This window comes from Athene cunicularia (assembly GCF_003259725.1).
Source record: "Athene cunicularia isolate RWA chromosome 1 unlocalized genomic scaffold, athCun1 chr1_part1, whole genome shotgun sequence".
Taxonomy (NCBI): Eukaryota; Metazoa; Chordata; class Aves; order Strigiformes; family Strigidae; genus Athene; species Athene cunicularia.
Window position 1 is genome coordinate 62,936,875 of NW_020799091.1, and position 72,089 is coordinate 63,008,963.

Genomic DNA, 72,089 nt, shown 5'->3' on the forward strand with positions numbered 1-72,089 from the left:
CATGTGCAGCATAATTATCTGAGATGAGGCGCTCAAGGCTGTGGTGGCAAGAGAGGCAAGGGGGTGCTTGGCAGGTGGGGGTTACTCTTTCATATCAGTGCCAGGGGATTTCACCTCTGTGACTGGGATCTGAGTCTATAGGGACCTTTGTGACTAAAATATAGTCACAAATTGTAAGTTGCTCAAGGGGTCAGAAGCAAGGCCAGCAGGTATCTACAGCTGCAGGTTTCTAAGGAAAACCCAGCAATGTTTCCTGGTGATGGATGGACAAGTTCTTCTGTGCTCTAACCCGTTCTTATTTCTCTGTTGTCCATATTTTAATGGGAAGAATAGCAGCCTAACTTTTAAATATTCTCTTCTAGTTGTCTATCGCAAAATTTAGTGGCACAACATGGATCTGTTCACTGATATCAGCATGTTGGTGCACATACGATATCATATAATTAAAATAAAATGCATTAGTGGCCAGACAAAACCCAGTGGTCTTCTTGTTTCTTATTAATGGCATAATATTCACCTATCCAATGGTTCGGACTTTAATGTTTTACTACTAGGGCTGCATCCTTTTGACCAAACATGGTATTGGTGTTCATTGATTCACTTTTGATGCTGAGTGCCCAAATGAATGGTGAAGATCATATTAATAGCCAGTAGGATTAGGAGATGTATCAAATGATTCAAACCATTGCACAGTTCAGGGAAAATTCTGCAGAATAACCCTGTGTATCAAAATTACTGACTATGGTGTTGGTTCTGCCTTTATGCAATGTGTTTTGTTATTAAGACACAGCAGTATGTTTTTCCCTAGCACAGTTTATGAATAAAGGTGTGTAGAAAGTGTTACTGAGCAAATACGATGCAGTGCATAAGTTCTTCCTTTAAAAGTATAATGGATGCCATCACACGTTTCAATTTTCTGGATGTTTCACAGAGTCAGATTTCTTCCTCCCATTTGCCATTGTGTGACTCCTCTTTATTCAGCAAAATTACTTCTGATTTCAACAGCAAGATAAAAGAATTTGGCTAGTAAATTTTCCATATAAAAAATGCTTGTTACCTGAGCAAAGACAATTCTGCTTGACTGATGCAACTCACTGAACAAAGTCTGTCCATTTTTCTTTTATAGCAGAGCAACAGTAATTTTAAAAGTTATTTTTCTAAAAAATCCACTCATGTTTTTTACCATGTCATATCCAAAACTATTATCCCACTTAGGTATACGACTGGCCAATTGCAAACTATTTTTCCCTGTCTCACAACATAAATCAACCACCTTCTTTGTTTACAAATACATAGCAACAATTTCTCCTGCAGACTACCAAGTAAGCTGCCAGGAGTTAGGAATATTTCTAACAGAAACCTATCTTATTTGCACTTCACTTAAAATAGTAAATATAAGCTGATATATATTTCATATATACATATGTTTTAGTGGATAGAGCTAAGCTTTGTTCCCATAAAGTATGCACTTACAGTGGGAATCAATTTTTCCTAAGTGAGTTTTTCCTTTTTTTGGCCTTGTGAGGCACTATAATCACAATGGAAACCACTTGCCAAAAGTAATTGCTGTTTTCAGACCCAATGTCATTCTAGAGAGTATGAAATTTATGTTTATTTTTTTGGTCAGCACTATATTTGATAAGGCCCTCAACAAGATGACTCTACCACATAGTCTTTCAGTATGTGACCCCCACATGGGGCCTATATTTGCTATTCAATGAATGTTTTACAACATCAAGTTTCTGATTTGTACTAAACCCAGCATTCTCCCATATTCACATGGGACTGATATCCATGTCCTGCTCTTCCTTTCAGTGCTGAAAGTCAGAATACATCCCAGATAAAGCATCTACATTATTTTCCTTACCATATAAATGGCTAACATGAGGAATTACATCAGATTCTGAACTGTTCTTTAAACCTGGTGAAACTCAGTGAAAGGAATGTTCCACAACCTGATTATAAGTGATAGCTGAAGGGTATATAATCTGGGGAATACTGCAGATTGCCTGTGCAACTTTTCACATTAGCTGCCTTCCATTCAGGGTAAGAGAAACAATCATGTTCCTTCTTGGAACTGTAACAAAAGGATATCAAATTTAGTGTTCACTCTCTCTCAAAACTTTCATGCAGTAAACAGGCTGCCGTACAAACATATACTTTCTGCTTCCTACTTCACCTTTCATTTGTTTCCTCTGCCTCCCTCCTCAGTGCCGCTATTGAGAGCTCTTCCTGCAGAGGAAGATACAAGTTTTTCTGATCATTCTAATATTCTGATCATTCACAAGTTGTATCATTCTTGACCCAGAGTATATAATTAATTTTGATTATTCACAATTTATGCATGTCTCCAATGAATCATAACTTTTATACGTAACCTAGGTTTCTCACGATTATTGCACTCCAAGTCCCCAAGATACAGGAGGATGCAGTCTCTGATTTGAAGAGCTTGCTTTCTAATTTGATCCAAGACAGAGGTGAGCATGAATGAGGAAAGAAAAAGAGAAAGAAACAATAGTAGGCTCCTACTCATTACATAGGTTAGTAATGTCACAGCTTGATGATTCTGAATAATTTTCAAGTATCCCTTTTACAAATGATTAAATAATGACTGCTGTCATTACAGAGCTGTTCCACCACTATTTTTTGGCTGAATTTTTTAAGTATCGTTTGCAGAAGTGGGTCTTGAAGAGTAAAGGGACAGAATGGAAAAGAAAAACGAACATATCATGTTTCCCTGTGTGTGAGTGACACAGATAAAGAGTGTAGAAAAGAGTCTTCCTAAGAACCTGTCTGTGGACTACTTGCTTCAATTTACCTGGCAGAACAAAGATGGAAGTTGATATTCCAAAGTGCCAGAAGACGGGAACAGGGGACCGGGGGATGGAAGAAGGGCAAGAGTTTTTAAAAAAAGGGCCATTGCATGCTTATTGCTGCACTCAAATGCTGCACATATGAATGAAGTCCAGATAAAAATGCCGAAAGGAGAAAGAGTGGATGGGAGCTAGAATTTGGTTAACTTCATCCAGATTACTGGTAAATGTTGAGCTGAGGGCTTCGAACAATGGTTATCTGTGGATATGAGCATGTGGATGATGTTACCATCAACCTTAACAATGGGGGAGATTAATTTCAACTAACTCTAGTCATCCAGAAGTCAAGTGTCCAGTCTAAACTCTGGAGACAGGCAGCAGCAATTCCAGAGTAATATTTATACCTTCTTGCAAGTAGGTTGTAGTCAGCAAGAACAGAACTGAACAATGAAATGCTTTGAAAGGTCCCTCTGTTCCTGCAGGATAAGCTGATTAAACTTGCATGTGCAAGCAATTGTTTTCATTCTTACGCTGTCTGTTTTCTTTCCGTGGTATGCAGAGAAATGTAAGTGTACTTACTGTGTGTCAGATTTTAGGATTTGGGTTTTTTTCGCTAGATAACACTATGTAGAGTCCATCCAAATTATGTTCATTTTATTCACACCTGCTAAATATATCTCCTTGTTTCTTGTGGTTACAAAGAGAAAATATCAGTTAAAAGAAAGCTAAGATCAATGAGTGCATTTTTTTTTTTTGAGATAAAATACTTTGTGAAATAATTTGCAGCAAAAACTGTGACTACAGTTAGACAGATATCTGATTATTAATATTCCATTACAAACTAACTTCAGAAGAGGCCCCAGGAGGCATCACAGCTGCTTCCACTAAAAATATAATCCTGTAAATGAGATATCTTCTCATTTGAAGACTCAACCAATGCCTGTATTTTGCACCAATGTTTCCTGAAGTTTCCATCACTGTGAGAAATCAGCAGAACATGTCCTACTCAGCTGGTTGTTCCCACTGACCCGTTGTGCCCTGTGATCCTCCAGGGGTTCAATGTACCAACCACTGCCTTAACCCTGGGTGCAGCTCCCTGTTCTGAAGCGTTATTTAAAAATGGTAAGTCTTAGCAGACATAAAAGGAAGAGGGAAGAAAGGGAGAGGTAGCCTTTATAGTGTCCAATAGATCTCTGCTGGACTGGTCTTACCAAATGAATATGACTTTGGGCGAGGTCTAAGTGGAAATGTTAGAGGATAGGAAAGTTTCTGGTCTTGTACTTGGCAAGGAAAGCTTTGAGGTGTTGCCAGGAGGCAACGGACCAAACTGGAGCTTAGTCTTTGTTCCTAAGGTGAACCCAAATCCCTTCAAGCTTACAGAACTCCAGCAGAGGTGTGTCACCAAAGAGCTGGGGGTAGTCTGGCCTGTTCCAGCTAGTGTGTGCACCCTTGGAGCACTAACTTTTCTGGTGTTTGCTTTTATTTTTTATGTTGAAGAATAATGAAATACATACTTCAGCCTGAGCATCTTCATATTACATACTGATGCTTTCTTTGCAGAATGTCCATACTTTCTTTGCTTTCTTCTGTGTTTCATCTCTTTGGGTGAACCGTCCTGTAACTACAAGTTACACTCACTGCAGTATGTCTTCATATAGTGAAAGTTCACTGTTTAGGAGCATAGAGCTGTATCTTATATTCCCATTAGGAATGTAGTATTATATTAATATACACTTCATGAATGAGTTGTAATTAAATAAGTAACCAGTTTACATGTAAGTTATATGCTTTTCAGTTCATGCAAAAAAGTCTCTCTTAATTTTTTTTAACTTTCTAGTTCCACTGTCCAAAATTAGAGCTATAAACTCATGTTTCCTTGCTGCTTTCTCAGTCCTCTCACCAGCACTGATACTTGGCTACTAGGGTAGGATCAACTCCAAATTCAGAGTATTAGAGATGTCGTGAAGATGCAACGTAGGGTCTAGGCCATCTAAAAAAGAAAACTACATTTGATCATCTAAAGTAATCTGTAGGCTCTTTTGACTGTATGTCCAATGTACAATGAGAGTTTAAACACCTTCCTTTCATGTAGACTTTTGCATTGCAGACACCCATAGGTAGGTGCCTCACTGTGAAGCTGTGATGCTTTGCTTTTGGTCAGATTTTCTAGCAGAAATAGGATCAAGATTTACTTTTCTACATAAACATAAACCAAACCACATATCAAAGGGATGGTACATAATTCTTCAAGGCTTTTCCTTGTATCTAATTGAATTTTGCTATCCAGCCTCAAGGCAGTGTCTAGTATCATCATGTCTGTGTACAGCTAGAAAGGTTTTGGTGGTTGAACTTTCTCACTAATTGAAGTGGTGAACATTATACAAACCCTGGAATAAGGGAGAGAGAGAAGTAAAACTTGAATTAAGTTGATGCATCCAAAGTCTTGCCATTACAGTAGAATGTCTCCTAATTGCATCCCTGTACCAAACTAGTGTGTTCATAACCTTCGAATGGCATAACAAGTACGCCTGCTGTGTGTTTATAGGCTAGTTTGTCATCTATCTGAACTAAACAATTATCTCCAAGATAATTCAGTGGTGGGAGTCATATAAAGTATCTCCACACTTGTCCAGAGTCAAGTTAATCTGTGTACTGAATTTCTCTTTGGAATGTCCTCTTGGTAACTGTGTTCAGAAATGCATTCTTTTTTTCCTTGATCCTTGATGTCTGTGGTTTGCTGTTCTTCCCTTGCTTCTTTGCGTAAGCAATTGGCATTACCCTGGTTGGAGAGCCACTAGTATTTGCTTTCCTCTGTTAGAAGTGGGAGAAGTAAATAGGGTCTGCATAATGTATTTTCAAGTATACCAGTTAAAAGTCAGTTCAGGATAAATTATCTATAACAACACTTAAAGAGAGTAAGAATGAGAGAAAAATAATTTTGTTCTCTCCCTCCCCACCATTTCTGTAAACCATTAGTTAAACCTAAATTCTGTCCTTGCTCAAAGTTATGTCTGTTGATGAGAGTTTTCTTTCGTAGGTATCTTTCACAAGCGCTTTGAGGGGAGCCCACAAACCCCACGCCAAAGTGAATGGCTTTTTTTCCAGGAGGAAGGAGCATACCTGGTGCTGAGAATAAAAACCTTTCTAGATTCCTATGGAAAGGATGGAAAAGGCTAATCATGTTTGGAAAGGCAGAAGAGAGGTATGAGATGCAGATTTCACTTTGGGCAAGGGCAAAGCAATCTGGAAGATGTTTTTTAACATCAGTGTCTCAATCCCTACAAGCAATTCAGCCTAAAGAAGTGACTCCTAATGAAAGACCTAGGCAGACAGAAAATGCTTAACTGCTAACACAGATCCTTCTATCCAGCGTCAAACTCTGTCAACACCCACAACAAGAAAACTTTGGAAAGTGTTCCCAAGAATGGACTCTAGGCCACTCCGTGCAGCTGGAGGGTTGGTTACATGAAATAGCAACATCTGGCCAATGGTGACACCTGACCTCAGACATAATAAAAATGTCCAGAATTTATAAGCCTGATTTTTAAAAAAGGTAGGAAAGTAAATGAGTCTTTCAACTTATGTCAGTGAGCCCTGCTCTGGACTATCTCAAAGTTTAAGCTCCCACAAAAAAAGAAAAAGTATTTCTGAATTTTATTCCCACCTTCAAAAATCTATAGAATATGAGAGCAGAAAGAAATGCTGCAGATTTTTCTGGATTGCCTCTTCATACTGGACATGGCACTTTTCCTAGAAATTCGACCACAGCATGTCTTGCAGAAAGAGACCGTTTTAAAGACTCCAGAGACTCATGAGCTTGCTACCTGCCTTATCAAGCATCTCCATTATTTAATAAACTTTAGTGCTAGGTAAATATTTTTTTCCGGTTTAATTTTGTCTTCCAGCTATTGTTATGCATTTGTCTGAAAGACTGAATAGCTTCTCCCTACAGAATATCTTTTCCATGTGTAGTAATCTAAGGACAGTGATCGAGTTGCCTTTTGCTAATAAACAACATCGATAGTTTCCCAAGAATGACACTGCATGGATTTTTTTTTCCATTTTCCGGGACATTTTTGTGCTTCCATTTTTTTAAGTGTTTCCCCATCCTTCTAGAAAGAGTTCACCAAAGCTGGACACAAGACTTTTATAGAAGTCTCATCAGTGAAAACAAACAAACAAACAAACAAACAAACAAACAGTACTTGATTTCTATTTCATATTTCTAATTCTCCAAGGTCTACGTTGGTCACACCATCACAAATAACATAGAAATATAACAAGAAAACATTGTGTCACTTTACTAAAATGACAGCAATCTTATTAGGGTTTGAGTGGGGCTATAAGTGTGTACTTATGTGTGTGTGAATGCAGAGTAGAGGGATGAGTCTTGCCAGACACTCTTTGTACCAGGGAAGTATATGTGAGTCTGAATAAAGCAGAAAGCCACAGGCAAAAAAGTTTGGGAACTATTTATCTACGTAGCTGATTAAAATAATTTACTAGTGTGACACCAAGGACCATTCCCTAGAAGCCCTGGAAGTAGAGCTCATTGATGCCTTCCTATTAGCAACCAAACTTTATGACCTGTCACTGAACCAATTTTTAATCCTTCCAACTCGCACCTGTTAATCCAATGTAATGTAAGATTTTTAATCATGCAGTACTGTGTCAAATGCCTTGGAGAAATACATGTAAACTATGTCAGCACAGTTGCCTTTATCAAGCAGACCTGTAATCTTGTCAAAGAAAGCTATCAGTTTTGTTTGACAAGACCTACTTTCCACAATACCATATTGACTGGTATTAATTAGATTTTTAATCTCTAGGTCTGTGTTGCTAGAATCACAAATTAACTTTTCATGGAACAAGTGTATCTACTCTGCTATCCCAGGTCACTGAACAGACTCCTCTAAATAGCCAGATTTCATTGCAGCTCTCCATTCTTTTGGGATTTCCCAGATTTTATGAAGTTTCTTTAAGTCCTTTCAGTGAGACAATTTTTCTGGTATTTTCTTTAAATCTTCAAGACTCGTAGGTGAGTTACTAATTATGAACATGTCACCAACAGGACACATAACACAATTTGAAAGTAAAATATCTGTCTTCACTATTTTTAACAGAAAAAAAGATTAATGCATTTCAGTTGCATTACTGGAATTACTTCTGTGATAAAAGGAAGTTAAATGCCTGAAACAATAACTCAGGCATATTTTTTGCTAAATCCCTCTGGAAGTGTGTGACTTCTTCCTTTTACACCAGGTACCATTCATTACCACACATGTCCCATGACAGACCAAGAAGCGAAACAAGTGATTACTTAAAGTTGACAACAAGAGAAAACTTTCTGTGGTTTTCTGTGCAGCTTGGCACTCATGAGGTCCCCTCTGTAATAGTAATTCATCTTCCATTAGCCCATTTCAGGAAAGATATTGACCAATAGCAGAAAGTCAAGATGAGAGCAGCAGCGATGGAGAGGCAAAAGCTGTGAAGAAATGTCAAAAAAACTGAGTTGATATCTGTAGAAAGGATGGCAGGGTGAGAAGTTAACAGCCTTCAAGTACATGAGACATCACTACACAGCAAAAATAGGAGCTTCTGTTCTCCTTAGCCCTTAAATCAATTGTGAGAGTGAAGACTAAGGTTGAATGTGCAGAAAACCTCCTAAAGATAAGAATAGCAAAGCCTTGCAGCTGGTGGTCTAGAGACCATGGTGTCTTTCACTGGATGTTTTTCTGCCTTGGACCAGGAAGTGAGCAGATGATCCCTTCGGGTCCCTTCCAGCCCTGACAGTCTGTGTTATGGCTGTCAGGAATAGGACTCATGCCCAGGGCCTCTCATGAGACTGAAAGAAGAATGAAGGTATAAGAAACGCCCTTTCTTTCAGCATCTCGCCTTTCAGTTATGGGGTTCTTTCTCCTGTGCAGGTTTGTGAGGTTTTTTTCTACATATTCTTAAAAATAGTCTGGCATTCTCATTGTCACAACATGGAGTCATTTCCGTTGTTATGAGCAATGAGTTAAGAAGTGAGGTAGATAGTTCTGTCACTGCAACTTGCCTCTATTTGTCAGCCTACATTAAATGCTCACTTAAGAGTTATTTTATCATTTTTAAATTATCTTGGCATTTATTTTATTTACTAATAAGAAGAGTGTTATTGGTTTTGTGTGGGCTGCTTGTAGCGGCAGGCAGCAGCATAACAGAGCCTCTGCACAGCTGCTAATGCCTCTTCTTCACGGGGAGTGAGTGGGAAGAGTGAGGAAATGAGTGGAGATTTGGCTTCTTCCCTTCAGCATGCCAGCTAGCACAGTTGAATCATCACAGCAGGGAATATGTATTACTGTATATCAGCAGCAGATGACTTGCCTCTGGAGCACAAGAGCTTTTCCATAAAAAGCATGTCTAGATGGTACAGAACATGCCACACACAGATGCTCAAGTTAGCCCTGAATTAGTTGGTTCAGTCACGAGATGTCAGCCAGACACTTACTATGGTATCCTGCCTCGGCTAATTTATCCCATACGACCGGTATTTCTCAAGGCCTGTATTGTGCTACATAGGAAACTTTGTGAGACTCAGGCAAGGTTTAGATTCCTAAGCTCAAATCTCTTCAGACCAGCACTGAGCTGCTAACTGCAGAAGTTCCTTAATGTTTGGCATTAAAGTTGTCTTACATTTGTCTTGTTATATGTGCATGCATCTGTGTGTCTGTGTGTATCTAGCAGGGCATCACTATGGATACCAAATACCTAAACCCCTGTAATCTACCACCCAGACATCACTTTGCTTCTTGGAGCTGACTCCTAAGAGGTCCATGTTAGTCAGTAAGAGCTCTTTGAAATCACCTTTTGGAGCAAGTGCTACATAAGGTAGAGAGGCAACCATATTCTATTTAATAACTTAGTAACTCTGGATGCCTTGTGCTGAAGCAATATGACTTTCTATTAAAGAATTAAAGAGCTAGTCTACCCTGAAAAAGAGATGTGTATAGCCTATGGGGATCATCTTTTGCCTAGGGCCTGGACAGTCACATTGTTGTCCTGAAAGAGCCCTGGAAGCTCTGGAGTCCAATCCTGGGAACTGCTTTGATATCATAGGTTAGATACGGTCTTTCTATCAAATAATTTTAAAAATACTTGAAACAGGTATATTCCCTGCTCATATGAGCGTGCTTAGCAGCCAGGTTCCATGCTCTTCCTAATCAGTCCCTAACTCTGGCCTAACAGATCTTCAGGGTTGCTACAAAAGTTTAACAGTCAAAAGAAAAGACAAAGAGCTGGACAGTGTCATGTCCCCCACCCCTCTGATAGATAGACCATAAAAGGACACTCTGCTGTCCATGCAGCTTCCAGGACAGATCACCTTTCTGCTACAAGAGTTAGGGTAATCTTTCTCCAAAAATCTGAGAACAAGTGGCATGAAATCATGTTAAGCTTCTAAACAAATTTGTTGATTGAAATATACAACTTTGACCAATTTGAGTCCAATTATTTATATTAGTATTTATTTCCATAATATATCACAAACAAACCCTTTAGATGCAAGCGTGTTTTACAGTCAGTTCCCAAACTGCAGGGTCCTGCACTATTTTTCAGGGCTCATTACTAACTCCTGCTACCAGGTCAATTCCATTTCCAGAAGGACTTCAGTGTTAGGATAGTTTACCTCCCACACATTCCGCTTTGGTTCTACTCAGCCCTTTGTACTCTGCTGATCCTTCCGAAGTACCACTCAGGATACCATTAGAGAATTTAAACCACATCTGAACTTACTCACTTAATCTCTTGTATGGCTGTCTGCACTGAGATGTTTTTTCATGTGTGCTAATATCACAGTTTACTTAACTCCAGTAAACTTCAGTGGAACTCCTGATAGCCAGGGATTTATTTTATGTTTTCAGTCAATGAACCACATTAATTATACATAATTTATTAAAATACTCTCTTTAGGATAACATGGAAATATAGCTTTGTCTACAACTTTTAAAGTGTATGATCTTCGTAAGGATGAAAAACCCCAGTTTAGGTACTAGCAGATACTGCTGTATAGTATTAATAGCATTGTTAAGTCCTTGAGTTCCATTTCATAAACCGTACAAGTTATGTAATATATATGTCTCGTAGCTTCCCAATTTTTCCTTTACATAGATTAATGAAAAAGGCTATTTTGGAAAACCCAAACAGGCAAAAAAAAGCCCTCCATATTCAAAGGAAGCACTGACAGTTGTTAGAACAAATCTCATTAAACTGATTTCTTTTCCTCTGCTGGTAAATTGAAGCAGAGCAGCAGGAGTGATGACTTATCTGAAAATTGGGGCTCTGATTCAAAAAACTACTTGAACACATACTCAGAGGAAACCCATTTCAGCTTAGGACAAGCTTCAAGCACTGTCTCAATTCTAAGTGACCAGTCCTTCTGACCTCCCTGAACCATGTGTTCCTGTTATGAGTGAAGCACTTCCTTAAATTCTGTAAGGAGCTGGGTTCCAAAGCAGTGTTTGCCCATCTGCAAGGCCACCTGCTTACTTGCCCTTTATTTCCTTACTCCTCACTCTCCAGTCATCCTTACTCTCCAATATATTGGAGGTAGCTTCAAGAAGGCATGGGGAAGGACAAAAACTCTGAGATACAATTTTTTCTTCTTGTTGTAAAGACTCTGTTGGTGTTTTGTCATCTTGGCTGTTATAAAAAAAGGCTATGATGATGTTTAAATAGTTAACCCATTAGTTTCAACTGCTTTCTTTTCATACTTCTCCTTCAAACATGTAGGGACAGTTCTTGGGCACTAAATCATGTAGTTTGAAGGAATAGCACAGAAACCGCTAACTGAACATTGTGCTTCACCACACAAGGGATAAGAGTGACCACACCATTTCTTCAGTATTTCCTGATTTTTAACTCTTACCTGTGCAACTTTTAACAGTAATTTTAATGAATTGTAGTGAAGAAACAAACAATTAGATGTGCCCTGCTTTAGGATCCCATCAGCATGTACCAAATCTGATGAGCCATCCTGCTGAATTTTATATATCTAAGTAGCTTGCCAAGCTGAGACAATAATGGTATCCTTAAAATGGCTTGAGATTTTTCGTCTGTAAGTTTGATGGAATTCTTTCAGTTTCATCTAGAAATCAAAAATCTAGCAGTTAGTTTTGTAGTTAATGAAGAACTTAAGGCCTAGTATTATGGAAATTGTGAGAGAAAAAAGACACGATGGCTTTTCACACAGTGAAAAAAAGTATTTTTTCAGTATCAGAAAAATGTAGCACTTTTCCTTTCTGAACTTGACAGTTCTTTCAGAGCTCCTTCAAATTCACAAAATCATAATCAAGGCATTTTTATTTATATGTGTAATTCAATTAATTTTTAAAGAAAATACTTAGTTGTGTTTATGTAAACATACTGGTTAATCTGTATATCTTCATTTTTTCCACTTCAGTGATTGAGACTGTGTAGAATAGACTGTAAATCTGCAGCAAAGAGCATATTCTCTTTTTATTGCCTGTCAAATTATTGCTGTGACACCATAGATGGTAGTGAAACATTGTGATCCACTGTTAGCAATGAAACACAGAGTGTGAGTCGCTCATTGAGTTTAGGTAATGTACCATAAAACATTGCATGAAAACACTAATTTTCTCAATATATATTAGCAGACAGACACAGTGTTTACCAACGAGAAGTTGGTAAGATGGTTTTAAACATGGTTTATTCATCTAAAGGCTTTCCTAGGCTCTACTTAATCACTTTATCTTTGGAGATGCATTAGAGATGAACGACCTATGTGCTGGAGGTGCAGAAGCTGCAATTTGACCTATGAGTCTGTTAGTCTTGGGTAGATGTCACACCTGACAAGTGCTAACATTTTTACAGTGAGCTTCATATGCATCATATCTTTGACACTGTGCTATCAGTTAAGGCATCAGTGGTGTTACACCCACCATAAGGTTTGTCATTTTTATCTTTACCATGTCGCTTTGATTACTCTTCCATTGTGTTTGATGTACATGCAACATACAGGAAATTTGTCAGTCATCGCTTCAGTCCTGCTAGTACCTCTCTTAGTAGTCTAAACACTGCACCTGACATTTGCTCCTTCCTCACAGACCTGCCCTGACTTCAGGTATCTCACTGAAGATGATCTTGAGACTATTGTTACAGTGTGGCTTTAGGAGCTGTATAGATAAGAGCTAGTTTTATTTAATTTATCTGAACTGTATAAAGAGAATCATAAAACCCAGTATTGTCAGCCTTTAATAATACTACCATTGAAACCTTTCATTATCTTAATATCAGTGTATTCAAGGAGAAGTTCTTTGTCTCTGTCCTTTTTCTTAAGATGCCTGTTTCTCAGTGTTAAGTAGCAATTGTTGGCTAAGACCAGCAGAGGGGAAAGCACTATTTCACGAATAGAAAACAGTTGATCTAAGCACATCATAATAAACTTTATAAAGTGACAAACACTGTGGCTTATGCATTTGTTCATTATCTCTTCTCAGTTTTTTCCTATAAGGTTTATTTTCTATGTAGCTTCTTATACTGCCTTTGTGGCTCTAGATGCTGAGCTCCCCTTCAGTGCTGAGAGCAACTTTTGTTGCACATGATTCATTCTCTGTCCTATCACTCTCCAGGGGAAGAATTGTGTGTACGGTGGATGTGTCTTTGTGAACAGACTAGGAAGGGACCACCAAAAACCTAAGCACAATGGGAAGGCATGTTATGAAGATTCAACCTAGAAGACTTCCCCAGGAACTTATTCAACAAGTCATAAGGCACTACCTCATCACAAAAAGCAAGTCCCTTCCAGCTAGTTTCTCACCTCCAGTGCTGAAACATCGAGGCTATTTTTCTCTTCACTGACTTAGAACAAGCCAGGGCAAGAAGCCCCAGAGAGTAGAAAGTGTGAATCTTTCACTGCTCTGTTGAACTCAAATGCCATAAAAGTCATGATGACAAAGCACATCAGGAAGGCTAAGTATCAGTAGCAGAAAAATACAAACTGTAGCATAAATAATCAGAAGTCACAAAAGCTATGCCTTGCCACTGGAAAAGAAAGGTAGTGATCTCAGGATAGTCAATATCCTATGCTCTATGTTGTCAGTTATCCAGACATGCCAGGAAGCAGATCACACCTCAGGAGAAAACAAAAAAGACTCATAAACTTTGTAAGTCCTAATAGGAGAAAATATTCCTTCTGGACTACAGAAGTGGTGACCATTAATATAAGCTTGTGAGTAAAACATGACAAATGACCATGGAGAGATTTTCTGTATCATTATGGCTAAATCTGTATCAGTGCACACACTGAGAATTCTCCAGTTCTGTATACACACCTCGTCCTGGAGAAAGACTTGGGAGAATACTGTTCCCCTGCTCCCTGTATCCTGATTTCTACACAACAGAAACCTTGACCTGCAACCCAGATGAGAACAGACCATGCCCTACAGAGGTGTTAGTCTGGATGAGTGGGAGACTAGGACCTCTAAATATGTCATGGCATACATCAAAACCTAAGTCCAGGCACAGCACGAGACCAACAGCTCCACCTCCAGCACCACCACCAACTCGGAGTTTGTGCTCAGGTGACGCCTATCTCTGGAGCTTCAAAGAAGGGCAATCCTTCTACTTCCCTACTACCACTGCTCAAAAGCAGTTCATCCTGGGAGAACAACTCTGTGCTTCTGTTCATGGCCAGCCAGAAGTCTAAAGATACATGTTCATTTATCAGCAAATGAATGGCTACTAAACCTCTTTCCAATTTCCTCCAAAAAATTAAGCACCTGAAGTGTTATGACACTTGAAGACTCTTTATTTTTTAGGTTTTTTATAGTCACTGACATGTCATCAGAAAAGATGGCAACCTGCTATAACAGCATTATTCCTTTAATCTAAATCAGATTAAGTAAGAAATGTTTTCAATGAGTTTTGCATATAGACAAATGATTTGCTTCCTTGGCTCTGTAAATCACATTTAGTTATTAATTTCTCAAAATTTTTTTGCTGTTTCTGTCTTCATTACTTGTATTTCGTATTAAAGGTATGGCAATGAGCGAGACATTTTATCTTATCCTAATAAACATCTTGTAATGTAAAAATGAGCACAGAGCAACCAATGTGTATGTCTGGTATTCCCTTCATGTGCTCTAACACCTGGAAAAATTATTCATTAATTCAACAGCCACATTTAAAAGCAACAGTTCAAAGGCCTATGAATGGTAGAATAACGTGTTCAAAACTGAAGTGCACTTCAGCAGCAGCAGTGTCAGAGTTTAGAGAAAGAACCATTTCCTGTGAGATGGAGGGCTTGGGAGAGTGACATAGCGGTTAGGAGAATCTCTACTTTGTAAACTTGTTTCTTCAGCCTCTGGCAAGGCCAGCAGAGATTAGCTGACATGCTTTTAAGAAGGAGGCATAGAGTGGACTTTTCCACACCAAAGTTTCTCTATAAAGAAAACTTTCTGGAGTTACGTGATTTTTTCCCCCATGAGTGAGTTACCAGGGGAAAAGCAAATCATGAATTAGATACAAAACACAGAAAGCAAAATAAAGGATAGGACTTTGATGCAATATTTTAATATATGTTAGAAGATGAGTGATGTCATATAGCTTCTATCAGCTGAAAAGTCACAGAGAGCTATTTACCAAGTTCTTGTGTTTGTTTGTATCAGATGAAATGCCCCATGTGCTAGAAGCTGTCCAAAATTGGTCTTGCTGCTCCTCAGATGACTCCATCCTTGAGATACATTTTTGCTGAAGGCTGATTCCTACCTCCACTGGCAAGGTATATATTGATTTTAAGAGTAGGTCCAGTTCTACATCAAAGCCAACAAGTCTCAAGCTTTGATACTACTTGGATGCTTTCACACAGGGAATTTGTGTAAGCTCCAGGATTTAGCAAGACAAAGACTTGGACTTGTGCCAAACTTAGCACAGTCCAAAACATCCATGACTATCTGCAGCATGGAAGAACCACACCTGAGCATGACTGTCAACAATTGTTCAGACCACTGTGTGCCTAAGACTGCCTTCTAGGGAGGAGAAACATCAAATTTATGACACATCAGCCAGTGCAGGGCCCTATTTATAAATTCCTGATGCTGCACACAACAAGGTATTACTGAATATGTAATCTACTGAGCTGCAGATGTTACTCAAAAATCACATGCAGTGCATCTGATGCATAAGAGCAGGCCATGTACCCATGTCCTCCAAACATGGGTTTAGAGAGACCCTCTAAACCTGTCTGATTCCAAAGCTTTTTCTCTTCATTTCAGGGATCCTGTTTCTGTGCACAAGCAATATGGGCTTGACCTTCAGGAGCTGACATATATTGCATAAAAATTTATTTCTCTCCTGCAAAACTATGCCATGATAAGGGGCATGCAATACTTACTGAAGTCCACTGGCATCTTCCAGTGAGAATAAAATCTCCCACTGACCACAGGGGACACTGGATGAAGCCTCGGGTGAGGTTTTCTTTCCAGGTTCAGAAATCAGTCTTTCTTTATCTCATAATTTTCTTTCCATTGGTGATGTCATATTTCTCATATGATAAATCACGGGAACATGGACTCTCATTTACATCTTAAGACACTGTCTCCAGAGGATGGAAGCAATTATTACATAGCACCTTTCACCTTCTCCAGTTTATGAAATTTTAAATGCCTCCATCCATTAAGTGATTTTAAATTGATCTTCTCCCTTAACTCCCCAATCTTTCCTCTCAAGGTTATTCAATTATATGTGTTGTATTGGGCAGTGTTCTGTTAAAAGATTTCATGGTTTTGATCCAGTAATTTGTGTAAGCCTTGGGTGAAGGAGAGGCAGCTGATGGTCTCCTGCTTTTATTTTGAGACCTATTTTTCCTGCACTAAACTGTACAGCCAGAAAACTCAGGTCTAAAAGAAAACCCTATTCTTTTTACACATTATTTAAACTATTCATTTTATCCAGGAAAGCAAGATGCAAAGGGTGGCATTTGTTTTGTATTAATATCTTCTCCATACTTAAAAAAGAGGAAATAATTCAAAGCTAAATTTCCAGAAAGATCTTTTTCATTAAATTTCTATGTTTCTGAGTAGCATTAAATAAGAAACCTGCATCAAATGTGCTGAACTCATGCAAATCCCCACTGATCTCAGGAGGAACAACAGTTACTTAAGAACCATGAAACTCTGAAGCCACACTTCTACACACACTACTTTGAAAACATGAGCCTTCATTTCAGTTTCCTACTGTACAGCAAGGAAAAAGTTCTAGGTATAAAAACATTGTATGCTTTCCTCAAGACTTTCCCTGCTTTTTAACTGAGCCAGAGCAAGATCAGCTCACTGTGCTAAGATAATGTTAAGATAGTGTTAAGATTAAGATAATATGCTGGAATCAAAACAGACACTTTATCAACCACATTTGCAGACAGGTGAAAGGGAAATCATGTTCAGATATACATAAAGGCAAATATCTGGCATTGCTGTTTTCCCATTAATTTCCACAATGATGTCACTGGCTGACAATAAATAAAAGCGGTTAACATCAAGCCCTCTCATTGCCTTAAAATGGAACTGCAGATGTGGCATTTGGCACTGTGACTTGTTCCAGATGTCTATCACGTTGTCATATGTGGAGTCCCTGTAGGAAAAGGGTAATAAGAAATCTAGTGTAGGAGCAGTGGTGACAGATCGCAAGAGGTCACCTTATGACATGCGCTGCTCTAGGAATGCAACCGCTGTTGCAGGCTGAGAAGCACCAGGTCATTCACAAGTCCCATTAACACTGATGTAGTGAAAGAGGACAAATGCTACTGTACAAACATTATGAGTGGATAGAGTTTCCAAGCTTGTACCTCTTTCAGTTTGGGTCACGAGTTTGCAACGTTGTGTTTTGTTACAGCTGGCTAAACTGAGTGAACAGCCTTCCTCTCACCCATGATTATTAATGATGGAATCTAAGTGAGCACATACATCCTTAACCTCAGTACACTTTTGACTAGGTCATGTCAGGGACTTCCGTTCATTTAATTTTATTAAATGGGAGCTGCATTTGGACCATGGAGGTAACATGCATTTAGCTCTTCAGTCCTCATTAGCTTTGGGGTTTATGACCATAAATACTGAAAGTGACTATAGCTTTGGTCAGAGGTGAACTAGACATTTAAATACTTTTGGGGTTTGGCTCACATTCAGTGAATGAACAAATGGCTTTTTAACAAGCCGATTTCTTCCCTATCAACTGTTTCTAAGGTCTTTTTGCCTATGGTTGACAGAAGACACAGGAGATGGGAACACACATCTTCACTCCAAATATTTCAGGCAACCGTTTGGCATCCTAGCATTCTTACCTCATTTAGAAAGGGGATCTAAATCAGCATATGGTGAACCAAGTTATTGGAAGTTGGGCACCACCTCAAACACAGGAATGGGAAAACTACCATCTCAGTTACCTGCAGCTACATCTGTTCCAGTTTGTCTGTGTCATGTCCCATGGCAAGGACATTTTTAAAATGCCTCTTACATGAATAAATCCCATAATCATTTTTTAATTTTCACAAGAGAACCAAATGACAGTTTGGGTTGGAAGGGATCTTAAAGACCATCTAGTTCCATCCCCCCTGCCACGGGCAGAGACACCTTCCACTAGACCAGGCTGCTCAAAGCCCCGTCCAACCTGGCCTGGAACACTGCCAGGGAGGGGGCAGCCACAGCTGCTCTGGGCAACCTGTGCCAGTGCCTCACCACCCTCACAGTGAATACTTTAATTGGTATAGGATATGGGTTCCTAATATTGCCAGTTTACGTTATCTGATGTTCTGTTCCTTATAATATCTTTTTGAGTATGAAACTCTGACAATCTTCATTGAACCTCAACTGGCATGTAAGTAATGCAAGTTATTTAAAGCACATCAGAGATCCATCGAACCAGTGAGAAGTATGTCTCAGGCATACCAAGCTTAGGTTTCCCAGTAGCAAGTCATCACCCGTAGCAGCCTCTACCTATCATAATCAGAGGATCACTATCTATGTGTCTGCTTCTCAAGTCATAATGGTAGCATATTTGTATAGTTGTTTTCACTTTTTTTTTTTTTTTTGGCCCTTTCTTGCAGCTGCTGGTTTGTAGCATTTTCCTCTCATTTTGTTCCATGCAACCTCTTTGCACTGAATCCCAGATGTATGTGAAATGGCCACAAAAGAACTATCTGGGTTAAATGAGTACTAAACAGGTTTAAAATTAGTGCTTATTGTTTGGAAGCAGATGCAAGCTTCAAACAAATGCAAAACATCAATGCAAATGCAAAAAGGAGGGCAATTTGAAAATCAGATCCTAAGTACTTGATTCTATAGGTTGTTTTTTCTAGTAGTAATACCCAGAACAGTTCTGTTAATGTAATGGAAGTACACTGAATAACTACTCTACCAGCATTTGTGTTTGCAGAGTTCATGAATCAGCAAAATAACTCAGGTTCCCTGCTATTCTCATTTTAATGAACTGTTATCTCTACAGAGCTACTCTTTCAGAAGCTAGTAAACACTGCTACACATCTTTACATTACATTCTACATACATTATTATTAGCTTATAGAGTTATTTTTGCTGTTTGGTTTTTGTTACCTTTTGCACTATTTTTCTTGAAGGCTAGTCATATCCAGTATCATGGTCCTGAAGAAATTTCATGTTAAAGTCTAAGGAGTTTTATCTGTCCAGACTAAATGCAAATTGGTGGCAACATATGAGGGAAATGTCTGTGTAGAATTTCTTCAGAAACACCATTGACAAAATTCTTATTTCTTTCTGAATTTTCATTCTTCATCCTGATGTGCAGTTTGAAGTAAAACTAAGCAGTATATTTGTGCCAGCATTTTAGGTAATGTCATGGAAGAGGTTTGCTTTATGCATAAGCAAAACAGCAGATTCCTATCATGGCACATGAATAACAGCAACAAAATCATGGTCTAAAGTGAGTGAGGGAAATCTCCCAAGTTTAATAGCTGTAGCCACATTCCCTTGCCCAGCCTGTGGAGACTTCCAGAGGCAGGCAGCGTACTGCTCTTATGAGCTATTCTTGTAATATATATAAGACGTCGAGATGGATTGAGCTCCCTGGCTTAAGTAGCAGACCACCAAGGCTGTACTGCTGTGCCCTCCTTTGTGCTTGCATCCACCTGTGTCCTGCTGCTGCTGCTGAGGGACTTGGCTGTGCAGCTGGTAGATGCTTCAAAAGCAGGGAAGGAGACAAGGGGAACTGGATAGTGGAAGTCAGCCATGGCACTGTGCTTCCAGTTGCTTGGAATCACTTCATAGCACCTGAGGGGCAGACACACATAAGAAGGATGGCTTATGCTCAGTTTAAAAGCACAGAGGTTGCTCTTACATGTCATAAGAGCACTGCAGAGTAAACAGCTATATCTTGGTCACTGGGACCGCAAAGAGAATAGTTTGCTAGTTAGTGCTGACAGCAGTGCCCTGGTCTCAGGAATGACGAAATGCCCCTTCCTGAGATGTTGAAATAATTTGCAGGCACTTGACTTTAGTGGAGCTCCCTCATTCTATTCCTAGAAACCACCCGAACTCAGTTTTCCAGTACCTCCCTGGTATTTTTTGAAAGATACGCCAAAAATACTTTGGCACATCTCTCTCTTTAATCACCTAACCCATGAACTCTGCAGCAAGATTTACCATAGACCTGCATGCCAGGAGTCTACAGCTATAATTCTTCCTTACTTATTACTGCTCCATCCCCAGCCTATCCTTCAGTTGCTGGGCAGGCCAAAGGCAATCAAGCACATACGTATTTCTCCAAATATGGTGGCTCTACCATAATGCATGTGAAGAGAAGGCATATGCTGATCTTAAACCTCTACCAAGGACTGCAGAAGAGTCCTGCAGACACCCAGATTGTGACAGCGAGGAGTAGTGCCACTGTGCCATCACTGAGAAGCGGTACAGACCTAAGATATGAGTAAATAGCATTTTCATTGCAATCTATGTAGTTGTATTACTACCCGACTGCTGACTACCGGTCATTAATAGTGACTTATAAAATAGCTCTAATGATTTTATATAAAATAAATTTTTTCCAGATTTTATTCTTCCTACACAGACATAAGATTTTTTAGTCACAAGGAATCTATCTGCGTTCCATTTGTATCTGGGTGTTGTGAAACCCAGCACTGTGCAACTAGAGGCCAGAAGAATGATTCACAAATCATTCTCCATCACCATTCTCCACTACAAAACAAACTTCTATAATATAATTCAATGTCTCAGGTGTTGAGAAACATGACCCTTCTGTTGTAGTTGAAATCTTGAAATCTTGAATTTGTGCCTGCCATTTATTCCAAGGGAAAAAATAAAGGCACACTGTTTGGTAGATAAAAATCATTCCTGTTATAAAGAAGGTAGGCTATAATATTTCATTGTTTCAAAAGATAGTAGTGGGAGCCATCTTTCAAATCAGCGATACCTGAAAACTCCCTAGAACACACTGCTTATGCATGTGAACAAACGGGATTGTTTCTACATGGAGAGTAGCTGTGAGCCAGGGCTTCTAAAGCATATTTACTGACAACAGCTTTCTAGCCTGTGTAACTTCTGTTTTTACCAAATCCAAGGTCCACAGAGACATTCCTTCACATTCTGGCCACCTGCAGCGTGGAGTAATGAATATCCAGAAATACTGCAGTGTTTCTCTTTTTATAAAACGTACTACAAAACTTCCCTGACAAAATCCTTTACTATATCCCCAAGAAATATTCCACAAAACACTTCTTCAGCCTATACAAATGAGCCTCTACAGATATGATAGATATATTGTATGTATTACACATACACAGTGAAAGAGAGAGGTTTCTACAGCATATTTCTGTGTAGGATGAAAAACACAAACACAAAGAGAGGGAATAGAAAAAAAAATCACAGTACATGGAATAGTTACTGTTAAAAAATACAGTAAGATTATTTTAAAGCGAAGCATCATAATTTGAGACAAAAAGTCCTGGTAGGGACAAAACCTACACCCATATCTAGAGAAAACAGAGGGGGAAGAAAAAGAACTATTAATGAGTAAAACCTTAATTCACTGTATTGAAACTGTACAAATGTGTTTCCCATTATCACCAAAGATGTCAGATTTCTGTATATTGAGATGAGTGTGTTTAATAAAGTAGCATTTACTAGCAAAACTATAAAAGAAAGAAGTGTAAGAGAAGCAAATTAAAATAGTACCCATTCAGAGATTATCATGAATAAATATGCAAAAATGGAAAATTAGAACTGACTCTACTTGGATAACTGGAGAAGGTCACAGATCTGATTTTCTTCCTCTGTTTTTAGCATTATGAAACAGAAAAAATGAAGTTTGGAAAAGAAATTAAAATGAAGAAAAAGTCCCCTCAAGCTTTCCAAATCCCCTGCAGTTCTTCACTGGAGAGCGATTTTGACATAGTGCTACCATCATAAAAAATTGTCTGCACCACTACAGTGTCTGTGGAAGAGCCTTATGTGCATTTTAATGAAAGGAATAATAAATGGTTAAATGCCCCTTACCTACTTCATTGTTTTGCTACAGTAAAAAAGTTGTGCTCAAATGTAGCTTTTAAGGTTCCATTTATATCTGGTTCTTGTCTATATTTTGTTGGTATCTGCTGGTAAGTCACCTACACCTGGAGATGGTCTCTAAGCCAGGCCCATGTTTGGACCTGAAAGCTTTTGATACAGCTGAGCTTAAACAGCATCAGGTCACCACCATTAGCGGAGGCCCCTGTCAGGCTGCCCTGTGCTGTGAGCCCATGCCTTGGGACCCCCCAGTCCAGCCATAAGCTTGTAAAAGCTGTGTGCCCTTAGGGCTACGCAGCAGCCTGCATGTCCTGTAACAGAATACACTTTTATAGGAAATATGGCTTAGACCTTAAGTCTTCCAAGAGTTACAAGACATAAAAGCAAGGAATGTGGGCTTTTGAGAAATATTTTCTTATACTCACACACACAGACCTCTTAGAAGTCTTGTAGTTCTCAGTGCTGGAGAAAAACACAGCAGAAAGAGTTTATAACTGACATTTTCTTACCTAAAGTAGTATGAGCTAGATATCTGTGCTGTGGGTAGGTCACCTCGTAAAAAAACAAATCATCAGATAACAGGGGGGTGGGGCAAGAAGAATAGATAGTGATAGAAAAGACAAAAGGCAACAAGGGAAATTCTGACAGAAGGCAAGGAAAATAATTGTCATGAAGTGAGTGGGTAAGCATTGGCACAGAGTCTGTGGAATCTCCACCCTTGGAGATACTCAATACGCTGCTGAACAAGACCCTGAGCAACCAGATCTAACTATGAATTTGGCCCTGCTTTGAAGTTGGGGCTGATCAGATGGCCTCCAGAAGTCACCGTCAACCTGAATTATTGTCAAGATTATCTGAAATGCTAGGAGAAGCGATTTTAGGTTCTTTTTCACATATGTGAAATAAGTTCCTCTCCCATGACATAGAATAAAACAGCAGTACTGTATTTGTTTATGTTTCCGAAGTCATCAAAACACACAAGTGGTACATATATTTCACCACACAAGCAACATTTGCCTTAGAAATGTTGCAGTCTGTAGTAGAGACAAAGGCAGGTGAGAAGTATTGGGAGAGGACTAAGTCACAGTATAATATCCAAGCAGGGAAGATCCCTACAAATAATGATATTGGTATGACAGCATTGTTGTTACTTGCACTGCTCACCCATGTGGAGAGAATGGGACACAAAAGTCGGTGATAGCACATTTATTATCTCTCACCAGGTCTTAAAAAGTAAATACTGTTATTTGCTGTGTTTACTGGCTGGAATTATCTCTTTTAGCACCCAGATATGCCACAAAATATTTGGAAAAAATGAAGAAACATTACAGAAATAAGGGCATAGATTGTGAGTGCTGCGTGCCTTAGAACATTTAGCACTGGGCTCAGTGGCACAGGATTCATGACACTGAGAATTAAGCTGTGATTTGGCATATTTCTGCAGTATAATAACATAACCATTTAAGTGAATAATCATACATTTAATTTCTTCATTTAGTTCAGTTTCAGTCATGCATCATTTAATATGTGAAGTCTGTTTCTGAAGGCACTAATCTAGTTGAGAGCATTGAGAGAGGACCTTGCTTGTCCATGTTGCAAGCACAAGTTTATAGGGCATAGGCTGGATACAAAATACTGATGCTCAAAACTGTTGTACATCACAGAAGTATTACAATTATGTACACACACCAGAGAAGTCCCAAAGGTACCTTCCTCCCTGTGACTACACATATGGCTATGCAGCCAAGCCATGAGTAGCACAGAGAAGCTAGACATCATGATTCTGTTTAAGTCCCCATGGGTTTTGCAAAATAGATACCTCTCACTCACAAGGCCCAAACCCAAATGAATTTTAAAAAAAAAAAACCAACCCACAACACTAGTCTGGCAGTGACACAAAACAGAACGCTTCTCTGTATGGAAAGCTAGCTTCAGTACTTTCCTGTACCTAAAGAGACAAGAGTACATATGTTTCACATCCCAGAAACATCCCTCTAAAAAAGCAGGGTATTCTGAGAAGTAAGTTACCCCTCCATCTCTCCTTTCCCACTAAACTTTTCAGTCATTTGGGAATTACTAATATTTTTTGAGAAAAAGCAAGATAAAAACTCACTACCTTAGTAATTTAGGCATTGATCCAGAAAGGGATGTGGAATCCATCTAATTCCTCACTGTGCTGAAGTTTTATATGTAAAGTGGAAACATCTCACCAGAAGACAAGACACAACAACCCTGAACTCCGTGCCTGGATCCTGCTGTAGTCAGAGGGGGTTCAAGCTCTAGCAAACAGAGATCTCCTCTCCTATTATCCCAAAATATTTGGTAATCAGTTGGTCATTGTCATTGAGTTGATTATTATTTGTAGGGGAGGTGAAGGATAGGAAAATGTGAAGTTGCTGCAGACACCTGATTTCAGGAGCAGATTCACAGCAGAGACTTAGGAAGCCCTTCCTTGCAGCCCAAAGTTGTGCCTTCATGAGAACTGTAGGCTTTTTAAGCAGCACTTTCTCCTCAGCTTTTTTTTTTTTTTTTTCTAGCTTAGGTGACTTCTTAGTCAATTCATCTGCTTCTGCAATAGGGTACTGCCATGCTAGCCTCTGGCTAAAAAAGGTACACAGCTCAGCACCCTTTGAAAGGATCACACCAAATGAAAGCAACTGTGCTGAGAGAACAAAAATATTTACTGCCAAGCGCAGAGTCATGAATGATTCTCCATTCTTCCATTGAACACAGTTTTTCTAGAAAATTTCTGAGCAGATGAGGCCCTGCCACAGGTCTGTGTAAGACCCTTGTATTCTTGCCCCATTGTTGCAGTAGCCTGGGTACCTTGAGGAATAGCACTGGGCTGAAGGGCACCTGCTGACCTTAACACTAACACACCCTTGCTGTTTCACAGATTTTAACATACAGCTGTAGGGGAAAACTCAAATTTTCTGTCAATAGAAGTGTTTTCTTCAAGTAGTGCTTTTCCTCACTTATGACAGTGAAAAGACATACCAAAACAATAATTCTGAGAATATTAAATATGTGCAGGTAAACTGGGAAGTCTAGCCTATGTATATCCCTGAACATTGGCAGGCAGTGCAAGAGAATTTGTTTTCAAAGGTTCCAATATCACAGAATCGTTAAAAAGACATGAGAAGAGACAGGGTTTGGCATGAAAGGTGTTTTCATAACTAATGATGCTAATGCATTTATCTATATGTCTTTGCCTTAACAGAAATGATACTATTCTCCACCTAAAGTTTGCATAGTCATGCAGTCAAGCCAGTCTTGAAATCAAGATGTGTTTCAAATCACCCAAGCAATGTTAATCACTATAAGATCTCTAAATCACTGGATATGCTATATTTGACTTCTTTATTCATAGCAAATAGAATAACATTGGAATGCTTTCAAAGACCTAAACAGCCCATTTTCTCTACTTCAGTCACTACTCACAGGCTCTTCACTTAAATATAGGAAACTAATGAAAACTGCAAAGCAGGAGAGATTGCTATTTAAACAACCATGCACTTTTGTACATACTGTTCCTGCTGCTGCAGTTTTGGACAGTATTGGACTACCTGCGTTGGACAGAACGTTAAATCATGCTGACCTACAGCCAAGCTCACCCAAACTTTACTTAGATTGAAAACTGAGATTACAATTTTTTTGATAAACAAAGCTACACTTACATTTAATTCTGACCTAATTTCATGCTGTATGGTAAGAGTGAGCAGACACGTAGAATCAGCATGGTAACCACTTAAGCATATTACAACTGATTAACAGGAAGCACAGGTAACCAAACAAAAAAAGAACTAAACAGTAAAGTTTAGGGGGAAAAAAACCCACATTTAGATGAAAGGATTCAAGATTGTCATTGTGTCAGGGATGTTTCCTTTGGAGAATTGAATTCAAACCCAGTTGAAGTCAAGAGCACAATTTAGAAGAGGTAAAATGATAGGAATTAGGAAAGCTGAGAGGGAATTTTAGGAGCAGATATGGAAAGACACACAATGCATTATGTAAATACCTGTGGAGAAGGATAGTTCTGAGAGAAACAGTGGTTCTACTAGGCTCTCAGAGAATGAAAGGAGCAATAAATGGGGATGAGGACATCTCTTAAAGGTTCTTTTTGCTTCAAGCTTGTCAGAGAAAATCTCCATTATCCTTATGATATGAAGAAGAGGCACCATCAGAAATTAAAGCTTTGGAGATTTTCTTTAAGAGCTTTTAGAACAAAATACTTTAATTAGCCTTAGGCTACCAAAGAACCAAGACTTGATTCATGAGAGCATTAGTGCTGCTTAACTGCTGCCTCATCATCACTCAGGAAAAAGTAGTTCAAACTTTAGACCCTTGCAGCTTTGATCCAGGGGGAGTTCTCAGGACCCTGGGTATTGTGCAAGGCAACTCCCTGGTCTTGAGCATGCTGAAGTCCTCAACGCTTCACTGTGCTTTTTATGAGAAAGTTGTTCCCTGATCACCCCTCACAGACCCTTTGCTGCTTCTTCTAAGCACATGGCCCACTCCAAGACAGACTTTACGGCACTATGGCCCACCAGGATTACAGTTAGACTGTTAAGAAAATGTCTCTGTTTTTCTGATATATAAAGGGGAAGCTCTATTTCTGTACTGTCTGATTGACTGACACTAGGATGAGCTTTCAGCCCATGAGAGAGACATGTCATGAGATTTTTTGAAAAAAGCAGTTCAGAAAAGCATGTAGACTGAGGGACGCCTACTCAACATCAGACTCATCTGCAGAACTAGCTCATGGCTGATCAGGGATTTTACCAATTCAGAATCTGGCACGTCCGTTTCAGATTAGACTATATAAACCCCTGCTGTTCCCCATGTTTCTGGTTTAATTCACTCTAATGTGAATTCAAACAGCAAAAAAACTAGGCCATTGTTTCTTATTGAATAAACAAACTCTGTTTATTCTTTGTCTGCATCAGTTTGGCATGCGGAGGATCTGGGCACAAGCTCTCTGGTCCCTTGCCATCAGTGTGAGAGGAAGGTGCTGACCACCCCCCAGAAAGTCTAAGACCACTGCAGAGTCAGGTCCCACCACAGCGTATCAAATGCTGGATAAAAGCATTTTTATTTTTGTTAACATGCACCCCTGGTGGACTTGCCTTCATTTGAGTTTGTAAGGAAGTGGTGATTGCAGGTTTATTACTTCTCGGTCAGACAGAGGGAGGAAGTATTCAGTGCTTGGTACTATTTTCGTTGTGTCATCTCATTTATACCATCAGCGTGCCTGTTTGTTCTTGTGAGGCTGGTCATTTGGACATCCTTTCAAAGGTGACTCTGGCAGCAGAGTCTCTTCAGTTTTAAGTATTTCACCTATCCTTCACTAATCAAAGGGTCTGTGCTTGATCAGCAAATACGACAGAACTGCTCATGGTGTGAACCAATTCCTTTGGCTGGCAATGTATGCAGATCTGATGTCTTATTTTTTTCAGCAGAAATTATGTTTTACAATTTTAAGATGATGGAATATTTTTAAGAGTTACATAATCTTTCTATATTCCTCATTTTAGTGAAATGTCCTGAAATTTCCACTATAGAAATAATTATAGAGCAAGACTGTGAAGCAAATTGGTACAGATGTGTATCTGACCGTGTTACAGTGTGTGTACATCTGTGTTACAGAAATAAACATTAGTGAAGTTCTGTATGATGTAAAAAAATAAATTCACTCTCCAGTCTGAGTAACTCACATGTCCTACAAGAGCACTCAGCAATGAAAGACAGTGACAGATGGATTTGTTTCATTTACCTTCCCTTTGTCAAAATTTGCACTTCTGTGCAGGAATAAGTTTCCTATGTCTTCATCATTGATGATGCTTCTGTTTACCCTGTGCTGGTAGTTCAGAGCTTTTGAGGTTGTAGGCATCCTTGTTTCCTCACCTCAACTGACAGCCTCATGAGCAGTCTATGAATTGCCATTGAGCAAATCAAATACCACCAGGACTTGTTCTGATTCTGGTGGAAACAATCTGCTAGCTCTTGATTTCTAAATTAGCAGTTTTAGCAAAGGTACTTACCAAGGCAGCTGGTAATTTCTTCTTTTCCCAGAATTTCTCATGGGCATTGGTTTCTGGGAATACCTGATCTCTTACCTGATACTTCAGGAAGATCTTTACTATTAGAAGTGTAGTTTCGAGTGGAAAAGTAGCCCATTTTTCTGGTGTGTGTTGAAATTTCCAGGGTGGGGGCCAGATAAAGTAGGGAGCAAAGCCTAAAAACTACACTCAGAAAACTCCATTTGTCACAGAAAGAAGTCTGAACTTCCATTCTGGTAAGCAAGTAAATCAATAAATAATAAAAATAACTTTTACAAGGTTATAAATAGACTTCAAAGTAAACACTCCATCAAGATGAATGGTACAGTTTGCACTCCTCTTAGAACTATTGATTCAGTCTGGATGCCTGTAGATTCCCGAAAATAGCACTGCAGCATCCACGTTTTAGGTTTTCTTTCTATCAAGAAGTGGTATCTTTAAAAAAAAAAAAAAAAAAAAAAAAAAAAAAAGTTTTACATAGTACAAGGCAATTGTCACAAGATGCTCCACATATTTTCAACTGTATGTTATTAAATGATGAGGATTTTTTTTCCCAGTAATAAGATTCTGCCCCTTAAGTAATAGCAATACAACTGAAAAATAAAATAAAATTAAATCAGCTTGGTAGGAAAAAAAAGGATCTTATTTAAAAGTACAGTCTTACTCTATGAGAGGCCACCTTGTGAGCAGTTTTGAGAACATTCTGTTGATGACAGGCATTTATACATTGATTTTTACGAATATAACCCTCTCCTTATTCATGTTTCTTGTGAAATAGCAGAATCTATTGGCAGTCATCCAGCCTTCACAAGAATACTATAGATCATAAGAGATGTCCCTTAATAAGAGATTTTTTTTAGAAAAAGATAGAATCTTGTGTCTCAGAAGCTTATAAAGATGTTTTGGGGTTTTGTATATGGAAATAGAGTTCTAGATGAGCCACTTTTCCTCCATTAATTAGACAAACAATTCACACACAACCATTTTCACTGTGGACCTAAAGCCACTTACACAATCACTGGAATATTTTGTAATGTCTCGTGTTCCCAAATGGTTTCCAGAAGCACACTACTCTCAGATTTCTCTACCCAGATCTTATTGTCCTCCAATGAACAGTATCAGTCTTAAGTTTATTCTTGGTACCTCTTCTATGGTTTTGCATGTAGTGTTCTCTCCTGCTAGAATAAGTCTGGCCTAGAATTACCAGTGTTCTCACATGATCCACATGGCTTAGATGAAAGAGTAGTCATTTCTTGATGACCTGTGCTTTTGTTTATTGTTGTCAGCATTTTGCTTCCATATTGTCTAAGTAACTGGTGCTGGGTTTTGGTAGCAGGGGAGGGCTTCTTTTTGAGAAGCTCCAAGTCAAACCCACCTTTGCACCAAGACCAAGCCAATTAGCAGCACCTCTGCAATCACATATATAAGAAGGAGAATTGGGAGGAGAAGTTGGAGTTGTGAGAACATCTGTGTGAACACCGAGGTCAGTAGATGGAAGGACGAAAAGGCAGGGGGAGGTGTGCTGGAGCAGAGACTCCCCTATATCCCATGGTGAGATGGCAGGGACACCCCCCTCGCCATCCATGGATGTCTACAGTGCAGCAGACACCAATTTGAAGCCTGTGGGGGGACCCGCATTGAGCCAGGTGACTTGCACCCAAAGAAGGCCAGGATCCTATGGGAAGAAGGCCCCACTGTTGTAGTTTAGCACTGAGAGGATTGTAACACACAGGGGTGACCCACACGCCTGTGGGAGTGACTCATGTTAGAGCTGGTTTGTGGAGGACTGTCTCCTGTGAGAGGGGGACCACGCTGGGACAGGGGAGGAATGACAGAAGTTGTGCTCCCCCTGGCACGAGGTGGAAGAAGAAGCAGAACTGACTGCCCCTCCCATTCCCTGCCCCCTGTGCCACTGGAGGGGAGGAGGTAGAGATTTTGGGAGCAAAACTAAGCTCAAGAAGAACGGAAGGGTGGGGGAAGGTGTTTTCAAGATGTGGTAATGCTTCTCACAGTCTTACTGTCTGTTAAGTATTGTTGTTGTGTCTGTATTATGTTCTTTTTTTCTTCCCCTAACAAGTTTGTCTTTTGCCCATGACTGTAAAGAATGAATCATCCCCCTCTGCCCTTTTCTCGATTCCTGAGACTTTCTCTCTTCTTCCCAGCACTGAGGGGGAAGGAGGGAGTGAGCTGCTGCACAGTGCCCAGTTGCCCCCTGGGCTCAAACCACATCATATATGTGATTGATTCAGTGGGTCTTACTCAAAAAGAAGACTGTGGGCAGAAAGCTAGTTTGGGGTTCAAAGATGTGAAGTATTCAATACAATATGATCTTAAGCAGGAGTGAGAGTGCCCTGCTAGTGGATTGGAAGGAACACAAGACCACTCTTTTCTGCTGCAAGATAGATAGGTTTAAGCTAATTGCTAAACCACTGTTTCAGATTTATATTGGTAGTCATCAAGCCTTCACAAGAATACTATTGTATCTTTAGCAGTGAACAAAATTCATGGGTTGTCAGCTTTCTCTCTGTTAATTCACAGAACATCTGAGCAGCACTCATGGTGGGTTTGTGGTTGGCGTTGATCTGTTACCACCTGTTTCAATTTAACCATTAATTGTCTTTAAATGTGATATCTTGATGTCCCTTCTGTGCTACAATTTTTCTTTGAAAAATATATTGCAATACCAAGGAACCCTTTGCTTCTTTATAAATTCCACTGAAGATTTTGGTTTAAAGCCAGTAATGTTTGAGTCTGTGTTGTTTCAAAACAGGTTAATACATAAATTAAAAGACATAATTTATAGTTATATTTTATTCATTTTATATTTCCTCAATTTATTTGTAAATAAACTAACCACACCTGAAAAAGACATGTGTTTGGTCTGAAAGTCCAATCGTCTTGCAGAATTATATGTGTGTGGATTCAGTCGTATGAAAGAGTCTCATTGTCACATATGTCTTTCATCTGGTCTACAATTAAAGCAGAAGAGTTGCTTCTCAACATTTGTCCAGAACCCCATAGTCTATATCACATATAATTTATGAGCCCCAGCTGTGTGAACCCAGCAGTTTTCCTTATCAGTTCCATTGACTTCTGGTGACTCCGATGCACAATGTCACCATTACCATAAGGCAAATGCTTTCCTATATGAAGATAGCACTGATATGGTAAGAATTAAATTAGGGGTACCATAGCATCTTGAACATACTCCACAAAAGGAGGCATAGTCCCTCAAAGAGTTTGCCTTTCTCATCTATAATGTGAAACTCCGTTTCTGTCCCAAAACATTCTCTTTAAAAACCTACACTGGCTGGCTTTACAAAACAGAGCAGCTCCTGCCTGTCTGATTGGTAAAGGCAGTTGGAGGCACGGCTGGAGCATAGGGCAAGCAGACCCTTGGAATTGAGCTCTCTGGGATTGAGAAATTTCCACTGTCTAATGGAAAGTGTGACAGATCTTCCTGGTGGAGAATAAGGAAGAACTTCATAAGGAATCCTCATGAAGATGTCCTTCCCCTAGGGACCCTGCTTGTAGTTTTCTCAACTTCTGGTTATTTTTAAAAATATGGCAGTAAGGAAGTCATTATGGGGGTCATGTTATAGATGTGAACACCGTGTTCCGCTAATGGTATTTCAAGGATGTTATTTAGCATCTTGCCTAAGAGGCCAAATACATCAACTTTATAATATACTCAATCTGTAAAAGCATTTGTCCTTAAAACTCCAATCTTCTCACAAAGACGGGTCTCCTGTTAATGGTATCAATTAGTAGAATTAAACATACCAGCAAATGAGAGCAAACAAAGCCAAACAAAAACCTTTTTTTGCTTTAGATTTTTTTTTTTTTTTAATAAAACCTGTTGGCTCTTGCCTTTCAGGCCCATCCCCCTTTACTTGCTGCTTGTTTCACTGCCATTATGTCTAAATTAATGATGTGTTTGGCAGTCAGACAACTGATCCAATTGGCTGCAATGTCACAGTTTGAAAATGCTCATCAGTCCTGCAGCCTACTCATTTTTTATGACTCACATTAACACAGCCATTGAACAGCATGCATGCTCCTGCTCTCCCCACACCCTCAGCACACAAACAACAACATTTACATTAATTTGGTGAATATACAGTCATGCTCATTGAGTATGGGGATCTCCATTGCAGAGGAGTGGGGAGGGAATCGTTTCTGGATGAACAGTGACTCTGCAGCTGCTGACTCTGGGAGCCCCGCCTAATGTTGCACAATCCCTTCTAGAACAAGGAAGGATACATTTCTAGAGGGGGAGCTCTCTTAAATGGGCAAGACAGCATAACTGCATTTCTAACCACTTGGCTGCAGCAAGAAGGCAGAAAAAAACAGAGCTATTCATATCTAAGTCTCTCTGGCACTGACTCAACAAAAGGATTTGTATGCCTTGCTGTGCTAAAATGGACATCCCTCTCTTTCACCATGCAGATTATTAATGACAGTATCAGATAGCACAATAACCAGGACAGACTCCTGTGAAAGTCCATACAATTTAACCTTCCATTTTGACAATGAAACATCTCTAACTACTCTCTAAGTATATTTTCAAACTCATTTTCCACATACCCATTAATTTTTTTGTGTAAACATTTTCTTCCTTTGCTTGCTTATTTAAATGTCATGCGAGACAGTGTCAGAAGTTTTTCTGAGATCAAGACAAATAGCATCTGTTTTTTTCTCCTCAGTGAGCAAGGTCTGTTACCCACTTTGAGAAAGAAATTATATTTGTTCCATGTTGTTTGTTCTTGGCAAATCAATAGTGACTATTCCTCATCTCCTTACTTTTAAGGTGCTTAGAATTTTTTTATTTGATTGCTTATTTCTTTTTAGAAATTGAAGCCAGTCAGGTCCTCTATAATCTCATCGCCATTTCTTTTAAAGATAGAAACCATGGTTGTCCAGAGACAATTTCCTGGCAGTTCATTCACCCTTCCCAAGTTCCCAAAGATAACTGTGAACATCCATAAGATTTCATCAGTCAGTTCTTTAAGTACACTCAGAGGAAATTCATCCAGTTTAGCTGATTGAAAACGTCGTTTATGTTCCTTCTCTTTAAGACAATTGGATGTTGCCTTTGTGGCTGGAATTAGTTGTTCTACTTGCCACCTTAAAACTGACCTCTTTAATGAAGGGCAATGTGGCAAAACATATTTCAGTGCATTTACCTGGAAGGAATCTCTAATAGTTAAGTGCTGATGTCATAGGCATTAGACCTAAAGGCACTTTCCCCTAGGTCAAGTGGAAAAATCTTGGGAAATGAACAATTGAACATTTTGTCCCTTAAATTCTTTATCCTTCATTCTGCAGTGATTTTTTTTTTCTTGAACTTTCAGTATGGCTACACATTTGCAGCAGTATTTCCAAGAATATTGAATTGTAAATAGTCTCACAATCTCGTTTTGGCTTGTAGGTAGAAGAATTCCTTTTTTTCTCAGCCAAGAACAAGTTAACAACAGTTAAAGCACTCACAGCACAACTCTTATCTATATATCAATTGGATGATGTCCAATCAATTGGTTTAAGCACAGTGCTATCCTCTGAACCAGTAAATCCAAAGCTATTCAATAACACTACAGGGATGTAGCAGATTAAAGACAACAAGCATCTTTCTCTGAAGCATCTACTATTAGTGTCTTTTAGATGTATAACTGATTGGGTCCCTCTAATATACCAATTCATTCTACATTGTTATCAACAACATCTCATCAAATATTCTTTGCTTCAGGACTGTAGCTATACTAGCCATCTCATGGCAAGAGGGAAAACTTCTCTGACAACTGGTTCACAAGACAAGAAAAAGGCTGAGAATAGCAAATGAGACCACCCGTGCTTCACACTCAAGTTTGAGAGCTCTGCAACAACAAAGCTTACTTTCTTACTTTAAACCTTTCATTGCCACTCAGTTTTGCTATGCAAATCAGGGCTTATAGAGGACAAGCAGAAACTAATACAAGAATGAAATGCATTGATTCTAAGACAACCTTTGCTACTTTACATGCTTGATCATTTAGAAGTATGTAAAAAATAGATTTATTCATGTAAACCAAAGGTAGTCTGAGTTAAATGTCTGAAAGGTTTTCTAATTGCAAAGAAAAGTCATCAGCCTTCTTGATTCATATAAAAGATGTATGCTTTAAAGGCCTCTGACAGAAACATTTTGGCCTGCTTTTAAAAAATAATTCTTTTGTTCACTTCAGACTTTGTCAATATCTATATCTAATTTTTTCTACAACTAATCATGCTTTTCAAAATAGGCATATTTTGAAAATATGCCATTAAGTCAGGGAACCTTCTTGAAGGAGCCTTTCCTGGGTAAGGAACTGCTGAGAATAGAAGTGCAAAAGATCTGGCAACTATTGAAAAAGGTTACATGAAAATCACAACAGCAAAATATGCCAGTGTGGAAGAAAGTAGGAAGCAGAGCAAGATGAAAATAGAGTCCTCTGAAAATCAAAAGGCAAGTAGGAAAAGCAAGATATGACTAAGGGTATTGCAGAGCAGCTTTTGAATTTCACTGTAGCATTGATTTACACTATCCCACCCAATATAGCATTGTGACAGATTAGGAACACCTCAGCTATGGAGGCAACAACCTCTAGCAGTGGGATGGTAATGGACAGTAAGGGGCTCTTTCAACCACTCCATCTATACCCATAGAATGTGTATATGAGACAATGTAAGCATGCAGGATAAAATAAGAAGTGTTAAAGTGCAAAATACCAATAAGGACATGCATTTGAAGTCAAGGGAAGATAAAAGAAAATATAAGTTCATCATTTAATGGGGAAGGACAGCAAATAAAAGGCATAAAGAAAAATGAAACTTTCAATGCTTATTTTGCTTCAGTCTTCACAAAAAAAAAAAAAAAAAAAATTCTTTTAAAAGAGAACAGTATGGAGGCCAGAACAGAGAAGGCATATGTTAAGTAATATTTAGTTAATTCAAATGCATTTAAGTTAGTGGTTCCTGATGAAATTCACCACTGACCACTGAGCACTGAGTCACCCAAAGCAATCCACGAAGGCTAGAACTACATTTGACAACTTGAAGAGGGAAGGAAAGGATTCAAAAGACTGCAGAGAAGACAGCACAGTATCTATCACTAAAAGGGGGAATAGGACCATACCCTAGTTCAGTGTCAGAAGCAATATTAGACAAAGAATTAAATTATCAATGTATAAGCATCTTTCAGATAATAAGGTGATTCAAATTGCCGATAATGATTTGTCAAGAATAAATCATGTCAAATCAATCTACTCTCTCCTTGCAGAAGGACCGCTGCTCTGACAATTGAAAAAGACACAGTAATACCTGAAATATACCGATACTTTGTTAAGGTTTTGGAGTTCGTTTTGTATATCTTGGTACGTACATATAACAGAAATATGGCCTAGATAAAATCACCATAAAATAAATGGAAAATTGGTTGAAAATATATTTAAACTACAAATGCCCCAAATGCATTTTCAGCATAGGAATGATTCAAGCAGGATTCTGCACTGAATTGTCCTAGACCCAGTTTGATTCAATGTGTTCGTGAATGACTTGGGTGACAGAACAGAGAATACACTTAAGACATTTGTGGTGACATAATGTTAAGCACACAAGGGAAGACAATATCAGAAAACTAATTGATCCTGATACATTGGACGTCAAACTTGAAATTCAATAGACAAATGCAGAGCACTACACCACAAAGAGACATCAGATACACAATTACAAAATGAAGAACTGAAGAGGCAGCAATCCATCAGAAAGGGACCTGCTGTTACAGCAGTTTGCTGAGTGAATAAGAGTAGAAGTTGTGACACTCCTGGAGAAAAAGTTAACACAAATCTAATTCTGGATGAAGCTCAGAGGAGTGTCACAGGTAAGAAACACAATGTATTGATGCTGCTCTGCTTCCAGTCAGTCAGGAATCCACTGTACTGTAATGCCCCGTTTGCTCAGCACGCTTTATACAAACTCAATTTCAGGGGAATCCAGCAGACAAAGCACCAAGAATGACATAGCATTTAGAACCAGGATAAAAGTCTGATGGAAAAAAAATCAAGCTAAAGAGGAGACATGGCAATCCTTAATATGTAAAAGCAGAGAGCATTCTGATGGGTAAACAGAGGTGGCTGTGGCAGACTGCTGGAGGCAGTGAAATGGCTGTGGGTTACTCACGGTACCATGCCAGAGCCCTAGAAAGCCAGGCTGCCAGTTGCTGTTGCCACTACCAAGAAAAGGGCTTGGATGGGTAGAGTTGGAGTTATTCTGGGGAGAAAGAGGAGATCCCAGAAGCAAGAGTCACCATCCAGGATTGGGACAGGAGCAATAAGGTCTCTTTTCTACATCTTTCCACTCAAAAGTACATTCTGGATTCAGCTTTTCTCCTCGAAAGTCGACCATCAACTTTCAGTCTTGCCTACACCATTGAGAGGCTTTGAGCTGCACTGTAGAAGCCATGTACAGAAAGCACGGGAATTAGTTCTTGATGCTCACCCAGGGAAGGATAATAAGAATTTAATAGTTTTACAGCAGAACAGGTTTAACATAAATATTAGGGGAAAAGTCCTAAAGAGAAGCACTGGAAATCAATGCCCAGAACATTCTCTGATCTCTTTCACTGGAAGAATGAGGGAAAATACATATTAGCATCTATAAGCAGGATTGTTTGTTTTCTCTCTGGGGAGGAAGACAAAAAAGTGACCTCCTGAAGGCCCTTTCCATCTTCACATTTCTGATTAATAACATTTCACTATGTCTCCACATTTTGCCAGGAAAAATTGTGACAGCAGCACATTGCACTCTGTGCTGATGGCAGCTTTCAGAGCCCCTCTTCACAGCCCTGGGACAAATGGCTGGTAGCATAAGGTTCAATACCATTTTTAGCTAGGATTATATGGTGTGTGACATCAGCCCACAGAAATTGTTTCTGGCTTCGCTCTCTGGCATCAGTGAGCAAGTGCTAAGTCATACATCTGTTTGGGAATGCAATCACATTATTATCTCCTGACAGAGAACATAATCAACTAATTTCAGCCGTTAACCATTTCTCAGTTACCCTCTGAAGAAGCCCCCTTGTCTCCATTACTGCTGTATAGGTAAATTAAACTCCTCAATTTATATGCTCCAAATTAGTTAAAATAATTTAAAGTAGATGGAGTTAACCGCTTGGAAGTTATTTCTCAATAACTAAGCTATTAGTAATCATTCCTAGGGCTCTTTATAATCAATGCTGGATTGTTTCTCAGTGAATATGCACATGTCCTTGCTATTACTTCAGTGGAGTAATGCAGACTTAAACCAACTGAGGATTTGGCCCACAATATCTCAAGGGTACTTCCTTTTAATTTGGTAATAATTACACCCTAGGCTAATGTACTAGAAGGTCTCTGGCCTTTGAGTTAATGAAATAATACCAACATGGCCCTCAGAATCAATTTATTCAGCAAAGAGGAAAATTATTACTTCACAAACAGGAAGTAACCTCAATTTATTATAATAAACTTCATTGTGTATATAAAAAGAGAAAAAAAAAAGACAGAGATGAACAAGTAGGAAGATAATTTTTAATATCATTTTCTATGGTTCTTATCTCCCTAGTACCTGATAACCCAAACCAAAAGTGTAAACCGTGGGCGTGCGCGCACACACACACACACACACACACACACACACATACATACAAACAAATTAAATGAATGCCAATTTCATCACCGCCTAAAGACCTCCGAATTATTACAAATGCTGCAAAAGGATGAGAAGCAATATATGCTCTGCCATCCACAGGAAGGATTACATCTCAGACTAGATTATTAATAACCTGGGAATGTATGTCTTCCATCCTCCCAGTGAACTAGTAGGGAGACTGACCATGTGGTCTCAGAACAAGACCCTAAACAAAGAGCTGATGGCAGCTTCTCCTTTATAAACTTTTCTAATAAAAGTTATTTCATCTCCCTCTCCCATACCCCATTTTTGTGGAGGAAAACTGCCACGAAAAGCCAGCAGAGAAAAATAATATAGTCCTTACTGCTAACTTTCTTACACTGAGTTAATTCAGTTGACTACCACACAATTATAACCACATAATCTTAGAGTTACGCAGAGAGAATCAGGTCCTGACACAACCAAAGGAAAGTGTCAGAGTCTCGTACATTAAACAATGTATCCAAAAGGAGTTACAAGGGATGGATTTTTAACTTTTTGGTCAAGTAAGACATACACTTTATGCAATAAGTTATATGCATATCCCTAAGACAACTATCTCTTTTTCGCATCTAAGTGGTTTTCTATAGTTTTCATAGCACAACTGTGGGAAGATAATTTTGTCCAAAGCTTTACATAATTAAATGGTATTTCCCTGTTCTATATGAAAACATTTACCACACTTCCAAAGAGTAATTTTATGAAGAACACAAGAGTGAATTTTGAAAATATGACAACCAGTATTGATTTATATACCTAGATCACCAAACTAGAGCAACATTGGTACTGCAAATTATATTTTCACTCTCACAAGACATGAAATCATGCTGTTGAACAGAAGTAAAGGCTGGTTTTCTACATGAGCTATAGAAGTTTGGAATATTCTGGAGGGGATGTATTTACAGGCTTTTTGAAGAGGGCTAGGTTATGTGGTAATTTTGCATTATAAGCTTGATGAATTTGTGGTTTCATCTCTTAATATGTGTTTGGATAAAATTCAATGGTTCCAGCTGATTTTTTTTCACTTGATTTTTGAGTTTAGAGAAATCTGGTTAATGGTAGAGAAGAGGACCGATGAATATTGGAACCAAAGAAAGAATGTGTATGAAATGTTCTGAAGCATAAATGCTGTATTTTGCAAAACATATAGCAATGGAATTTAAGATGTGTGCTTTATTGTGTAAGCTTGCCTCTCCAAAAATTAATGTGTTTTTCTGCACCAGTTTTATCTAAGCAGATACATTAATACAGAGTTTATATGCACATATGCAGACACAGATATTCATTTTAAATAATAATGTAGATATGTCCAGTTGCACTGAGGATCCATCCATTACATAAATATGGTTTCACTACATTTACCTTGCATATCGTGAGGTGGCAATATCTCTAATCATATAGCCGTTATTAATTTAAGCTTAGTGCACTCTTTCCTATGAGCAAACATTGCATGATTCAGTTCATGTCTTCTTTATTTAATAAAAATTTAAGAAGACCATGAATGGTTCTTGGAAATCAGTAAGTGAGGAATGTTCTGAAGAAAATAGACTAGATTTCATTATAAGCTGAGTATTGTCTTCTTGATGTATCCAGTGACAGAGATTTCCTGGAGTGAAGTCAAGACAACAATGTTACACACTGTAAAACAGTCCAAAAGTGATTAGACTATGAGCTCTGAGGAAGGTATTTGGCTTAAGTGCAGATAAAAATAAAACCTTGCCAAAGCTACAAGTATACTACATATAGTGTTCTGAAAATCAGATGATAGCCAGAAAGAACTCCATATTAATTTAAAAATGGAATCTGTGTCTCTCTTTAAATCATTTGGTGCTCTGGCAAGGGCCCAAATAAGAATTGGAAGGTGTCCTAAGAAATGCTGTACTTAGTCCTGCTGATGTTGCAGTAGCATAGACAACACTAAGACTGAGGGAGACATTTTGCTGAAGTTTGTGCTGCTTTGGTAAATTAAATATTCAGGAAACCATAAAACATGTTCCTTTCAATCATCTCTTTATCAAGCTTGCCATCATGTCTGCAGATCCAAACCTGATACCATAAAAACTTCCCAGCTTGGCTTGTTGGGAAGGTTTTGCAGCCTTGCAGAACCTGCTGGTGGGATGTACTTGGAAAGGAAGGGAGTCACTGCTAAACCTGAATTCTTGTCAGACACCTAGTGTCCTGTAAGCATCAGCTACACATGCAATGAATACTCACTCATCTATGATGAAATAAGGTCCTTTATCCAGATGCTCAAAGAATATGGTTGTGATACAACTCTATGAACTCTTCTTAACTGATTGCACTAATTTTAAAGCTAGAGAGTCATGTTAGGTTATTTTGTTGCTCTGTGTTGCTTTTTTTCTGGGGCAGTGAACTTTGCATTCTTTCCTGCAGAGTGGTTGCATGAACACCGCACCCTTTCTCCTTCCTCTCTTCCCTCCATCCACCTCAGCTATAGGTACTGAGGTCACTTACCAAAATGGTCACTGGGGAGCAACAGAAGCCTCTCAGACCATTGCAGGATCTACCATGAGGTTCTTCATCAGACAGTAGAACCTACCACCACCATAAAAACAGTGACTTGAGCTCCTGTGTGTGGTTCAGATACAACCTTCATGCTGGTCTGTCTTAACGTCTTGCAGGTGATGCTGACTTTCCAAACCACCCCCATGCAATCTGCTACTGCAGTTTGGACTCTGACTGGAAACTATGCATTTGAAATTTAAATACTGTACTAGCTTATCTTTTGACTTGGTTCTTCTACAGTGGAAGATCAAAATGTTTCTGCGAATCATGAGGACAGAGGAAGTGCTCTGGAAGACGAGATAAAACTTTGTAATAGAAAATATTATAAATACAGGGCTTGCCAACAGTCCTTCTTTTTACATTATAAATCAAACTTGAATACATTGTTCCCAAACTAGTTAAAACCCCAATGCTTTTGTTGTGCTGTTGTACTTCAGAGGCAGCTTACTGAATATTACAGAAGTTACAGAATGAAACTGGTGTGAATGATAAGTGAGTTGACCATTCAAGTGTGAATTTCATGCCTTACAGGCTCAGTCTTGAAAAATCTAGAAAATATTGGGAAAATATTGTTGTCATTATTCCAGAACCACTTAGCAGTCAGTTTCTCAGGAGAAGAAAAAACACACACACAAAAAAGTATTTCTTGCAGAAACACTGCAGGGTCATGTGAGTATTTCACCTTATTTTAAAAACCCTCTGTAGAATTTTAAAGTATATGACATTTACAATTTTCCTATTACAAACAAGTGGAGCTCCACTCTGAGTTAGTCTCATTGGGCAACCATGAACTGGAAATTATAGTTAGCTTTAATCCATTTCTAATAGCCTTGTGTTGGCCTCAAGGCATAATCGAAATTCTAATATATAAGACTGGAGCAGCTGCTAAATTTGAATTTATGTATTAACTATTTGGAGGAATTAGTTAATTAACTTTAACATTGTTATAGTCTCTTTAACAGTGTGTCAAAATAACTGACTGTGATTAATAGACCATGATAAGAATTTTGATCAGTTGTGATCTAATGTTTCTTGGTTGAAAAAGGAAGAATTTATTGCACATTAAAATTTTGTTTGAATTATTTAATTGTAGATTTCAATCTTGTCTCAAAATGCAATCTTCATCCATTCAGTGACATAAGAAATTAGTTTCCTCTACACAAACATTTACTAACCTTGCCTCCATATCCTTTCTTTCTGCCATTATTTCATTTAATTTCATGTGGTTTTAATGAGTGATTGTTTTCAACAGTTTTTGAGAGTTTCAGTCAGCAATATTTCATTCTGGAATAAAAGCTAATGATCCATAAATTCTTAATGCCATATTTTTATAGCCAGTAAATTAGTCTTAAATGGGTTCAGTAAGTTCTGTGATGTATGTCATTAATTGTTAATGGTGTTTTAACTAGATAATTGTTGTAAAAGGTTGTTTATCATCACCATTGGTGGGTGACTGTTCCTTGCAATCTGTTCTGCCTGGTACTTCTGAACTTATGCTATCTACCATTGTGTGTAGCAAAGAGATCAGGAGACTGTGAAGCATAGTTTAAATATCAAATTCAAACATGTCCAGTGGATAATGAACCTACAGACCATCAGACTTAATGAGGTCTGATTATTTTTCATTTTTCAAACAGAAACACGTCTATCATATACTAGTGCTCTTTGCACATAATGTAAATGAGTTATAAACCAGTCCTGCCTAAGCAGTAAAAATGCCTAAACCTAGATCCAAGCCGATTCAGGCATTAAATTACCTAAAGATTATGCTATCTAATGACTTAGTGACCTGAGTAGCAAGTGAAGCTTGGGTTGTCATTAGTGGTTTCTCCTTAGGATAAAGAGGTAGTATTACCTTAATGACATGCAGTAATTAGAGGAAAAGTCCATCAAGTGCTAAGCAAAGTGAACTTTTCAATATACAGGAGTAAGTCAGTAAAAGTGAATTGAATCTCCTCTTTGGACTTGAATCCCTAGCCAATATTACGATTTCACAGGCTGTTTCCACCAAGTTAATTATCAAGTAAACAGATATCTTTGCTAAGGTCAGATCTAACTACAAAGAACGGAATACAAAGTCTTGATTCACCAAACATAAGAGGCACTAAGCATCTGGAGGCAATGCCTTTGCTGGCTATTCCAAGTCTCTCTCTGGTTTGCCCTCATTCCTAAAACCACACATGCTTATTTGTCTTTGCTCTCAGGGGTGGTTTTCATAGATTATTGCTACAAATATTGCTCTCTAGTGTCTCTGGGCTCTCTTTTCACATTTTCTCTGGGATTCTTTGGCCTCCCCACTTTTTTCTCTGACTCACAGCTTCCTCAGTGGAGTCCTGGCCCCTTGCATTTTCTTTCCACCTGACTCCTAACTGGTTGGTGCATGGCCTGCTGGTCAGTACCACTTTTTTTGCACACCATTCCATGCAGCTTTTATCCTAAATAAGCGGTAGTAGATATTTGACCTCAGTTTTAGGGTAAAACCTTTAGCATAAGATTCACCCAATCCTTAGGAGAAAATATAGGCAGAATGAACTGTGCAGATCAAGGCCAGCCCCTGCGTCATACCTGCTCATCTCCTCCTGTGCCTGAAGTTGCAGTGAAGCCCATGGACAGTATGAGCAGAGGCTGGATTTTGTGTGTGTAAATAGGGGTTAGTGAAAGGGTATTATGTGCCAGATTCAAATTCTCCCAAGAGCGATTAGGTGCTTCTTAAGGGAAGGTACTTAACACTGTCAGCTGTTCTCTCTAATGCCCACTACAGGCAGGGAGGGCATAAGGGCTTGGAGACTTTTGTTTGCCCTGGTCCTGTGCATAACTAGCATGTGTAAGCTGTGTATGCACCATGCAGAAGGAACAAATGCAAATTATAGTGACGTGTTTGGCATGCAGCAGGATGATGAGGCTGTAGTGCTGTATTCTGCCAAGAAAATCACGTACAAAGGCACATGTTATGCTCACACTACATATCACAGTATGATATCCATCTCACTGGCTGCTATACCTGCTTCATTCCTCAATTCATTTTTGCCCCCTAACTGGTAATATGCTGCAACCACCTACCAGCCCTACATGACTGAAAAAGCCTGACAGGAATAGCCTCCTGTAAGGAGTCAGTAAAGCTTCTCAACAGCTCACAGAATGGAGAAAGGACAAATTTTTCTCCCCCAGAATATCAGTCTCCTCAAACCCAGGCAGGATGCACCATTCCCAGCAGAGGAGGGCTGATGACAGACAGCATGGCTCACTGCACTGGAACCACCTTCTAGAAATGTCTTGCTTCCTCACCACCATGACCGTGTTTCCCAGCAATGCTCTTTTAGCAGCATCCCTTGCCCTTTCCCACATTTGGAAGGCTCCCCCTTATTCCCATGTTCCTTACCTCCACTTCAAGAACAAGTACACATGAGTTTTGGACTACTGTAATCAGAAACTCCCACCCTTACCAGCTCAGTTAGTGCCTATAGTGCTCTTCACCTTGAAAAGGGGAACAAATCTTTCAAAAACAGAGGAAGAATCACACCCATTATTTACAGTGTGAAGCCAAAAAACCCAGCGGTGGTTAGAGCATGTACCCTAAACCATGTCAAAAGCCAGTCTCCTGAAAAAAAAAAAAAAAAGGTCATTCTTTGGGAATACAAGTATTTTTAGAGTGAATATAGGAAGTGGGAAGAATTCTCTCTAGTTTTCTGGCTGAAGCAGCTTCTTTGCACACATATTAAAAGATTCACTGGGAATGAGAGTGAGAGTGAACAGGGAATTTTCCAGGAGGAAGAGAAACTGACTGCTAGTTCCCGCTCTTCTATGTTCTTACACACACTCATATTTTACTTACAACCGGCACTGGATAAGAGGTACCAGCAGACCTCGGGACCTTGGGATTTAGCCTGCTCAGGAGTAACCTGCACCCGCTAGGTCAGAAAGACATTCTCAGTCTCATTCCTTCTGTCCAGCCAAGAAGATCTTCTATGCAAATAACAGCTTCAAACAATCTGGATGGGAGAGGGAGGGAAGCAAAACAGCCATAGTTCAATGGGCCAATGAAAAGACCACCCCACAAGGTGAACTGGAATTCAAGTACTTCAGATAGGCACAGGAATTGACTGGCATCCCACATGATAGGTCAACCCTCAAACTACCCAGGTGGTGTGTAAAATATGAGAAGCACCACCTCCTTCTTTAGAGATTGCAAGGCTCTGTGTGGAGCCAACACCAGCCCTGAGATTGCCTGCCAAACCATAATGTCTTGTGAAAATGACTGAAAATATGCCTGTTTAATAAGCCAGTAGAGCTTAATCATAAAAGAGATGATAAACTGCTCACTTTTGAAAATTCATAAATAAACTTTCTAAATTTTCTGAAACTCTCAGCCTGCAGAAGCATGTGAAGCTTCAGGTTTTTAGGACCTGAGTTAGCAACAATTTAATATTTTTTTATATCAAAGTTTATGGCACTGTCAACTAATAGGTCTGCATGTACAGGGAGTGCCACTGTACATAAAAATCACTTATTTGAGTTGCAGTATGAAATGTTTTGAAGAACTTCAAGGGGTCTTCAGCTTACTGAAATGAACTTATTACAGAAATTGGGTTAAACTCCTTTGGGGTGAGCTCCTTTGGATATCTGGGGTGTTATTATTTCATTATGCATAAACCTCTAGAAATAGGACAGACATTATTTCAGCCCAAGACTGCAGTTTCTACTTCTGCTTTTTCTCTTCTCACATAAGCTTATGATAATCCTCTTAATAACTATGTGTTCTGTTTACATTATTTTAAGCAATATCAACCCTAAGACACTATTTATCTTCCAGTTGTTTAATGAAGATTAGATTAATTTTATTAGCATTCAAAGGGTTCTCTTTTCTGATGCTCAGCCATAGTTCTGCTGGAATGTTTTAAAAAACCTAAGGGAGGTGGTTATCCAAATACCAATGAATTTCAATGAAAATAAGTTGCATAACATAGGCCATTGGAGAATCCTAGCTTTAATTATACCTCCAGTCCTAAGATCAGCTCTTGAAATACATTGTACATATCTGGCTTGGCACTGAGTCTTGAATCATACTACCAAAAAAAAAAAAAAAAAAGAGACACAGGAGTGATTAAGAAAGAAAAAAAAAATCTTAAGTCCCATATCATGTATGAGCTGGGGGCAATGACATGTTATGTTAGAAAAAAGGGACTCGGGCAGTACCTGCCTTGTTCGTGTTGCTCCAGGATCACAAAAGCAGGGTTTTCCCTCAACATCTTCCATGTTGTCCCTTTTCTCTTCTCTTTATCCCACTCTAAACCTTCATAGTGTACCAGATCCTTAGGATACAGCCAGTAAGAAGGTTCACCTCTCTAAGGATTTCTCAGCTATGAAGATACTTTATTTACATCCATTAACTGTTTAAAATCGGCAGAAATCTCTTTACAGGGAGGACTACAATAAATTCAGTCCCCTATAGAGCTCACAGAGACCTCAGCATCAAAGAAGCCAGAATTAGAGAACACATTAAATAAAACACTTCTCAGTTTAGCATAAAGTATGCCTGACACAGATGGTTGGGCTAAATATCTGACAAGACATTTCCCGGCCCTGTGATTCCATGATCTGTTGAGGGCTGGTTCTCATGTAGAGGATGTGAACGAATACAAACTTCTCAGAAACACTGATTTTAAACGATGCTTGGTCTTGCTGGCTATTGCTCCTTTTTTTCATAGGTGACTATTAACACTGCTCTTGACCTCCTCTGCTCCCCACAGAGACTCTGCTCATGAAGTCACTGATGTTTCCCCATGCTGAGAAGGTAGGAGGAACTGCACTTTCCCTAAGCACTGCTGGCAGGGAGGAGGACAGAGAGAGAAAGAGTCCACTGGGAGCATCAAAAATACCTAGAATTCTCCGGCTTCTTTTAATCACTGAATACAAATGACCTAAAAATGACCCTAAAGATAATCCACCTCCAAAAAAAAGAAAATAAAAAATGAGGCAAGCAGGGAGAAGGGAGGATTATGAAGACATCCCTTTGATAAACTCTGCCCCAAAGGCTGGAGGGCAGAATTCGAAGATATGAGTGGTCATGGTAAGGTGGCAGCTTTCCAGTATCAATGTTGTCAGTTTATCCTGAAAAGTTGATCTTTTTAAACTAGCACCGAATCTTTTCTTTTTCTGTATGACAGCCTTTTGCCTTTTTGTGGAAACAGTTCCCTAATAGGCTTTCTCTTGGCCTTTTATTACACATCGAGAGCTAGGTTTGGTTTCTAATAGTTCCTTTTCATCTAGCTGCCTACTGCTGACTGTGGAAAGTGTAGGTTTGGCTCCACTGATGGCTCTCTGTAATGGCTGTGATTACACCCTCTGCATCTTCTTCACAGTGCCAGCCTTTCAATTGAACAGCACATTATGCCTGGATAAGACTCAAAGAGCAGCTTAATATCAGGGTTCTCTGGAGCTATAATAACTGGTTCAAGATCGAACAGATAAAACCACATCAATATTTCTGTATGGTCCATGAGGTAAAACACATCAATCCTGCATATGTCTATCTATGAGTTAAAGCTGTATTTTACCATCACTCTGGAGGAAGAAGGATGAAAATACACCAATGTCATCAGACAGTCCAGAGTACAGCAAGTATAAAGCAACCTGTCGCCTGCTGCATAGTCTCAACATGTCAGATCCAGCAGATCACTTTACAAGTCACCATTCTGAAGTAGGTAACCCTTTAAGCTTGAGAAAATGTGATTCTACAAAATATTTCACACTAGCCGAACTCAGTTATCTCCAGGAAATCTACTGAAATGATGCTGTAGTTACAAACAAAATGGTGTCTCCATTGGAGGGACCTGGGAAGAGGCTGGACATGAAAGAGAAACTACGTGTGAGTTTTTAAACTATTTCAATTTATTATTTAGTTTTGTAATCCTGAAATGTTAAGAAAACAGGTCCAGAACAAAATAGAAAAGAAAATTAAAAGGCAGTCGTTTGTTTGCTATTGATTCTTTAAAGTTTACATTTTTAAATTTTTTCTGTGCACTAGCAATGTTTAAAAAGGGAATTTTTAGCTGAAGTTCTGTTGCATTTTACTGAATCTCAAAACTGGGAAGCGGCTTTAAAACCCACCAAATTTATTAGGATTTTTCATGAAGGCAGAAAGGACAATGGCAGAGCTGTTATCAATACCTATATTGAAACCTCACTTCAGCTCCAGCTCTAAGAATAGGCCAGTAAATACACTTACCCCAAACTTCAATTATGGCAGTAGTGGTACTTGTGTGAAAATCTAAGAAAATGCTGAGTGCAATTTTCACAAAGTGTTGGACTGTGGGGCCTTTTTGTTACACCAGTCTTTTAGACCATGCTGTCCACAGGACCAGCCTCATACAGGTTATGTCTGTATCAGCAAGCAGTGTGATGAGTGGGAGTGGACCTCCATAGACTAAGGCAATTAGTGTTGAGGACCTGATGTTCTCAAGGTGCACATTTCAGAGTGGGGGTTTTTTTGGAGGTGAGGTCACTTCAGGCTAGCTGTATTCTGCCTATTTGTAGCTACAGACCACTAGGTGTGTATCTGAAGCAGATCTTTCAGTTTAGTTTCATCTGAAAGGAATCCAGTTCATTTACTCCGAGACTGCTCCACGATGCAAAACAAAGTGCAAGTGGAGGCAATGGGAGATTTACTTCAGTAACACGCTACCACTCTGATCTCAAACATAAATGTAGATGCATCCTCAACATCCAAGAAGAAGCTACCCTCTGAATGGCTTGATATTGTGAAGTGCTGAAGTGGTATGTAGGACATTGGACTTCGTTTAATGGACAGTTCATAAATTCATCAAAATAACTCTGTTCTTAGCTTTCTGCTACAGAACAGCTCATTAAAACAGATTTTTCAAAACATCAAGCATTACTGTGGGGAAAGCAAATCTTGACATTTATACAGTAAAGCTGCCTGTGCCATATAGGTACACCTTTCAAGTCACAGTGTATTTTATATCACAAAGTTTCCACTTGTCTCCAAACAACAAATCTTACCATTTCAATCCAAAATTTAACTCCACTTACATCTTTACAAGGCTCCACCCACATGAAATAACTGCTGGTGTGTGGAACCACAGAGGGGCACTGTGATTGTTCAGCAGAGCCAATGTCATACATGTGCTTTTCCACCTGCCATCAGCAAAAACCTAGATCTGACAACAGCCAGAGAAACCACACAAGTTTTGTTCCTCCCAGACTGCTCTGTTCCCTGATGTTTGCTATCTCGCTGAGCCAGGCACTTAATGAAACTGCCATCAGAGAGATCAGGAGTGACAGGCACAAATTTCCAAGGATCCTTATAAGTCTCATGTAGGTTTTAAGCAAATCTGGCTTTGATTTTTTTTTTATTTTTTATTTTTTTAAAGAGCCTCTGGCGACCTTACTGGAGCTGACATGAATTACCCAGCTGAAGCTTGAGATTTAGAGTGTGAGTGAAAGTGCTCCCATGAAAAACACATTGGTGTTATGTGTCTAGTTCCCAGAACTCTGATGCCTCCCTTTGCGTCCACCATCAGCAATGCAATCATTCAAATAAGCTGAAATCAATCATATAATGAGTCCCACCATATGATACTTATCTTTGAGGGGAATGAATAAATCATTGTGCCTTTGACAGGGTATTTATGCCATAAATTGACCTAGGAAGTGGCATGGCAACACTTTGATAGTTATGGCTGTGATAGTGACAATTTAGGAATGAATGCATCTTTGTACTTTGACCAGTTCAAATCCTGGCACCTGTTGAAACTAAAACTGTGCAGGGAAAAAATCCTGCCGCTAATAGAGACGTTGGAAACACAACGGAGAGCTGTCAGAGGAGAATGCAGAGAAGGCCTGATGCATAACCCCCCTGCCAGGAGGAAACATACCTGGGAGCAACAGGAAACTGATAAGCTCCTTTCTCTTCAGTGACAGAGCAAAGCTTGCACGTCTGAACCAAGAGCAATCACCGGTATTCACCTTTCAGCATTGAGCCATGCTCTGCAGCAAGGAGTGCTCTCAAACTAATCACGTTCCTCCTATGGGCATTTCTCCATTTCTCACTGCTCTCTGTCCATACTTGACAGGTTTCTCATTTATAATTAATATTTTCATAAATAATGCAGTCAGAAAAGCAGAGATTTGCAGTAAGTGGCCAAGTCTGTCCTTTCTGGCCAATATCAGCTAGTCTCTACTTACACGTGACTATTAGGAAGGGTTAGAGGCAAGCTTTATTTGCTCAGAATCCCTTTTGCTTTGGATTTGTTTCTTGTGGCTACCACCTGCAAGCTTTGTGTCCTGAACAATATGATACTGAAGACATTGAATGTTGAGTGACATCAGCCTCTCAATCCTCATTCTTGCTGTAGTGTTTCTTAGTGCTAAACACATTAAGAAAGTACTGTAGGTGTGAACAAAGTATTATAACAGATTTTTCAGGGGTTCTGGAAACTGTAGACAGGATAAGTATTTGTGTGGCATAAAGGAGACTGATTTGAAAACAGCTGTTATAAGCAATTATATATTTATATCATAACTACTATAGTATATGGACTAAATCCTATATATTATACAAGTAGCAATAAAATCTATTAAAATTGTTGGTAAATAAAATATAAACTATATACAATATATGAATACAAGTATATATTTTTATATATGCACACACAACTCATTCTTTCTCTGAATGTTTGGTGCCTCTCTGGAACCTCATAACTAATTGGAATACTAATGCTTACAGATTTCTATACTTGGAACTCTAGACACAGTTCAAAATAATCATGTGTCATAAGTTAACAGTGTTATACCCATTTACCAAATGATAAAGCTGGGCCACAGGGTTAGATATTAACACGGGACATCTGTGGTTTAAGACTGGATTCAAAGGTACCCTCAGAACCATCAAACCCAATTCCCTGTTCCCGTGGCTGATCATGTTGCAGATTTTATTTCATGAACTGATCTGTTTCTATCTGGAAAGTGATTGGGATTTTTTGCCCACACAGGTCCTTTGGAAGACTGTTCCCAAGCCCTAAAGCTCTGATGTTTGTGAGTGTTTTCTAATTTCTAGTCTAAGTGTATTCCTAGCTAGTTTACAGCCTTTTATTCTTATGTCAATAATGCTCTTTAGTCAAATACTTTTCCTCCTCTCTGCTGCTTTTTCTCTTGACATATCTGTAGAGCACAACAATTCCTTCTCTCAACCTTTGCTGTCTTTGGCTAAACAAATGGAGCTCTTCATTTCCTCTTGCAAAACAGACTGTGCTTTCCCCTGATTACTGTAGAAAACCTCTGTAGCTACTAAAACTTGAATTCACCTTGTTTTAACATAGGTTCTTTATCACGGAAGCATCTTGTTCAACAACATTCATAATTTCTACTTCTACTGGAAACACATAACCTAACAGCTAGAACAATGTTTGTCTCTTTTTCTTGGCTGCATCACAACAGTGATTTAGCAATTTCTATACTACCTTCTCTCCTACATCCTCCGTTCTACCTAAGTGGTATTACATCATCTCTGCTTCTAACAGGTATTGCTCTTTGCTATATAGCTATTAACATCTGGTTATGAATAGGTGTTGTGTGCATGGTCTGTCACTGTCTCTCCCTGAATTTTGTCTCCTTTTCCATTATCTCCAAGCCTTTCTTGAAAGACTTTCCTGAAAGCCATACTAGAGTTCAACGTACTCTTCAAAGATTATCCTACATGGTCTTCTGTTGAGCAACCCCTCAACCTCCAGTACAACAGTCTTTTCCTTCTCTGCTTCTCATACCCCTGTAACTGCCTTAGAAGCCACATCCCCTCAGTTCTCAGTTCTCCTTGATTTGATAGACAGAGCCAGTGCTGGTGCTTAGCTTCCTGACTGCTGGAACTACTGTTTCCAATGTTCAGTACCCCACCTAAGGAGCTGATAAATAAAGGCATAGAAAGCCACTCTGGCTAATCTTCTGCTAGTACTTTGCACCCTCAGTTGCGTCACCATTTTCCTGGTCAAACTGGATGCTCACATTGTGTCCACAAATGAACTGGTGGAATCATTTATGTTCCTGGACTAAACTGGCTTTCCAGACCTGTCAGATTTTGACAAGTGATGTGAACTTCTCATTTTAAAATAGTGCTGGCTCTAGCCCCTTTCTAACATGCTTCATGATCTGGGATAACAGACCTTTAGAATGGGTACAGCCCTCTTTCAGGTTTGTTTCGCTCTTTCTTTTTTAATGTCTCTTCTTTAGTCCAACTGAGTACACTGCATCTTGGTGTGTTAAATGTATCAAAGCTGCTCATGCTTCCCTCAGATGTGCAGAAAACCCAGAATGACTGTTACTGTGATTTACTGTATTCTTTTTCATCCCTTCTTCTGCATGTTTCGTAATGGGTCCCATCTCAGTGCCCAAACAGAAACCCTCTACATCCACTCTAAGATGTGAAGAAGCATGTTTAGCTTCCTGTGATGAAAACCATTTTGGACATCATAGCAGTGCAATGGATCAACCACATCAAATATCCTCAGTCACTGAAGAAGGCACTGTCTTGTTTTCAAGTGACGAGGTCATGTCAGTTGTCTCAGAGGATACGTATGGGGAGTCTATATCAAACATACCTTGACTTCTTGGTACATTATTTTTTCAGGTATTTCTTATTTTGGACTGCTGAACAAGGACATCATTGCCTGCTCTCCTGTTTTCCATGGAATAAGGTATATTGTGATCAAATCCATGGAGCCTCCTGCTTTAATAACCTGCTGTGAGTGCAAAACTATAGAAACTACAGCTTACAATTCAGAGGGAAATTACGAATTCCAGGAGGTCTTGTGTTCCCTGTGTTGCATACAGCACATTTCTGTTGTTCATTAGAATTAATACTGTTTCCTTGTACATCAGCAACATGAGATCACATTCATCTAGTCTGATATTTCTGGGATTATAGTACATCTAACTCCACAATTTACCTGGATTCAAACTGGTGCAAATTTGCAGCCTTCTTCTAAAGTATTCTGTCTTCAGAGTTGAATTAAATAACTTTTTCTTTGGCTGCTGCTCTTAGTTTTTCATTAAAAAAACACCCCACAACAACAACAAACAAGCAAACAAGCAGGCCCACTGTTTCAATTGCTATCCCTGCTGAGCATAATTGCCTCACTTTTTACCTTCTCCCCTCTTGTGATGATAGAACAACTACACCTTCTTTTTCTCAATCTTATCTATCATATCCAGTTCCATATGCAGAAATTATCTCTGCTTCCTAGCTTCTGCAAGGATTTAAGTCTGTAACTTACAGTGGTTTATGTCCCTCTGTACTCTTAAGCATGCTTTCTTTTTTGCTGTAAGAACCCTGATAGATGAGGCAACCTAATGGCCACCCAGGCAGCAATTCCAGAATTATAATGGCCAGATCTAGATCTACTTCACCTCCTTCCTTTTAATGCTGCACCCACTCATGCTTTACATGGGCAATGTCAGCCCTGTGCCAGTCACTGCCAGTCAGCCATACCAAGTCAGTGGTATCTCATCAAATTCATGGGTAACCATCTCTGCCTTGGACATTCAGCACAAGTTAAGCCAAGCACTTTTGCTTTTCTCTACCTTTTTTCTTCATGTTGCTTCCAGTTTATCTATATCTGAGCTGCTGGGAGCTCTAGCACAGGCTATATTTTATAACAGGCTTCATTAATACACTACAGTAAAGATGCAAAATGATTAATGGCAGTTGAAAAGTCAGAGCTTCTACATGACATCCTTGTCATTAGCAGTGGGTAGGCACTGAGGGACAACCATGCCCACCATGGATTTAGAAGGACTCCACCTCTGGGTCTGAAGGGCAGCTGTTTGCTGATCAGCATGGTCTTTGACTTGGTTGGAGCCATTCTAATGGATTCTCAGATATGTTCTAACTGCCCTGGAGTCACTTGGCCAAAGCAAAGGAAAAGAGGAGCTCTTCTATGCTGTTGGCAAGCTTAGAAGCCACTTTTTGGCCTTTTTGATCCTAACATAAAAAGGGATCATGAGGCAGCAGTGAGAAGGATTAAAACACTGGACTTCTTGGTGGGATCATTTGCTTTCATGCAGAGAAGGTGTCAAATGCTCACAGGCCAGAATACTAGCATTTTATACCCATGAGAATTCAGAAAGCAATTCAAGATTCAAGCCCTACAGATTCAAATCAGTCTTTGTTTAACTTCAGTTCTATGCCAGAGTAATTTCACTGAAATCAGGTGAATTACTTCAGTGTTATGTTGCATGAGCAACTCCATCACTTTAAATGGAATTACACTGGCATAAAAGTGGTGTAACATGGGTGACATGAATCAGGCCTCGTGTTTGCAGCAGCCTTGAATACACCAGTATTGAGAGGACCTTTGGAGCTGGGCCCAAAGCACTCACAAAGGGAGCTCCTGCTGTTATTCCAACCCATAGGCAGTTCCCTGAACAAAGACCAATTATCTGAGCTTTGTGTGAAAGGGGTAGGGGACATGCACCAATATTCATAAATTAGGCAAGCCTGGTGTTTACTAAAGTGGAGGGCCTTCGTTCCAATTAAAGTCTGTCTTCATTCCTTCTGGGAATTCTTAATTTCCTTTCCTTGTGATATTTGTCAGTTTTCATCTGTATATTATGATGTACTTCAGAGATGAGATGAAATATCATCATTCCCCATTTACAGATAGGGAAACCAAGGCATAAAAAAGTGAAATGACTTGCCCAGGCAAATAGCCCCAAGGTCACTTGCTACCTAAGGGTGGGCTTTGCCCACATGCTGCCTCCTAATAACAATTCTGCTCACTTCTTCCAGTGGTGTGAAATAAAAAGAATGGAAATTAGATTTTTTCAAAGGCTTTCTTGCACCACACCTTAAAAAGAGCTGCTGCATTTATTTTTATTAAAAAAAAAGTAAATAGCTGTAATATTACCAAACCGCTTCAGAACACGTTGAATCTATATGTTAGAATGTAAAGGATTCAGACAGAAAATTATAAAACATTTAAAATAATTTGTTTTATATGAAAAGGCCAATTAAAGAGAGATAAAACTTCAGAAATAATTTTGATGTCATTATATACTGTATAATAACAAGATCATTATAAGTTGTAAATATCATGTCATTATCCATTGTAATTATCTGATTACATTCACTTACATTAACTTTGTAATTAGATGTAATTTCACACTTATCAAGTAAAATCAGTTTTAACACGCATGACAGTACAGCTCTGTCTTTCATTTTGCCCTTGGCTTGATCCCTGACAACAGGAGGATGGAGAAGTTCTGAGCAAGTGGTCCTTCCTCAAGACAGCAACAGGAACTTCTGTTCTCACACACGAGAAAAAAAAAATTATTCATCTTTAGCCAGAAGGATGGGAACCTTGAGAACTAACTGAGGAAGAGCAGAGGTAAATGATCCTGTGAAACAAGAATAAATGAGAAATTAAAGTAGAGCAGGTAAGTCATTTTAATACAAGGCTAAGCATACATTACATCATCTAGTGAAAAAACAGATTTTATTTAGAGAATGTAAAACTACATTTAAAGGAACAGTGTCATTTTTCAGCTATAGTCCTAAGTCCCCTTGATTCTTTGTCTTTTCTGACAAACTTTCATGACTGTGTTTCTGCTTTCCTGAAGGTATGCCCATCACTATATCAAAAGCCCCCCAGTCATAGCAGTGCATGTCCAGGTGCAGTGGTGCAGAGGTTAAGAATAGCTGTCCTAGGTCAGGCTGAACAACCCTCAAATCCAGGACCTTGGCCCCACGAGTGACCGTCTTCCTAAAGCTCTTACCCTTCTCCGTCTCAGAGACCCATCAAGTCCCCAGGACCATCTCATCACCTCCTCCTGGCCCCAGCCAAGCTGGCCTTTCACACCCTCAGCAGGAGGAAGTTTAGGAGGGAACTGTTTCTTAAGTTAGGAGGGAGCAGTGGAGCTGTCTGGGTGCTCAACACACCCCACTTGCACATTTTTGATCCTGTGACCTTCACCCTTCCTTTTCCTTTTTCCATCTGTCATTCCTGCTGTTTTCTCCTTGTTTTCCTTTCCCTGCAGACCTTTCTTCCTAAGACCAGGGGAACATATACAGGGCACACACCCTCATACCTCTCAGAAATCACAGGCCCTAAGCCAGAATAGAGATCCTCAAATATAAATCCCCTTGACAAACTATTCTCTCATGATCTTGTCTAATCCTTGAAGCCAAGGACTTTTTGCAAACCACATCTTCTGGCAGTGCATCCTACTCTTTCCCTCTACTGCATGAAAATGAATTGCTTACTTTGAACTTATTCTCTGACCTCCTAATTGAGTTCTTGTATAAAGAGAAATGGAGAATAATTATTTTCTGTTCAGCTTCTATATTCCACTCAGGATCTTTTAAACTCATCAATCATCTCTTTCTCAAGCAAAAGAGCTCTAGTCTATTTAACCTTTCCTTGTACAGAACTATGCTCCTATCATCCTTGTCCACCTTCTCTCTCTTTCCTACTCCTAATAGATCCTCTGGGAAAGCAGTTCTTCACTGCTCATACAATGCCCTAAGTCAGTTCTGTCTCTTCATTTGGCTTCCCTATTCACTTCTCTCACCTCGAGATCTGCCTTTCAAGGAAATGGCTGGAGTGAGAAGTCCTTAGTTCTGGAATCTCCTGGGAGACAGCCATACAGTTCAATCTCAGGCATGATGAACATGGCTTGTCAAGTCTAAACACTTTGGAGATGTCAGTCTCAGTGAGAGACCAGAATCCTTCTCTTCCACCAAGGGTGGAACCTCAGGAGTTTGAGGCAACCCAGATGTCTGCCTCACTTCTACACACAGTAGAGTCCCCCCATTTATATGAGCAATGCAAGGAAGCAGAAACTAAATGTAGACACAGATCAAACCCTTTATTACAGCTGAGATGATTTCTAGAAAAAAACTGTAGGAAAAATCATGGCAAAATGGTTTACCTTTCAAACTAACACCTTGCAACAATATTAAAGAGTGGAAAATTATGTGGCAAATTTATTTTAAACTTCAAATAATAAATTCCCTCCACTTAGAGAAACTTCTTCATTTAAGTGAGCCTCCTGGGAATTTACCATGTGTTAACTGTCTTTCAAAGTTAGAAGGGGAGGTGATTCAGGCTGCCTACATGGAGACCTGAAGAGAGCCTAAAACATGACACAATCTTAACTGTCACCTAATGGCACCTTTCCCTCTACCTTTGTGCCTATCCATCCACTACCCTCCATGATTTTATGACTAGTTCTTTCTTGGCATAGCTGTTTTCAAATCTCACTACAACTAAATATGAGGGAAGCTGTTAGGGATGATGTAGGCTGAGTCTCATCACAGGAAATAAAACCTCTTTATAGGGCTCCAATCGAAAGCAATGACGCAGAGCTTTAAATTTATATGTCTGAATTGTCTCAACAAAGTAGGTAAAACCACAAAATACCTAAAGTAAAGCACACACTTCAGTGGTTTGGTAGTGCAGGTCTACAGCCTGGTAGGCTGATGATACCAGCTAATGTGTCTATTTGCAAGAAATTTGCCAACACACTAGTCTATGAGCTTTTCATTCTTTTTTCAAATGAAATTGAAATGCACTGATTGTTTAGATGAATAATTTCCCTCTCCTTGTTTTGGTTTACACATTCTTTTTTTTTTTTTTCTCACCTCATATCTTCCTTGCTCTTGATGGCAAAGCTAACATCAGAGCAGACAGAACTAGTCCAAGATTTCCCCAAGTGATATTTCTGAAGCAGAGCAGGTGCAGATAAGGAAAAAGGATCAGCCAATTTTTAAGAAGTCAGATGGCATTGTGCAGCAAACAGAAGGCAAGGAACCGATTTCAAAGCACAAAATCAGGTCCTTTTATTTATGTAGAATGCACCAATTCACAGAAGTTGAAATGGCTGGTTACATAAACGTATACATTTGATCGTAGTTTAATTTTCCATGGGCTGCAATACCTGAACCAGGATTGCTGTGAACATGGCATACAGGTTGATTCATTTCAGAAGAGTCACCTGGAGAGTTTCTTACATAGAAGATATGGAAGACGTAGTTTATATTATCCAGTGAGAAATCTTATCATGAACATTATTTTTCAAGCATTGTCTCTAACTGCAGGGGAGGAAAAAAAAAAAACCACAATGAACAAACCTAAGCAATTTGGTCATAAGCATTTTTTACAAATTTTGCCCTGAGTTCTCCGTCTCCCTGTAAATTTAGAAAAGTACACAAAAATGAGATACCAGTTCATCATGCTTCTTTTGTAGTAGCTGTCCTATTGAGATCTATGAAAAAGCAGGCTTGCTAAAATGAAAATGTCAGTAACAGCAAAGTATCAAGCTTGTAGCTTCTCCAAGACCCTATAGAGTGGTTTCACAGAAATCTCATGTTTAAATTATTGTATCAGTGAGATCACTCAAAGATCTAAAATTGCTCCAAATGTTCACACAATTCTTTACTCTTCAGTACTGATCAGGCAACACCAATTAAATACCAGTTAAAAATTTTGTAAGCTTTTTTTGATGAAATGACCAGCTTTTAAAAAGAATGCCTTTCTACTTCTGCAGTGCTCATCAAAATGCTATGGATGTACAGAAAACCAGATTAGCTGCATATACATATTTGTGAATACATGAGGGTAAACTTCTAATTAACTTCTCAAGACATAATTTCCCTCAGAAAACATAGTGAGAAGTAGACCGAGATATCTACATGTCCTAAAATGCTGCTGTAATTGGGAAACTTGTAATTTTATCCAAATAACCATAAGATTCACTTCCACAAGTTGTTTCAAAGTAGAATTATAAAATAACGACTAGATACTAGCAAAGAGATCCTATCATGGTGATGTCAGTGGCAAAGCTACTGCCATCTTCCATGGAGTCAGGGCCTCATGTAGGATTTAATAACTTATTCTAATTATTTTTTTTTTTTAAAGTGAAAGAAAAAAGAAGATAATTGCATAGCCTTCTGGTCTTTCTCTCCTGGTGCTAATTCCCAGTGTTAAGACAATTATACTCCAAGAAAGGATGTGGTTTCTGCTAATTCCTATGATTACGATGGAGCTGCAGTGCTTAACAAAGGTGTAAGCAGCATCAATCGACACCCTTTACATCAAACCCCATCTCTAGAATGATTTGGCACAGCATAAATTGGAACCATGCAATCAGCCCAGCCTCCCACATCCCTCAGGCAGCTCCTGAGAGCAGAACCTGCCTTCACCAGCTACCAGAGAGGTCTTCTCAAACACCATTTGCTCCAGTGTTCCCATCTCTGCCAGCTTCCCTGACTGGTGGATATGTCATGCATTCAATATCTCTGAAAGAAATTTCCCCAAGACAGTGGCATTTCTTCAGTATAACACCATGGGAGGTCGTGCCTAACTCTCAGAGATAAGCGAAAAGACTTACTGATGGTATTACACCCATAGCTGCAGAGTTATTGTCCAGTTTGTACTTAATATTGCAGTCATTCTTACCTGCACAGAGTGGATGTAAAGTGCTAGCCCTAAGATAATGCTGGAGAATTGTGAGGAGCAGCAAGAGAAAACTGTACTGTTGCAACCAATAATCACAGTGATAATTTCACTGTTCAGCAGACCACATACACACACGTATTTAAAATCCAATCTTATGACAGTATCTTGATGACAAAAGGCTACCAAAACATACACTGATCCAAACGTATTTTTCTTCTCATTCAGTGGGTGCCACCTTCATCGAAATAAGTTCTTTTCATTTTTCTTCTTTTCCTTTTGGTAAGCCAAGGAAGGCTCCTCTTTTCTTTTTCACTGTCTCCATGAATTGCTTCTCTTCACCACTTGGTAAGCCCTGAAGAGATTGGCAGGCTTGACAATTTTACTGCCAGTTTCTTCTGCAGCTCCAAGTAAGCCCTTCTGCAGCTCCAACCTCAGGAGGAGCTCTTCAGGGATCAGCAATGTGGGAGTTAGGCATGTTCCTACCTGTCAGTCCCAGGAGCTTTTTGGCAGCCACAATCCCTGGCAAGATCAGAGATTATTGCATCCACTGGGAAAACCTACAAAAGCCAGCATTCAGCAGAGAATTAACTTTCTTAATTTCCAAAAAGAAGCTGGCAGTGAGCTTCTGCTTCAGTAAACTGTTCTAATTTCTCATCTGAAGATTTAAATACTGGCAAGTTTAAAATACATTAAATATAGTGCATGCATTCACATACACACTCATGTATGTCTTCACACAGAGACATGACACCACTTCTAACAAAAGTACTGCTTTGCACTTCATTCTGACGTTTTTTAATAGGCCAGTTCAGGCATCAGACTCCTTTGACTATGTGTCATTCCAGGAACAGAAATTAAATGTTAGCAGAGGAGAAGCAGTATCCAGAACAGGAATCATGGCATCAAAATCAGTATTAATTCAGTCTTGCCCAATTTCAGGGATGTTCTCTCATGCAGACATAATATCATCCTGCTGGTTAAATTAGTCAAGATCTGGGCAGAAAAGAGAAGAAACTACCAACATCCTCTGCCAAGCCATTTCCATTCTCATCAGCAGTTTCTAAACTGACTCAGCACCAACAGGTTTTGCAGTGGTTATCACTGCCTTCCGATACCGAGGAGTCTTCTTCTCTATCTATGAGATTATCTGAGAATCTCATTTTACCTTATAATAAGAAAGAAAAACAAATAGAAATATAAGGGGGAAAAAAAATAACATTCAAAAAGGGCAATTTTAGCCCACTAAAGCCACTCTCCTTCAGCTTGCTTTAGAGACTTCTAGAGAACAGAGTCTAATTTTTCCTGCAAAAATATGAATCAGTGGCACATTTTGGTAACATTTTGTCAGCAAGATATTGCCATAAGGTTGGCAGTACTAGGAGGAATGTACCAAACTTTGCTTTACTGGGATGGGATAAAGATGTGCAGATCTGGAAAACAGCTGTTTTGTTTCCAATAGGAAAATGTGATAATTTTCCCTGTTTTTTTTCATGTCTGATGTATAAAACAGGCAAAGTGAAGGAAAAGGAAAGAAAATAAAAAAGCACTTTATGCACAATATTTATCTCTCACAATTGACCAGCAAGATATTATTTTTTGCTATTGTATTTCAATCAGATTTTGATCAATAACAAGTATTTAAAATTAGTATCTTATTTTAAAACTCATGGTAGTAGTAAACTATAATTCTTATAGACATATCTTTTTCTTTTTAAAAATAAATAATATTGCATTTCTGCTTCAACAGTGCAATCTTTTTTCATGTTTTAGAAACATGTCAACAAGCAGAAGCTGCACTTAAATATTTTAGCACTCAGCACAATGCCATAACTGGTGCTATATACACTTGTCACTGCTCAAAAAAATGCATGCGTATAGAGTTCATAAATATACGTGGCAGTACTTCCCATGTACTACACAAATGACACATAATACAGTTTTTACTACAAAAGAGGTAAATACTTTTCAGCTTGAAGTAAATTGCTAAGTTGGTTGCTGTCCTTTCCTCCCTGCTCTGTTCCTTCCTCTTTCCTTCGTGGAAAAAAACAAACAAACAAACAAACAAAACAAAAAAAACCCAACCCAACAACTTTAAATTTTACATTTTTACTGTGGGGACAGAGTCCAAGTGAGAACCGAAGCAAAAGCAACTAGCTTTGCTGGAGAAAGGGAAAATTTAACAGTAGGACATAACTTTCAAATGGAAATTAAGAACTGCAAGTTTTTATGCAATGCCTATTTCCCTTCACAGGATCTTCTGAGGTCTGTTTTCCATAGTAAATCCCAGACAATGTTGGTAGGCATTTTTTTGAGAACCACAGCTCCATAGACAGATATGCCTTTCTGTCCAGTATACTAGCTTCTTGGCCCTACTGAAAGGTGCACATATAACCAATTGTAGAACAGACACAACTCCACCTTATGATTTACAGCAAAACCTTTTTACACTGCTTTGTCAGCATGAAATACTCATGAAATGAATATCATTTCCTCTCACCTGAAGATTACTTTACTCTGCAAGTGGCAGGCAGATGCCATGAGTAAATGAACATCTGTCTATTAAAGGATGAAAGGATCTGGATTTGTCCATACAAGAAGGCAATTCTGTTATGAAGTAAAGGAGGAACTGACCTGACTGCCAAATGACACTTCAGTAATGGTTCCTGGGCAGAAAGCACAATTACAAGGACATACTGGAGATGGTGTTGGAGATGATAACCCTCAATGAGTTGCTAGGAAAAAAAAAAAAAAAAGAAAAAAAAAAAAAGAGGGGGGGGGCAAGGAAAAGGAAAAAAGAGCTGTAGGGTACAATGGGTAATGAGAGCAAAATGAGCTTCCAGCATACCACCAAAATCACCCCATGCCATCTTTGGAAAACTGAGTAAGAGTGCACAGAGCAGGTTATTACTGAGGCTGGCACTAGTTTGCCTTCCCTGGAACACTGTGCCCAATTCTGCTGCTCGTGGCTCAAGAAGTGGTTCCCAGAAGGACAAGAACCACTCAAAAGGTGAAAAACACATCTTAAGAGTGAGAATATCCATCCAAAGGGGCCCTTAACATGCCTTCCTGAACAAAATGCAACTCCTAATGACTCCAAAAGCAGCAGTGACCGAGCTGCAGGCACAGGTGTTGTGTGACAACCAAAAGAGGAAAAGTCTTCTCTGGCAAGCTGTCCTTCAGTTATATACAGCACCTAGGGAAAAAAAGTACAAAACTGATGGATACCAGCACAGGTTAGTGAGAAACAAAACACATTCATTCTTATCCTCACTATGTACATTTTTTCAGTTAACAGCAGAATTGGTTGCTCTGTCCTCAGGGCCAGGCTGTGGAATTTGTGTGGCCAGGACACATACGTATGCATGGCCAGTACACGTATGTGTGCATGTGTGAGGGGGAGAGTGAGCTTTCTAGCTGTGAATACAGCTGCTGGGTTAGACGGCAGTGGGAGGGGATGGTGTATTAGAGCGCTCACTTTAGTGTCTTGGCTGGTTGCCAGCTGTACAGAAGTTGAGAAATCATTTGTCACGAGGATAAAAGCCAAATACATTGCTCTGGGTGAGATGTAACCTGACAAACAGTCTCCTGTGACTGACGCATTTGAACTACTAATACACTCTATATAAATGCCTTTTTTTCTGACAGCTAGCAGTCATTTTTTTTTCGTAGTTTTTCTGCTTGTTCATGCTGAGCTTTCTGAGTTCCTAGATATGAGGTTGCTCGGCGAGGAGCAATGGGCAGGAGGACAGTTCTCTGTCATGCTAGTTCCACACAACGAGTTCAGGAGGAAACAAGATAAATAAGAATTAGAAAACCATTTTTTTAAAATTACTGTTCCCTAGTATCTCTCTTTTTTTTTTTTTCTCTTCCTTTTTTTTCAAAATGCCATACAGTCAGCTGGCCAGCAGGAACTTCATTTATAACTGTCAATTTAACAGTTCATTTATTTTATTGAAGCAGTGAGACACAACAGGGGTGTGGTAACTATGAGATAATCACACCTCTGGGGTCTTATGAGGCAAGGAGAAACAGCCAATTCTCTCTAATCCCACAGTGGTGTGATTAGTGCTCCTGATAGCTACAGCCAAGGATGTTATGAGATAAATTGTGCACTTCATGTTCTAGAAAAAGAATTAAATTAAAGTTAAATGTTTAACCAGCCTCATTCGAGTTCTGTAATTCATCTTGATTATAGATATGTATGATAATGAACACTTCTCCATATACATTTGTCTACTTTAAAATGTTTGACAGACAATAGGAGTAGTCATTTGGATCTAGAATTATACTACACATAGAAGGTATAGCATATACCTGCCTGTCTGTCTACAAGCCTTTATAGGCAGGGATCCATCATCAAGCTATCCAAGTGCTCCTCTGGGCATGCAATCCATTCATGCATATCTGTACAAACTAACCAGATTGCAGTAGCAAAGAGATTGCCTTTTTCTTAGCTGTTACGGGTAACCCTGCTAATCAGCTTCATTAAAGGCTTATCTAATATCTGTGTCTGATATGGAAGGTCCATTCATCTCTCATATATGATGCTTTCACTAGAAACCATATAATTTATATTTGACAGACAGACGACTGCATCATGGAGGACAGAAACTACACAATTAATGATTTCATCTATTAGGTCATATTGCTTGTTTCTGTCCTCCAGTGTTGTTGTTAGTGATGTACTTTGTCCTGTTGAGTTCTAAAAGGTTCACTGAAGAACAATTTATTTTTAAAGTGAAATATTTTTAAAGAACAATTTTTATTATATTCCTTTATCATTGACACTGGCATACGAAACAGCCTATGTCAGTGTTGTGTGATTGATTACTCTTGCTGCTTCTTTGTCCTTCTCCTGAAGTTTTGACTGATGGCCCATCCTCAAGACCCTCTTCTGCACTTCCATGAGTAGTCATTGACCTGGGGAGTTGTGGTGAGTTGATCTTGGCTACTCAGCATGACAGGGGGAGAAAAATAAGACAGAAAAAAACCTCCATGGGTGGAGATAAAGGCAGTTAATTAAGAAAAGACATCTTGGAACTAGCTGAAAATGTCTCCATCTGACATGGAGGCAGCTCCTGTTGTCTTCTCAGAAGTCACCACTACTACTAAAACCTTGCCACATAAACCTAATACAGGAGCCTGAAGATATAAGTACCAGTATCAGCGACAGTACAGGTGTCATGCTTCTCTCTGAGGGCAAGGGCAGTGTATTCAGATTTCCAAAGAGGTCTTGTAAGTAAGATTAGAAAGACAGAAGGTATCTGTGGTTATTACATGTGTAAAATGACCCACTGCATTCTTCTGGGACAAACCAAGTTTCCAACTATTGTGTGTCTCTCAGTTGGCCCATGCTGGACCTGACAGTCAAATAGTTCGGAGTGCCTCACTGGGCGGTTGGGATGTGGAGGCATGCAGTGGGGATGTGGAGGCAGTCAGGCTGAAAATCCTGCAAAGCTTTCAGTAGTGTCTTTGAGGTTTGCTATCTCTGTAGAATGACAGAGGTGCCTCCAGGCAGACAGTCTGCATTTCTGACTGCTCGGGCTGTGGTGCTGCAAGCATCCTCAGGATAGGGAAGTAGATATTAAAATTCCCTCAGCTGTCGTGACAATTTCAGTTGTCAAAGTCTGATCTGACACCCCTCAAATCTTTTTAGTTAGTGCACTTGAACACTACTCATCCAGCCTGGGAAAGGAAAAGTGTGATCTGCATACTCTTAGTATTTCTTGAACACTTTCACTAGTTTTTCCTGTTCTTCCCTTTTTCTTAATAGACCTGGCTGTGTGAGAGAGGAGAAGAATGGATATTGATTCACTCCACATATAATTCTTTAACACATACAAACTGCCACATAGGTATGTCCCAGGGTCCTGGACCTAACTCCAGTTTCACTCTCGTTTTACAGCATAGCATAAACTAACATAAAATCAGAGTTCTGGGTCAAAAGAAGGCTGCAATCAGCTGAGGCATCTCCCAGTTAACCCTATTTTAGATGTAAGAGATCTGATTTCTCTGCTGGTGATAGGGGTATTATCATTGCAATTGAAAAAAAAAAAAAAAAAAAAAAAAAAAAAAAAAAAAAAAAAAAAAAAAACACAAAAAAACCCAACCACAAACCAAAATAAACAACCAAAATGTCTATTAATTTCAGAATTTATTTTAATGTTATTATTCACCAAATAGGAAGTTATTTATTGTTAAGATTATCCAAAATTATGGTTGTTAGTTTGCTATGGTCGTTAGACTGCTAAAAGCACCTAGATCTGGTGGTTGGTTTCAGTGGTCCCAGCGTGTGTTTCATGACTGTGAACAAATGGGATGCAGGCATACTGTTTTGACCCTCTCACTACAACGGTGATCCAATCCTCAGCCTTCTTCTAAAGGGGATGGTCAGCTTATGAGATGGAAGGTTTTAAGCTTCGTGGAGGGATTTCAAGCATTCCATCTCCTTTTGCTCTTCAGTGGACACAAATGGAGCTCTACTGCAGCAGTAAGACTGGTTTTCTCCCCAGTCAGCTCAAGGGTGGTGCTGCCTCTTCACAGAGCAGAGCTGCTGCTGAAATGTGAAACAAACGTGCGCCTTTATAAGTCACCCAAAATTTTATAATGAAAATGTATGTGAAGCATGTAGGCCCCCCTTCAAACAATATTTTGGTGATTATTTGAATCTCTCTGGGCTACTCTAAGGAGCCCAGATCAGGCCAAATCTCACTGGAAGAACACTCGCCTACTCTGTAACAATGGTGCACATCCCAGCAGTAGTATTTCTGTACGAGAAATGCTTTGGAGCAATGCTAGTGTATTTCTGTTCTAAGGCAGATTTGGGAGAACCAGTGCTTTGATACCTGGGGCACTCTACAAAAATTAAAAGACTTCTTAAAAAAATTATTATTCTTTCAAAATGCAAGAGAATTATAACCCTTTTGTCCTAATGATAGGGAAAGGGTTTTAAATTCCCGAGTGTTCCCTCCCTCTAGCCCCAAAATTTTTGTAGCTGTGGCACTGAATGAAGTCCCATTATTTTTAATGATATATCAGCACTGGGTAGAAGAATAGCATACCATATATCAAAAGCTACACCCTTGGAAATCACAGAGCTCTTCAAGAAGCCACCAACGGGTTAAACAGTGACCTGACCAATTTGCTATGGTTCATTTGGTCTATGCTAATTGTTTTAAATGCTCACTTTGTGGCATATTCTTTACTGTGCTGATGGGAAGTGAGGCATATTTCTTTAGAGCAGGGATTCAAGGATACATTTATGTTGGAAAGACTTTTTTCAGAAAAGTACAGGCACACCTCAATAGCACTATGTAAATAATAATTAAGCTTCATCATTTATCCAGTCTAAGGAAATACATGAAATAAATACTTTTCAAATCCTTTTGCTTTGCTTGATTTTTCAATGTCACACATTTTTCTCTGTTCTTCAGAAATGCTTAAACTCAGATTGTTTCTTTCCTATTACCGGGCTTTTGTGTCTGCCTGTCTGGTGTGTGGCGCTTTTTTAAATCCCTTCGGACCCTGACCTGGTAGTCATTATTATGTCTTTTATCTTCATCTTCTTTCCCCTTTATTTTTCCTTCTTTATTTTTATTAGACTAGTCAGCCTTGATATTAGTCTTCCCAAAGCTACTATCCATTACACTGTCAGCAAAGCATGCTGCCTTACTGTAGGCCAAGTGTCAACAGAAGGTGAGGCAGAAAATCAGCCACAATCTAAAGCTAATTACCCTGCCTAGAAGTTAATTAAATACTTGTTAGGAGCAGCAGGGTAGATCCTAATTAAACTTGTCTAATAACAGTATGCTGACATACTCTGACACTGGGAATTCCTACAGGGTTTAAATAATTGTACAAAGGGCAATAATACCTGTCACATCATGGTGTGCAGGCAAACCCTGAAGATGCACGTTTCTCAGTATTTTCTGTACTAATTTGCCACATATTGTGCACTTCACATGTGTTTAATTTACACATGTTTTAATTTTGGCGCCCTGGATCTTTCTAAATGACTTTGCTGTTGCTGATCTAAGCGTAAACCACTGCAAAGGGAGATGGTCACTAATATTTCATTGTATCATTTAATACACTAAACCTGATAAAATTCTGCTGATGGTGATACCTCCAGGATTACTTAAGTAAAGCTGTGGCCTTTTCTTTCAGATATCAGGACAGTAGGGATTTCAACTGGAAGTGGAGGGGAGAGCCTGGCATACCTCACCAGGCTTTCCACATTTCAAAGGGCCAAATTCTGCACTTACCTACAGGCTGGGAATCTTACCCATTGCATTTTTAATTCACAAGAGTGCCACTGACAGAGAATTTTACCCCCATTGCTAAGCAGGTCTTAAAACATCTCTCTAAACTAGTCAGATCTTCATTTACATTCAAAACAAAAGGAAGAAGAAACCACTAGTAGGTGTAACTGCCAGCTGAATTTGAGGAGAGAGAGGTGTAATGCAGGAGAAGGGGCTGATAACAGAAAATAACCTTTCTCTTCTGCATATTTCCAGCCTTTTGATGGGCTGGAAATATTTTTGTTTCCAGACAGGAAAACACAATTTGCCATCATTTCAAATAAATGAAGGTTCCTCACAAACCACAGCAGGGCTTTTGTCTAGTTGTTTTTAAGGGATCCTCTATGCCAGCGGTTTTAATGCTGGTAAAAACCTGCCATTTGACCAGGTTCTGTTTTTCAACTGATGAGTTGTCACACTGCCTTGTGTGAGGGTTAATCCCCCATTGTGTCGCCTATGCCACCGCAAAGAAGGACGGCAACGACAAATATGCAATTGCTGATAAAGCTTGTCTCTTCTCGAAAAGCCCCGAGAGGCTGTGTCGCATGCTGATGGTTGTTTACAGCAACAAAATGCTGAATGTCAATTTTAGGAAAGCAATGTTTCAAAACTTTTTGCCTTTTCTTTCAGTAAATCAGTTTGATTTCTCACCATTCATTTACTACCCTTGACTCAATCATCCTTTTTAATAAGGGGGTTAGGGTTCTTGGGTGGTAACTGGCAATGGAAGCTCGAAAGTAGATTTGATGTTCCCATCATTAGACCATACTTGAAATGCCATGTCAGTGAAACTAATGAAATGAAGTGCCGTGACGTGAAACTAATCAGACATGAGACAACTTTAGAGGGGGGGAAAATAAGAGACCTGCAAAGATTTAAGCCAGTCGTAGTACTCTCATTTTGCACCCTCTCCCTGAACAGCAAGGATTAATGGAAAGATGTAAGCGTTCTGATCTTTTCTGGCAAGACTGTTGTAGAAATAATCAATTAACCTTGGGAGATCAAATTGACAGAGCTTAAGCGTGAAGTTATTTAAAATGCCAGATTATCTAGGCAGATGAATACATTTGTTGCAATACTAAAAGGAAAATGAAAGTATTTTTCCAAACTTCGTTTTTCTGAACTGATTTAACATTATTTCCCCAGGAGTCAACTCTGCCGTTTTCAGTATGCACTTTAACACATTAAAACAAAATGAGATTTGATGTACTCCATAAAGAGATGAGCGATTTTTCTCTCTTTCTTCATGGAGTGGGAGGGTTATTATAGAAAATAGCTTATAGTAACCTCATGCTTTTAGCTCTTTACTTTTGTTTATTTGACAATTTGATTATTTGGGTTCCTGTCTTCTGTGGTGATTTTGATTGGCTTGCATTCTGGCTAAATCATCTGCTGCTTCATCTATGGGGTAAGAATTCCTTTTGTCCTTAAAAATACAAAAAATGTGAAATATTGTATAATATCAGTTATTTTTATCAAATACAAGAATCTAGTCAGATGTTCTTTAAACAATCAATTTAACTTCATTTGGTTTGAAGAAATAGCAATTTTATTTTATTAAAATGCTCTGGGCTGTGTTACTCAGACTAATAACCTCTCTATTTTATCACACTGTAATAAGATAAGGACAACATAAAGTTTAGCAGCATCAGGCTGCAACTCTAAGCCTGTTGCTGCAAGCCTCAGATGTGATCCAGCATGTAAAGAATATGCTTAACGTAAGCATGCAATAAATGGCAATGCCTGTATGCTTGACAGTAAGCATGCACGCACACAGAGCCCTTATTTTAAAGAGAATTTGTGAACAACCCCACTGATTAAATTGGTAGACTATTTTTATGAGAACGGCACAATTTTTATCATATGAATTTTAAACCAGTTGTTTCATTAAAGTGGAAAATTGTTGCATTTCATCCCTTCACATTCATAATTTCATTCATTTAATCTTTTTGTTATTTTCTTTCTTCGGTTATTTACAATGTTGCAACAGTCTATATCAAATGCAGCAATTTAATTTGAGAACACACTAGAGTTTAACCTGACTTCTATTACCTGAATTTATACGTTTAACTCCAAGCTAAGCAGAAAGCACAAATGCATTTAAGCCAGTAAGGAAATATTTTCACACAAAGACATACGGGGTGAATTGTAAAGGTACAGTGTGTAAACCAGTTCAGACTGACCAAATTAATCCAACTGCACTTTGCTAGCAGCCACATCAGTTTCAGAAATTGCCATCCCCAACCGTTTGTTCCCACACCAACACTGGAGGTAAGACATTGAAATGAAGCAATATATGTATGTGCACCGCAATCCCAGGCAAACTGACAGGTTATTTCAGCCAGTGTTAGTTGCGACTTGAGCTAACTTAGTTGTCTTTGCCTGAAGCAGGGCAGGGAACATCCAATGACTTCTGAGCTGCATTTCAGCTGGCAGTGGCAAGCTGTTGAGGGTGCTGATGTGACCAACCACTTCAGCTGGCTCCAGAAAGGGCATCTATCCATGCTCTCCCTTTCTCTTTCCGTGACTATCTACCTTTTCTTCACTCATCCTCCTCCAGACCATGATGCTGGCAGACTGAGAGGCAAGAAAGGACAGGAAGCAGAGTAAGCTCTTGGTGGGACTGGCACTCAGGACAAAAGACAAAAGGAATGTCAAACAGCTAGGACCAAAAACAATGTGTGAAGAAGGGGTTAGTTATGAAGTAGATATTTAGAGAAATTACTCTTTGGACTTGGAAGAACTGAGAGGAAGAGTCATTTGGAAGGTCTTGAGCTTTTACATATGGGCAAAAGTGCTAGAAACTGTCAGAAAACTGATAGCTTTTGTGGACAACTGAGTCATTGAAAAGGATGACTACATATCGCAAAAGCCACAAATAAAATATTGGCCAATCTGTGATTAAAGATACTCAACTCTCAGTCAAATGCTTTCTTAATATGTTTGCCAGGGAGCATATGCCCTTTCTCAAGCTTAGGACAGTGCATCAAACATGAATGACACTTCTCAAAGGCTTTCAAGTAGCAGGATTCCATTACAATATAGTCTGGCCAGAACAATTCATGGCAGCAGAAAATTACTGGATGTCTTAAAAGTGTAAGAAGTCTGCTTTGAAGGAGCAAATAGGTTAGGAGCAAATGACATTTCTTCTGAAAGATAGAGCTGGAAGATTATTTGAAGACTAGAATCCCCCATACTTGGAAAAAAACTATCCTGGAAAAGACTTAAAGGTCATGATGGGTAGCCAACTGAACATGAACTCTCAGTCTACTACTGTGGTAAAGTACTAGTACAGTTCTTCAGTTCATAAAGAAACAGGAGTAGAAAGTAGGACTGCTGGGATTGCCTTACAGATCCTCAGTTCAAGAACAAGGATAATAAATTAGAGGGAATTTAAAGAAGAACCACAAGAATGTTTAAGAAGTTGCAAACATGAGTTAGAGCAAGAGAAATTCAACTTGTTTAACTGAGAAAAAGAGAAGATTAAGAAACAATTTGATGGCAGTTTGAAAGTATAAACACAAAAAAGAAAAAAAAATGCTAATAGGGGGTCTTATGACTAGAATACAAACAAATGAAAGAACCAGGGTATAAAGTTAAAATGTGACAAATTGAGTTTAGGAATAATGTATTTGTCCTTAATAGTAAATATAATTAGCCCCTCAAACAATCTGTAGCTATGGTTGATTCTCCATCTCTAAGTATTTTCACTTGAGATTCAATATTTTACAAAATACTATCCCTAACACCAAATAAAACTTATTCTACAAAGCCTATGGCCTGTGTGACACCAGTAGTCATAACATCTGACCGTAACAGCTCTTTCTAGCTTTACAACGTATGATGTTTCTAATGAGTGATAAATGAATTGAAGCAAAGGAAAACTTTATGAAACCTATTCTAGACGCAAAAAGCAAATGCATAACTTCTTTTTTTCAGAAGTCTTTTATTGCCACCACTTGTCCTTGGTTTTTAAAGTTCACTTCTCTGCTGACCACAGCCACTTGTACACTGAAGCACTGTTGCATAGTAAATGGTTCTAAAGCAGGTTTTTCTTTTCAAAGTCCAGCTTTAAGATAATACAATGGAAATAATGGTTCTTGTGCCTCTCCTGGATAGTCTGCATTAAACAATCTCCAGCCATTGCTAACACGGCAGCACAAAGGGAGAGAAGTGCAGCAAGTCCATGGCGCATCAATGGCAGAGTCCCTGTGAATGTTCTGGGTGATTTGACCACTGGTTCTTGCTCAGCAAAACCCCTATTCTGTAGTCCTTTATAGGAACCTTTGGCCTTCACTGTTCTTGGCAAATAAACACAAAAGACAGCTGCCAAGGGGCATGACAGAAAGAATAACACTGACTCAGGGAACTCTGCAAATTTTAAAAGCAAGAATGTACATCTCTAGCACATCCCACCATCTTACAGAGGGAATTCCAAGTAGCTTACACTGCAGAGGTTGAAGCCCCACAGCTTGAAGGTAATGACTCTCTTCTATGCACACAGAGGGAAAACCAATGTATGTCCTGAAAATGTATCCTTGCTTTGAAAGGGATGCCTTCTTCTGCCTTTCTTTTCTGTGCAAAGACAAGACAAGGAAAAGACAAGTCAGACCATGGTCAGAAAGCAAGTTCTGTGTTTTCTCTGCAAAACTCCACCCTA